Source organism: Metopolophium dirhodum, chromosome 8 (genome assembly GCF_019925205.1).
Source record: "Metopolophium dirhodum isolate CAU chromosome 8, ASM1992520v1, whole genome shotgun sequence".
Taxonomy (NCBI): domain Eukaryota; kingdom Metazoa; phylum Arthropoda; class Insecta; order Hemiptera; family Aphididae; genus Metopolophium; species Metopolophium dirhodum.
In genome coordinates, this window is record NC_083567.1 from 36,661,662 (window position 1) to 36,722,967 (window position 61,306).

The 61,306-nt window shown below is 53.3% G+C and overlaps 3 protein-coding genes across 3 annotated transcripts; 1 reads left to right on the forward strand and 2 right to left on the reverse strand.

Annotated features, from left to right (window-relative positions):
- The first annotated feature begins 23,627 nt into the window (after positions 1-23,627).
- LOC132951423 (uncharacterized) lies at positions 23,628-27,247 on the forward strand. The gene is made up of 2 exons (XM_061023228.1): positions 23,628-24,849; positions 27,069-27,247. The coding sequence occupies exons 1-2, from the start codon at positions 23,628-23,630 to the stop codon at positions 27,245-27,247; spliced, it is 1,401 nt and encodes a 466-aa protein (XP_060879211.1).
- A 26,650-nt stretch (positions 27,248-53,897) lies between these two features.
- On the reverse strand, positions 53,898-54,839 carry LOC132951424 (uncharacterized). Its single transcript, XM_061023229.1, has one exon. The coding sequence runs from the start codon at positions 54,837-54,839 to the stop codon at positions 53,898-53,900; it is 942 nt and encodes a 313-aa protein (XP_060879212.1).
- Positions 54,840-57,534: 2,695 nt separating this feature from the next.
- Positions 57,535-58,476, reverse strand: LOC132951425 (uncharacterized). The gene has a single exon (XM_061023230.1). It carries the CDS (start codon positions 58,474-58,476, stop codon positions 57,535-57,537), a length of 942 nt encoding a protein of 313 aa, XP_060879213.1.
- Positions 58,477-61,306: the final 2,830 nt, after the last annotated feature.

The following is a 61,306-nucleotide window of genomic DNA, read 5'->3' on the forward strand; positions in this document are numbered from 1 at the left end:
ACCGGAGCGCCACTGCCCAGAGCCTGGCTCAACAGACCTCCACCTCCATCGGCGCTCAGGTCCTACTCCTATCGGAGCAGAACTGGAGTCCAGCTCGGGACGACCGATGGACAGTCAGCACCGACGGAACTTGCGCAGTCGTCTTAACGCCTGCCGCCGAATTTGTTGCAGACACCTCAGGTTCAGGCCGCGGATTTGCCTGGATCCAGACGCGCAACGCCAGAATTTATAGCTGCTATTCCTCCAGAAACGACTCCAGTGAAAATTACATGGCCTTCCTCGGTGACCTCGAGCAGTCAGTTCGGTCCGCAGACCCCAACTGCACCCTCGTCATTGGAGGTGACTTTAACGCCTGGTCCCACAGTTGGGGGTCAACACGGAACGACCAGAGAGGCGATCTACTATCAGATCTTGCTGCGAGTCTCGACCTCCTCGTTGGTAACAATGGCTATGTCCCCACGTACGTTAGGTCGAACGCGGAGTCCATCATAGATGTCACATTCCTCCGCCCTCGATCTTCCCTCTCCCTCGCAGACTGGAGGGTCTTGGACGAGGTTGAATCGGCGAGTGACCATAGATACGTAAAATTCCGGTTACAAAGGGCTCAGGAATGGCACGATCCTCCCGAACGACTCAGAGGGTGGTCCTACAGACGCCTGGACACGGCAGCCCTGACCGCTCATCTGGCCGCCTTCCCAGCCCCTCACACCGATGTTACTACAACAGCCGACGATGCGGCTGACCAGCTGGTCGCGTATCTCTCTGCAGCCTGCGACTCCTGTATGCCGCCCAGAGCTCCTCCTCCCGCAGGCAGGAAGCAGGTGCACTGGTGGAACGAAACCATAGCAGCGTTACGCGTCGAGCACAGTAGGTCACGCAGATGCTACCACAGGGCAGCCCGAAGACGCGAGCCCATTGAACAGCTGCAACTTCTCCGCGAAGCATACAAAACCAAGAGGAAGGAGCTCCGTACATCTATCAGAACCGCCCAGGCCAAGAGTTGGTCCGATCTCTGCGCCGCCGTTGACTCCGACCCTTGGGGACTTCCTTACAGAGTCGTTTCAAAGCGGATAGGCCGCAATCGACCGGGAATCGAATCGCGAGGTAGAGAATCGACAATAGCCGATCACCTCTTCCCAAATCACCCACTCACTGACTGGCATAACACCCCGCTCCCTCCAGAGGATCCCGAGTACGACGATCAAGTTACTGGGCCGTTCACCATGCCTGAACTGCAACTATCCTGCAAGAGACTTCCTCCCGGCAAGGCAACCGGACCGGACGGCGTCCCAAACGAAGTCCTCGCCAAAATAGCAGCTCTCAAGCCTCGCGTTCTTCTCGACGCCTTCAACACCTGCCTGGAGAAAACCACCTTTCCTACCAAATGGAAGCAGGCAAGGTTAGTACTCCTGCACAAAGGACCTGGGAAACCAATGGCAGAACCAACCAGCTATAGGCCACTCTGCATGCTAGACTCGGCTGGCAAGCTGCTGGAGAGGCTGCTGCTGTCAAGGCTCGACCAGCACCTCGACCGCACGGGCCGCCGATCCCCAAATCAGTACGGCTTTCGGTCCGGCAGGTCAACGGAAGACGCTATTGAGCGCCTACTCGAGACGGCCCACGGTGCAGCCTTGGGCGCCGTCCAGCACCGGGATATTTGCGTTGCCGTCTCGCTTGATGTAAGGAACGCCTTCAACTCGGCTCCGTGGCCTATGATTGACGCTGCGCTCCGGGGCAAACTGGTCCCCCCTCGACTAATCTCGATGATCAGATCTTACCTCAAGGACCGCTCCATCCTCGTCGGCGAACTTTTGCTCCGGAGAGACATGACGTGTGGCGTTCCCCAGGGCTCAGTCTTAGGGCCGGCTCTCTGGAACGTGTTCTACGACTCACTTCTAGACCTGGAAATGCCCCAAGGCGTCCAACTCGTTGCCTTCGCTGACGACGTCTGTGTCCTGGGGATCGCGAGGACCGGCCAGGCAGCAACAACCCTGATGAACCCAGTCCTAGAAACGGTGTCAATCTGGATGAGGCAAAACGGACTAACACTCGCTCCTCAAAAATCTGAAGCAGTGGTTCTAACCCAGAAGCACAAATACACAGATCCAGAACTCTTCGTCAACGGACACGCGATACCCGTGAAGCGGTCCATGCGCTATCTCGGCGTGCAACTGGATTCGCGGTTATCGTTCACGGAACACATCCAGCAAGTCTCCCAGAGAGCCACTGAATCAGCGCTGGCAATAGGCAGGCTGATGCCAAACCTGGGCGGACCTGCACAGAGCAAAAGGTCACTGATCGCCACCGTTGTTAACAGCAAGATGCTGTATGCGTCCCCGACGTGGGCCTCACGGGGCACCAAGACGGCGAAAAACAGGGCCGAAATGGCGAGGGCCCAAAGAAAAATAGCTCTCCGGATCACCAGATGCTACCGTACCGTCTCTGCGGACGCCTCCTCGCTGCTTTCGTCGATGATCCCAGCCGACCTGCTGGCAAACGAGAGGGGAAGAATTCGTCTTCGGCTCAACGACCAAGATGACGCCACCGCCACTCCTACCATTAGGAAACAGGAGAGGGAAATCTCCCTACGCGCGTGGCAATCGCGATGGGACCGCGCTACTACCAGCGGACGATGGACTCACCGCCTGCTCCCGGATGTGACGCGCTGGTTGAACAAACCACCGCTAAACTTGACGTACCATCTTTCCCAGGCGCTAACCGGTCACGGTTGCTTCAAAAGCTACCTCCACAAGAGGGACCGGGCGGAGGACAGCTACTGCGTCTACTGCGTGGATCCCGACGACACAGCCGAGCATACGCTGTTCGCTTGTCCGAGATGGGAGGACGACCGCTCGCGCATGGTAGAAATCCTGCGAAGATCACCGGCGCCCGAAGACGTCGAGGAAATTCTCTGCGGCCCTCGACCCGACGCATTACCAGATGACGCATCAGCCAGGTCCAGGCTACTCGCGCAGGCACACATAAATCGGCTCGAGCTCATCGCCATGATCGAGTCAATCCTGGGGACCAAAGAGGAGGACGAACGAGAAGATCAGCGAAACGGCTGACTTACACTGGGGACTCAAGATGAACAACTGGACAGACCCTCACACTATTCGCTACTGCGAGTCGTCGGAGGTGTCACCGACCACGTTGTTCATCCCCCCACATGTGACACCACGGGCGGGACGGCGATCACGGCATCGCTGGACAACTGGAGAACGAGACTGCAAGGGCGGCGGACTCCGGTCGGCCCGACAAGAGGAGATCAGTACGAGACAGCAAGGGCGGCGGACTCCGGTCGGCCCGTCAAAAGGACGAACGAACCAGCACGAGTATCCAGAGCGGCGGACTCGGGTCGGCTCAGGAAAATAACAGACACCCACACACAACCTGTAATAATTGTAAACATAAATTTGTTGTCATGTATAAAGAGGGGGGTAAGTCGGGGTATTGTCCCGTCTACCCCCCTCACGTATGTATAAAATGTTGATTATCAATAAACGATGGCGGCGTCGCGGAAGTAATGCGAAAGCTGTCCCCGCGACGCCGTCGGTGCAAACAGAAAAAAAAAAAAAAAAAAAAAAAAAGGTTAGGTTAGGTTACCGGAGCTCAACAGCGCAAAGCTTGCTACAACAGACCGCCGCCGCAACTGGCGCCCAAGTCCTCCTCGTCTCCGAGCAAAACTGGAGCCCGGCTCGAGACGACAGGTGGGCGGTCAGCGACGATCGCTCATGCGCGGTTGTACTAACAGCGACGGCAGACTTTGCACCCGAGTCTTCCGGGTCGGGGCGCGGGTTCGCCTGGATCCAGACACGCGGGCTTAGGATGTACAGCTGTTACACCTCCCGCAATGACACCGAAGCAAACTTTCAATCCTTCCTCCTGGACATCCAACACTCCATCCGCTCAGCCGACCCACAGCTCGCCATAGTGATAGGAGGCGACTTCAACTCCTGGTCCCAAGAGTGGGGGTCAGCTCGGAACGACGAAAGAGGTGACCGATTGTCAGATCTGGCAGCCAGTCTGGATCTCCTTGTGGCCAACGCAGGGACCACACCCACGTACTGTAGGGCAAACGCTGAGTCAGTCATCGACGTCACTTTCCACCGCCTCACCGCACCGGGGGCCATTCGCGATTGGAGGGTGCTCGAAGACGTGTATTCTGCCAGCGACCACCGCTACGTCGCGTTCACCCTAGACAGAGCAATTGAAGGCGAAGATATCGGTGGCCCCGTCTCCAGAGGCTGGTCCTACCGCCAACTAAACCCCGACGCCTTGGCCGCATACCTCGCCAGTACTGCAGAACCCATCGTACGCGGCGAAACCACTGCAACAGAAGCAGCCAACTCACTCATTGAGTACCTAGAGGGCGCCTGCGACTCCTGCATGCCCCCAAGAACGCCGCACAGAACGGGCAGAAAAGAAGTTCACTGGTGGTCGACCGACTTGACCACCCTCCGCAACACGACCATCAAACTGCGCAGAGCACATCTTCGGTCCTCGCGCAGGCGCGACCCCCAAGGCACAGTAGACGCTCACCGCGAGGCGTACACCACGAAACGGAAGGAGCTCCGCAACGCCATCCGGGACGCCCAGTCCAAAAGCTGGGCAGAGCTTTGTAGAGCCGTAGACGACGACCCCTGGGGACTTCCCTACAAGGTGGTCACCAAGAAGATAGGCCGAAGCCGTCCAGGGGTCGAAGCACGCGGCAGGGAAGCGGCCATAGCCGATCACCTGTTTCCGGATCCCCCGCCAACAGTCTGGGCCCACGAGCCCCTCCTAACCGACGACCAACAACAAGGCCATGATTTCACCATGGTCGAAATCCTCACGGCCTGTAGAAGACTACCAGCGGGTAAGGCTACTGGGCCCGATGGCATACCCAATGAGGTCCTACTTCACGTAGCGCGACTCCGTCCTCGGGTTCTACAAAAAACGTTCAACGCGTGCCTGGCTCGCAGGGAGTTTCCTGCACGTTGGAAGACGGCCAGACTGGTGCTCCTCCACAAAGGATCCGGCAAGCCAATAGACGAACCATCGAGTTTCAGGCCGCTATGTATGCTCGACTCGGCAGGCAAGCTGCTAGAGCGCCTGGTGCTCGGCAGACTCAACCAACATCTCAATGATTCGGGTCAGCGATCGGAAAACCAGTACGGCTTCCGCAACGGTAGGTCGACCGTTGACGCAATCGAGCGAGTGCTCCAAGCCGCCCACGGCGCGGCCACCGGCGCTGTACAGCATCGGGACATATGCGTGGCCGTCTCGCTAGATGTGAAAAATGCGTTTAACACCGCGCCTTGGAGGAGAATCGACGCCGCCTTACGAGCAAGTCAGACCCCATCATATCTGATCAACATCATACGATCGTACTTGGACGATAGAAAACTCCTGGTCGGCCAGTCGCTGCTCAGCAGGAACGTCACGTGCGGCGTCCCGCAGGGCTCGGTCCTCGGACCAGCCCTATGGAACGCGTTTTACGACAGACTACTGGAGACGGAGATGCCGTCGGGCGTCCAGCTAGTGGCTTTCGCCGACGACTTGTGTGTCCTAGGAATCGCTCGCAAAGGAGAAGCAGCAGCAACCTTGCTGAATCCAGTGCTGGAAAAGGTTTCAGACTGGATGACAAGCAACGGACTCAAGCTAGCCCCTGCGAAAACTGAGGCCGTTGTCCTAACGAGGAAAAACGTCTACGACGAGCCTGAGCTGTTCGTAGAAGGTCACGCGATCCCGATCAAACCGTCCATGCGGTACCTCGGCGTGGAGCTCGACACGCGGCTGTCCTTCACAAAACACGTGCAACAGGCTTCCCTCAAGGCTTCCCAATCGGCGCTGGCCATAGGCAGACTCATGCCCAACATCGGCGGTCCGTCCCAAAGTAAGAGAGCGTTACTCGGGTCTGTGGCAAATAGCAAGATGCTATACGCCTCCCCCGTCTGGGCCGCCCGAGGGACGAAAACCGCCAAAAATCGACTGGCAATGGCAAGGGCCCAGAGGACAGTTGCACTCCGCACTATACGTGCTTACTGCACCGTCTCTGCAGAAACCTCGTCCATCCTCGCTTCAATGCTACCAGCAGATCTGCTAGCAACCGAGAGGGTCAGGATCAGAACACGACTGGACGATCAGGCGGACGAAACGCCCACCAACACGCTGAAGAATCAGGAAAGAGCAATCAGCATCGCAGCCTGGCAAACTCGGTGGGACCGGTCGAACAACGCAAGGTGGACGCGCAGGCTCATCCCTAACGTCAGCCGTTGGCTAGCCAAGCCTCCGCTGAATCTCACGTACCGGCTGACTCAGGCGCTTTCCGGCCACGGATGCTTCAAGAGCAGCCTGTACAGGTTCAAACGTTCAGAGGACAGCTACTGCGTCTACTGCATGGACCCCGACGACACTGCCGAACACACTCTGTTCGTCTGCCCTAGGTGGGAAGACGATCGAACACGCTTGTCCGAAATTATCAGACGACCTCCGACCGCGGCGGACGTCGAAGAGATCCTCTGTGGACCATCGACGGACGCAATGCCAGACGATCCAGCCACAAGGCTCCGACTGATGGAGCAAGCCAAAACCAACAGACAAGAACTCATCACAATGATCGAATCCATCATGGCCACCAAGGAACAGGATGAGAGAGAAGATCAAGCCGACGACCTGGCTCGACTTAACAGGTTGAGAGCACTCGACTAGGGGGCCAGCTCAACCCGCTCTCGGGAAACTCGATGAAGAACGGTCAACGATCACCCCACTTTCTTAATTGAAACGTCGGAGGTGTCACCGACCACGTTCTTCATCCCCCCACCTGTGACACCATGGGAGGGACGACGATCACGGCATCGCGGCTCAACCACTTCGGCAAGTAGGCCGCAACACGGCGCACACACACTGGACTGGTTACGGATAGCACGAGATCGCAAGGGCGGCGGACTCCGGTCGGCCTGCCAATATGGACAAGTACGGGTTACCTAGGGCGGCGGACTCCGGTCGGCCTGCCAACACGGACAAGAACGAGATCGCAAGGGCGGCGGACTCCGGTCGGCCCGCCAACATGAAGCACCGGATAATGACTTATAATATGAAATGTAATGTATTAAGGGGGCGGTTAGTCGGGGGAATGTCCCGTCAACCCCCCCATGTATGAATGTATATATTTGATTTTCAAATAAACGATGGCGGCGTCGCGGAAGTAATGCGAAAGCAATTCCCGCGGCGCCGTCGGTTCAAACACGAAAAAAAAAAAAAAAAAAAAAAGGTTAGGTTAGGTTAGGTTAGGTTAGGTTAGGTTAGGTTGGTCGGCAGAGTCCTACCCCCACCTCCACGTGGTGCCGACTGGAAACGGAATTCCGGTTCCGGCCAACGGGGGAGGCACAGAAGGCAAACTGTATAAAACCGAACACCGGCGGGTCAACACCAGCGACCAGAGAGGGCCAACATCGCCCTCCAACCACCGACAACAGACCGAAGGCTCGATGCGAAGACAACCGGGAAGGTTAGACGGGGACCCAGGGGTTAGTAAACTCAGCGCCTCAGTACCATCATCCGAAACTGCCCCACAGCGGCAGGTGCGCCCCGGGGCATTAGTAGGACACCCACGGCACGGCTTGGTAACCGTCCGGGTGATCTCGATTGATGTGGAAGGGTGCTAGTCAGAACGCCTCAAGAAACCGCCGACCGGTCAGTCGACGCACCGAGCAGCACGCAGCAATACCAGACACGGAGGAAACAGAAGGAAAACTGTATAAAACCGAACACCGGCGGGTCAACACCAGCGACCAGGGAGGGCCAACATCGCACTCCAACCACCGACAACAACACAGGCCGAAGGCTCGAAGCACAGACGATTGGGAAGGTTAGACGGGGACCCAGGGGTTAGTAAACTCAGCGCTCAAGTATCATCATCCGAAACTGCCCTGACCTAACCAGCGGAGGTGTGCGCCGGGGCATTAGTAGGACGCCCGCAGCACGATTCGTCACCGTCCGGGCGATCGCGATTGATGAGAAAGGGCGCTAGTCAGAACGCCTCAAGAAACCGCCGACCGGTCAGTCGACGCACCGAGCAGCACGAAGGATCCAACGAACGGAGGAAACAGAAGGAAAACTGACCAAACCATCACCGGTGAGACGCGAACTCCAAAACAACGGAAGGAGAACCGCGAGGCACGAGACTCGAGGCCGACTGGCTAACAAGCCGGGCCGGGAAGACCACGAACGTGACTTCGAGACTGGCGGGCAGCAAAGCCGGGTCGAGAAGTCTACCAAAGCAACCAGCGGGCCTTAAGCCAACATGTCATTTCTTAATAAAATGTTAAAAATAACTTCAATGTGCGCCCATTAAGGGACAAATTCAAAGGTGTGAATATTAAATTATAAAATGTTACATTTATCTAATTCAATAAACGATGGCGGCGCCGCGGAAGTAATGCGAAAGCAGTTCCCGCGGCGTCGTCGGTTATAAACTGAAAAAAAAAAAAAAAAAAAAAAAAAGGTTAGGTTAGGTTAGGTTAGGTTAGGTTAGGTTAGGTTAGGTTAGGTTAGGTTCCCCCCTAACGGAACCCACCTTGTCGTGGTGGGGGGGCTCACAGGCCTACGGCCCGTGCTAAGAGGTTCCACCCGAGCGCCGGCCCTGACGCTCTGTTCGGGTCGGCAGGTCTGGTCCACCTGCTAGCAGCAGCAAACGGACCCAGAAGGAAACTGCAAACCAGAGCCAGCCCAGACCCAACACGTTGGGGCTAGCAGGACTGGTCCACCTGCTACCTACAGCAAACGGACCCAGATGGTAACTGTAAATCCACCAGAAGGCAACTGTAAATTCCCCTCCTGGCGGCAGGGCTAAAACGCAGGCTAGAATTTGCCTCAAAAATCAAACATGGATAAAAATACCGGAATTTTACCCTCGATCAAGGGCCCCACGGATTCGAGGGGGGGCCCGTCCATAACTGGAAAAAACAATGGAAACCTGGAAACTGGAAAGAATGATAAAGAAGGACACGGAACCACAGAATTGCCAACCTGTCAATTGGCGAGCGGGAGTCAACAGCCCGTGAATGTTGACGACATACTGGATTTGAAGAATTCCATTAAACAACTGGGGACACAGCTTATAAATCAAGAGGGAGGTTTTAAACTCCTGGCCGAGCGCGCTGACCATCTTCAAGTGGCTTCAAAGAAGACCCACAGCCCAACAGTTAGCACGGCCATCGAAGATCTACTGGCCGTCGTCAAGGGCCTTCAGGCTAGCAGGAGGGAGGTGACTTCGGCGTTCAACATGGTGATGCAGCTGACAAGGACGCTGTCAAAAGGCGGTACAGTTACACCGCCAAAGGCAGAAGTCACTAGTAAGTACATGCAGACCGACGCTGAGTCGGCAGTGTCTTCCAGCGATGCAGGGACGGATACGCCGTGCTGGTGGGACATTGGTGGTGCGCCAGCTCCGCAAACAACCAGTGGGGATGCTGGTCCGAATAAAGCCGCACCACACTCTTGGACTGAGGTGGTGAAGAAGGGGAGGAAACAGAAACCTCCCCCGGCAGAGACAACGACATATGAACCTGTGAAACCAAAAACCGTGCAGCAAAGAGCTAGGGCGCGCCCTGCGGCAATATTGGTGCGGGTAAAGGACGGAGACTACACGGGCACACTCACAAAAGTAAGAAACAGCGAGGAGATGAAGGTAGTCGCGGACAAAATAACGGCGCTCACGAAAACCAAAAGCGGCGACCTCTTGGTGCGTGTTAACCCGGGCCAAGAAGGAATGGCACCCTTAGCCGAAGCTCTGGGGGCGGCTGTGGGTGGAAACGGGTTGGTTAAAGAGCTGATACAGTACCAAAAGGTGGTGGTACAAGACCTAGATGAACTAGCAAGCGAGGCTGAAGTGCTAGAAGCAATCATAACCGCAACGGAAGGCAATGCAGGAGAGGCAAGAGTGGTCACTACGATAACAGCAAGCAGGGGACAGAAGTGGATGGTGGTCTCACTACCTACCAAAGCAGCTAGCATGGCACAAGCGATCGGGAAACTGCGAGTAGGATACGTGAACTGCAGGGTGCGACAGTGGGAAGAACGTGGACGCGGCAGGTGCCCAAGGTGCTTGGTCGTCGGTCATGCGCATGCGGACTGCAAAGGGCCAGATAGACGAGATTGCTGTCGGGCGTGCGGTGAAACAGGCCACTTTGAGGCCAACTGTGGGGCAAATGAAAAGGACAAAGCCAGTTTTAGGGTTCAACTAAGCCAAAAAACTGACCTGGGGGATACCGTGGACGCAACGCAATGATCAGTGTCCTACAGATCAATGTAGGCGTAGGCAGGCTGGCGCAAGATTTGGCAATGGCAACGGCGAATAATAGAGGCATTGACATCATCGCAATAAGTGAACAATACCGGTACAAGGACGAGAAGGATGGATGGTACGGTGATGCGAGCGGACGGGCAGCAATAGTAGCTATGGGAAATCTCCAAGTAGACAAGATAGGACCTCGTCTGCAAGGATTCAGATGGATCGAGGCAAACCAAATTAGATTCTACAGTTGCTATTGCTCCCCTAACATAGCCCTTACAGAGTTCGATGACTTCCTAGAGAGACTCGAGACAAGCATTAGGGAATCTGATCTACCAGCTGTAGTAGCGGGCGATTTCAACTCCAAGTCTGGAACCTGGGGCAGCCCCATCGAGGACGCAAGAGGGCATCGATTGGCAGACCTCATGGAATCACTAGATCTGATAGCCTGCAACCAGGGAGGATCGCCGACATTCGTGAGAGGAAACTCTGGCACACACATCGACGTAACCTTTGCGGCCTCAGCACTGCTACACAAGGTGCGTGACTGGACAGTCGATGAAGAGGAATCCCTGAGCCTTCACAGGTATATTACGTTTAGCATCAGTCAGGAAACACGAAACCAGGGCAGTCAACAAACAGACAAAAGGTGGAGCTGGAGGAGGTTTGATCTGTCCAAATTACAGACGTTTGTATCCAAGGTTGAGTTCAAGGACCCTGCCGACGCCGCAGCCGCAACAGACAGATTGAAGTCCATTGTTGAGGAAACTTGTGATAAGAGCATGCCCAAGGGAAGCTACAGAGGCGGGAAAAAGCCGGTCTATTGGTGGACGGCGGAAATAGACGAGCTGCGGAAGAAATGCCACTCAACCCGCAGGCATATAAAAAGAGGCAGACTCAAAGGAGAGCCGTATAGGAACGAAGCGGAAAACACTGAATACAGGGAGACAAGGAGGGAGCTGAAACGCGCGATTAACAAGAGCAAGAAAAACTGCTGGAACAATCTATGCAAACAAGTAGACACGGACCCATGGGGACTACCGTACAAACTGGTAACTAAAAAACTGATAGGCAGGAAACCCATTCCAGGGATAAACATACCGGGCCGGCTAGAGAGCATAGTAGACACGCTGTTCCCGAACATCGCTGCTGTTGAGTGGCCAGCTGCGGCGGACAAATATGCATTCCCAGAGGTAACTGAGGCGGAGATCTTACAACAGGCCAAGAAAGTCCCGATAGGCAAGGCCCCAGGTCCGGATGGGGTACCTGATCTGGTCATCAAGAAGATTGCCGAAATCCGACCGGACATTTTCTGCAGGACGTTCAATTTGTGCTTGGGCGCTGGTCTATTCCCGGCGGTATGGAAGGAGGCAGCGCTAGTCTTGTTGCAAAAAGGCAATAGGCCACTGGATCAACCCTCTTCCTACAGACCAATATGTCTACTCAACACAACGGGAAAATTTTTCGAGCGGGTAATCAAGGGAAGAATAGAAACGCATTTGGAGGAACAAGGAGGTCTGAGTGATCGACAGTACGGGTTCCGAAAGGGAAGATCGACCATCGACGCGATCAAGAGATGCATTGACGTTGTAGACTCTAAATCCACGGGTCCTTTGTATCGCAGAGAGTTGTGTGTCTTGATTGCACTTGACGTGGCAAATGCATTCAATACTGCAAGATGGGACAGGATAAACGTCGCGCTAATTAAAAAACACTTCCCAAGCTATCTACAACAGATAATACGCAGCTACATGAGCGACAGGACGTTGGTTTATGGTGAAACGAAGAACAAAGCGGTGACCTGCGGAGTTCCGCAAGGGTCGGTAATTGGGCCTACTCTATGGAATGTCATGTACGACGATCTCCTGGACATCGACTTGAGAGTGAACAAGCCTGGATATAGCTCATCCTCGCTGGTCGCTTTCGCAGACGACGTCGCAATCATCGCGACGGGCCACACCAGAGAACTACTGGAGGAGGCGGCAGACGGAGCATTGTCCGCAGTATCGGAATGGATGAAGGCAAATGGACTGACGTTGGCGGCACAAAAAACCGAAGCAGTTATGCTAACTACAAAGAGAGGGTACGAAGCACCGACATTTACATTGGAGGGTGTCTCGATTCACCCCTCCGAAAGCTTGAAATACCTAGGTCTAACATTGTGCAAAAAGCTTGGATACAGGCATCACATTAAGACAGCCGCAGCAAAAGCCGGATCAACAGCAGCCGCGCTAGGAAGGATTTTGCCGAACATCGGTGGCGCCAGCCAGAGAAAGAGGAGACTATTAGCAACCGTGGTGACGAACCAGCTGCTGTACGCGTCGCCAATCTGGGCAGGCGCACTGGTCTTCAAGAATAATGTCGAAACATTAGAAGGGCCTCAAAGGAAAGTAGCTCTAAGATGTGTAAGGGCATATCGTACGGTGTCGACTGCAGCGGCGCTGGTCGTCAGCGGGCTGATACCAGCACACCTGCTGGCAGAGGAGCAACAAAAACGCTACAGACACAGGTGCGAAGGCATAGTCTACGACGAATCGGAAGAGAGGAATGCTACCATCTGTAAATGGCAGGAAGAGTGGAGGAAGTCAGACAAGGGAAAATGGACCAGAAGACTAATACCGGAGATCAAAAACTGGCTACAGAGGAAATTTGGCAACTGCGATTTCCATCTGACACAGATGTTAACCGGCCACGGATGCTTTGGCCAATACCTAACAAAATACAAGAAAAGGCAGAACCCGGAATGCGTCGACTGCGGGGCAGTGGACGACACAGCGGAACATACATTATTCGTCTGCGACAGATGGTGGCGAACAAGGAGAGAATTAGAAGTGATCCTGGAGACAGAAATGGTGCCAGATACAATCGTGGGGAAAATGCTGGAATCCCGAGAAAAATGGGAAGTGGTTAAAAGGTTCGTGGAGAAAGTGCTGTCCACGAAAGAAGAAGAGGAAAGAGCGGTGCAGAGAGCAGCGGCACAGCGTAATTAAATAATTAGTTAAGTGTTTATACATTATACGCCGAAGGCGAACATTGGAGGGATAGAGCCCTCCATTAATTTGTAAAGGCCAAGGCCTTAGTTAAGGAACTATTTGTAAATTCATTTGTTGCAATAAATGATACGGATACAGGGGGAAGGACGACCCATCCGGGCGAAGTGCCCCCCTGTAGCGCCGTGATACAACACAAAAAAAAAAAAAAAAAAAAAAAAAGGTTAGGTTAGGTTAGGTTAGTTCAGCGGTGGCTGTCGTGGTGATCGGACGTGTCTCTGTGTCGCTCCCGCGGAAACTTTGTTTTTTGACCGAAATAGTTGTCCGTTTTTTACGCGCTAGGTGTCGTTTGAAGCGTCTTATCGTTCTGCATCCGCACATCCAAACCGTGTCGAAATCGGTTGCGATTTCAGCTTGAAATCCAGTTTTTCCTGCCTCCGGGCGATTGCTGGCTACTGTGCTACGCATAATCCGTAAGTTGATAAAAAGTGCGCGTTCGGGCCGGTGTCGGTGTTGAGTCGGCCTGACTAAAACACATCACACCCTCCCGAAGGGTTCGGTGCATCGCGCACCCACCTCGGACCCCTAGGCGCCGTGAAATCAAGGGTGCCAAGATCCAGCGCCGCCGTGACCTTTGCGGCTGAAATACCTGTGGCACGTTCGCGCGCAGTGGCCCAAAAGGTGCGTCAAGAGGAGACAGATTCGGGGACACCCTGTCCGACGAGGTCCGCCAAATATCGGGTGAGTAATCGTCAGTTTTACCTCATCCCTATTGTATAACACGGCCGCCCAAAACCACCTGCGCGAAAACGGTTAAACCAAGTAACAGCTGATTAACAGCTGTTTCCGCGTAGGGAAGAACTGCCCCCACGTGATAAGGCGACGGGGAAATAGTTGCGTTGTCTCTTGTTCCCCAACTAGCCACCGGCGGGAAATTCAAAAATACCCCCATCACGGAGGAAAGCTATAACTCAGGTTCTAATACCCGCAGAAGATCGGGGCATAGTACAATATAGTTTTTTAGGGGTACTGCGTGGTTTCCCACCACCAGGAACGAAATCCTCAAACCCCCCCTTCCACTTTTTTGGTCGGGATAGGGACAGTGAAAAAGGATAGGGACAGTGTATAAAGATAGGGACAGTGATTAAGCTAGTGCAGGCACCGATACCTCCGGATTGGGTTCCTGCACTGCTTCACTGCTCGCTGCTGGCCAAATGATGAGCGGGAGCCAAACCACAAATGTAGCGCAAAACGATATAACTCCACCAGAGGGTGACACGCTCCAAAGCGCTGTAATCCATCTCCGTAAGAGTATCGCCTTACAGGATGCTGGCTACAAATTACTTCTCCAGAAAGGAGCTGCTTTGGAAGCATTGTCGACTAAGTCGAGAAGCCCGGATGTCAAAACTGCCATTGAAGACTTGCTGGCAGTTGTCTCAGGACTTAAGAGCAGCCGCGATGGCGTTATCAAGGCGTTCAACTCCGTGTCGCAACGCGTTCCGAAGGGCGAATTGGCACCCAGAGCCGGTAGTGTGGAATCATCCACTCAAACGGAGGGCCCACCAAAAGCCCCTTCTGCAGAAGCCGGCACGCAATGTCCATGCTGGTGGGACATTGGCACTGTTCCAGATCAGACAATGACTCGGGGAGACGCAGGACAAACAACGGCCGAGCCACACTCATGGACCGAGGTGGTAAGGAAGGGGAGGTCGAAAGGACAGACTCCCCTGCCATCGGCAACAACGGAGGAAGCAGCCAAAATGAAGCCCACCAAGATCGTTGACAAGCGCATGCGCACAAGGAGACGCCCGCCTGCTATCATGATTGACGTGGACAGCCATGAAGACTTCCCAGCTCTTGCAAAGAGAATAAAGAGTGGCATTGAGGATCAAGGCAATGCGATATCGGGTATGAAGAAGACGAGAAATGGAGGAATGCTTTTAGAGGTGCGAGGCGATGACTCTGTTGTGGAATCTATAAGGGCAAAAGTAGCCACAACCGTCGGACAGGATGTCAACGTCAGACTTCTCCAGCAGAAGACGCTTTTAGAAATCCGCGACATTGACGCATGGTCGAACAGGGAGGACATAGTGGCCTCTATCGCGAGTGAGGCAGATGTCCCTAAAGAAAATGTTAGAATTGTTAATCTAAGAACATCCTTTGGTGGCTCACAGACAGCTCTAGTCCTTCTTCCGTTAAGTCAGGCGCGAGACGTCATCAAGAAAGGGCGGCTGAGGATCAGTGTTGTAAGTTGCAGGGTCAGGGAGGCCGCAAAAAGAAACACTAGATGCTTCAAGTGCTTAGCCTTTGGGCACGAGTTCAAGGAGTGCCACGGGACTGACCGTCGCTCTAATTGCAGACGGTGTGGAAAAACGGAACATATGGCTAAAGACTGTACAGCTGACGTGATGGAAGCGGCGGCCTTTAGGAGCGTCCTTGAGAAGGAGTCTCAAGACCTGCATTCGTCTCCGCAATGATTGGTTTTCTACAGGCCAATTTAAACAGAGCGAGAGCGGCGCAGGACCTGATAATGCAATTGCTGTTTGAAACCAAGGCTGATGTAGCCATCATTAGTGAGCCAAACAAGATACCAGCAAATGACAGTTGGTATGGTAGTACGGACGTCTCTTGCTGTATCTACCTATCAAAAAATGTTAACGTAATCAATAGCGGGCAAGGTGCAGGCTACGTGTGGGTGGACCTCCCTGGACTGAGAGTATACAGTTGCTACTTCTCACCGAGCAAGAGGCATACCATAGGGGATTACAGAGCATATCTCAGCCACCTGGAAGACAGCATTCGTCAGGGTCCTAGCGAAGTGGTAGTAGCAGGAGATTTTAACGCGCACTCGCCGTGCTGGGGATCCCCTTCGACGTGCCCCAAAGGCGAGGCTCTGACGGACTTCTATAACACTCTTGGCCTGATTGTGGTGAACCAAGGAGGTGCTCCTACCTTCGAGCGGGGCGGTCGGTCATCCCACATCGACGTAACTCTTGCATCTCCGAGCGTATACCGGTTATTGGATGAGTGGAGGGTGCTTGACGAGGATGTCGCTAGCGACCACAACCCAATATTATTTAGGCTACGGTGTGAATCCCTAGTTATGCGCCCGAGCGTTTCGGGCTGGTCTTGGAGACGCCTAGATGCACATAAATTATCTGCCTACTTACAGGCGTTCTCCCTACCGGACGGACAGAAGTGTTTCGGTGAAGCTGAACTTACAGATTTCATGGCAAGTGTCTGTGACAGCTGCATGCCGCGGAGGACCTTTCGTGGTCATGGTAAACCGGTATACTGGTGGACGCATGAAATCGCCGCTCTCCGTAAGGCCAACTTCCAAGCCAGAAGAAGATACCAAAAGGCTCTTAAACGAAGAGGCCCCGACGAATCCCACGAGGAACAGCGTTTAGCCAGGGAGACCTCTAAGGCTCTCAGACTAGAAATCAGGCGCAGTCAGGAGAAATGCTGGGGCGATCTATGCAAACAGGTGGACTCTGACCCATGGGGCCTGCCATATAAAATAGTGGCTAAAAAGTTAATAGGTAGGCGACAAATACCGGGCATGAAGATTCCGGGTCGTCTGGATGCTATCGTCAAACACCTGTTTCCGAATTCGCCAACGCCGGTTTACCCTTTGATCGACTCACAGTTTGAAACTGCATGTCTTTTCACGCTGGATGAATTGAGGGAGGCGGGACGCAGATTGCCGAAGGGGAAAGCGCCCGGTCCAGATGGCGTTCCAGATGAAATCCTGCGCGCAATGACCAAGATTCGACCAGATCTCCTTCTCCCAACGTTCAACGAGTGCCTGAAGACTGGCAGGTTCTTCGACAGTTGGAAAACGGCTCGCCTGGTGTTACTACGCAAAGATACTAAACCGCTAGATCAACCGTCTTCATACAGGCCACTGTGCCTGATCAACTCAATAGGCAAGCTGTTCGAGAGGCTGCTCAAAGTAAGGATTACCACGCATCTAGAGCTGCAGCAGAATGGCATCTCTGAACACCAATATGGCTTCATGAAGGGGAGGTCAACTACACAGGCGATCGAACAAGTGATGTCCATCGTAAACCGTGTAGGCAGTGGCCAACTATATAATCGAAAGTTATGTGCGCTGGCATCACTAGACGTGGCAAATGCTTTCAATTCCGCCCCTTGGGTAAAGATAGATGCGGCACTCATTGACAAGAGTTTTCCCCCATACCTCATCAACATGATAAGGTCATACTTCGATAATCGCTGCATTATCACGGACGAAGGACGATACTCGGTCAGTACTGGTGTTCCGCAGGGTTCTGTCATCGGACCCATATTGTGGAACATTTTCTACGATGGGCTAATGCGGTTGGAGTATCCGGATGGCGTTCACATTGTGTGCTTCGCTGATGATGCGGCTATAGTGGCAACCGGACACAACACATGGCTCCTGGAAAGAAAAATGAATGACGCATTGCAGATGGTGGCGGCATGGATGGCTGGACAAGGCTTGACATTATCCAGTACCAAATCAACGGCGGTTATGCTCACCACCAAGCGGGGATACGCAAAGCCGGTCTTCCAAATCAACGGCACGGTCATTGAACTCAGCGATAGTGTCAGGTATCTAGGGGTCCAACTTAGCTCTGTCCTAGGGTTTAGGAAGCATATAGAGGTGGTTAGCGAAAAAGCGTCAAAAACTGCGTCGGCACTTTCGAGGCTAATGCCGAACGTAGGTGGACCATCAGCGTTGAAGAGAAAACTGCTAGCCACCGTGGTGCATGCGCAACTCCTGTACGCTGCCCCAATTTGGTATGGAGCACTTGGTCACGAGTGCAACAAGATTAAAATGTCTTCTCCACAAAGGAAGCTGGCACTCAGAGTATCAAGCGCTTATTGTACGGTGTCCAATGTAGCGATAATGGTGGTTGCGGGCATCGTGCCTATCCATTTTCTGGCTGAGGAAAGGGCAGCAGTCGAGAGGGACCGAAAGACTGGCATCGCGACGGATGTTGCCAAACGGGAGGCGAGGAAAAGGACGATGGTCAATTGGCAACGCGAGTGGGATGAGTCAACCAACGGTCGGTGGACCCACAAAATGATCCCGAACGTCGAAGAATGGATGAAAAACCAGCAAAGGAAAATAGGGTACCACATTACCCAGTTTCTAACTGGACATGGGTGCTTCAATGCATATCTCTTTCGATTCAAGAAGCGAAATGACGCAGTATGCATGTACTGTGACCATATTCAGGACGATGTGGAGCATACATTTTTCAAATGTGACCGGTGGTGGAGACTGAGAAGGGAAGTTGAAGTCGCCCTAGGCTGTGAAATTACGCCGGAGAAGATAGGAGCGGCCATGGTTGCTTCCAAGTCGAAGTGGGATGCGGTGGTCAATTTTGCAAGTGCGGTACTGACGAAGAAGGAAGCGGACGAACGGGAGTTGCAAGCGGCTCAAGCAAATTAGCTCTACTAATTAAGAAAATTAAAATGTGGCTCGAAGAGCAAAGTTGTGGGGATAGAGCCCCACAGTAATATGTACATTAGGTTGCTATGTAAGAGTTAGTGAGAGGGAGATTGGCCCTCCACTTCTCATATAAGTTGTCGTTTTCTTTTTATCAAATAAACGATGGTCGGCAGGGGCAAGTAGTGTGTCGCGCAAGCAAACAGTTCGCCCCTGTCGATCGGTGATAATATAAAAAAAAAAAAAAAAAAAAAGGTTAGGTTAGGTTAGTTCAGCGGTGGCTGTCGTAGAGTACGGACGTCTCTCCGCGTCGCTCCCGAGCAATTTCAGTTTTTCCTCGTGAAATACCTACCCGTTAGGTTAGGTTAGGTTAGGTTAGGTTAGGTTAGGTTTCGCGGCAGTAATGCGCAAGCAGTTCCCGCGGCGCCGTCGGTTATAAACAGGAAAAAAAAAAAAAGGTTAGGTTAGGTTAATAGGTAGGCGACAAATACCGGGCATGAAGATTCCGGGTCGTCTGGATGCTATCGTCAAACACCTGTTTCCGAATTCGCCAACGCCGGTTTACCCTTTGATCGACTCACAGTTTGAAACTGCATGTCTTTTCACGCTGGATGAATTGAGGGAGGCGGGACGCAGATTGCCGAAGGGGAAAGCGCCCGGTCCAGATGGCGTTCCAGATGAAATCCTGCGCGCAATGACCAAGATTCGACCAGATCTCCTTCTCCCAACGTTCAACGAGTGCCTGAAGACTGGCAGGTTCTTCGACAGTTGGAAAACGGCTCGCCTGGTGTTACTACGCAAAGATACTAAACCGCTAGATCAACCGTCTTCATACAGGCCACTGTGCCTGATCAACTCAATAGGCAAGCTGTTCGAGAGGCTGCTCAAAGTAAGGATTACCACGCATCTAGAGCTGCAGCAGAATGGCATCTCTGAACACCAATATGGCTTCATGAAGGGGAGGTCAACTACACAGGCGATCGAACAAGTGATGTCCATCGTAAACCGTGTAGGCAGTGGCCAACTATATAATCGAAAGTTATGTGCGCTGGCATCACTAGACGTGGCAAATGCTTTCAATTCCGCCCCTTGGGTAAAGATAGATGCGGCACTCATTGACAAGAGTTTTCCCCCATACCTCATCAACATGATAAGGTCATACTTCGATAATCGCTGCATTATCACGGACGAAGGACGATACTCGGTCAGTACTGGTGTTCCGCAGGGTTCTGTCATCGGACCCATATTGTGGAACATTTTCTACGATGGGCTAATGCGGTTGGAGTATCCGGATGGCGTTCACATTGTGTGCTTCGCTGATGATGCGGCTATAGTGGCAACCGGACACAACACATGGCTCCTGGAAAGAAAAATGAATGACGCATTGCAGATGGTGGCGGCATGGATGGCTGGACAAGGCTTGACATTATCCAGTACCAAATCAACGGCGGTTATGCTCACCACCAAGCGGGGATACGCAAAGCCGGTCTTCCAAATCAACGGCACGGTCATTGAACTCAGCGATAGTGTCAGGTATCTAGGGGTCCAACTTAGCTCTGTCCTAGGGTTTAGGAAGCATATAGAGGTGGTTAGCGAAAAAGCGTCAAAAACTGCGTCGGCACTTTCGAGGCTAATGCCGAACGTAGGTGGACCATCAGCGTTGAAGAGAAAACTGCTAGCCACCGTGGTGCATGCGCAACTCCTGTACGCTGCCCCAATTTGGTATGGAGCACTTGGTCACGAGTGCAACAAGATTAAAATGTCTTCTCCACAAAGGAAGCTGGCACTCAGAGTATCAAGCGCTTATTGTACGGTGTCCAATGTAGCGATAATGGTGGTTGCGGGCATCGTGCCTATCCATTTTCTGGCTGAGGAAAGGGCAGCAGTCGAGAGGGACCGAAAGACTGGCATCGCGACGGATGTTGCCAAACGGGAGGCGAGGAAAAGGACGATGGTCAATTGGCAACGCGAGTGGGATGAGTCAACCAACGGTCGGTGGACCCACAAAATGATCCCGAACGTCGAAGAATGGATGAAAAACCAGCAAAGGAAAATAGGGTACCACATTACCCAGTTTCTAACTGGACATGGGTGCTTCAATGCATATCTCTTTCGATTCAAGAAGCGAAATGACGCAGTATGCATGTACTGTGACCATATTCAGGACGATGTGGAGCATACATTTTTCAAATGTGACCGGTGGTGGAGACTGAGAAGGGAAGTTGAAGTCGCCCTAGGCTGTGAAATTACGCCGGAGAAGATAGGAGCGGCCATGGTTGCTTCCAAGTCGAAGTGGGATGCGGTGGTCAATTTTGCAAGTGCGGTACTGACGAAGAAGGAAGCGGACGAACGGGAGTTGCAAGCGGCTCAAGCAAATTAGCTCTACTAATTAAGAAAATTAAAATGTGGCTCGAAGAGCAAAGTTGTGGGGATAGAGCCCCACAGTAATATGTACATTAGGTTGCTATGTAAGAGTTAGTGAGAGGGAGATTGGCCCTCCACTTCTCATATAAGTTGTCGTTTTCTTTTTATCAAATAAACGATGGTCGGCAGGGGCAAGTAGTGTGTCGCGCAAGCAAACAGTTCGCCCCTGTCGATCGGTGATAATATAAAAAAAAAAAAAAAAAAAAAAAATAAAAAAAAAAAAAAAAAAAAAAGGTTAGGTTAGGTTAGGTTAGGTTAGGTTAGGTTAGGTTAGGTTAGGTTCTCCCCCGACGGGACCCACCTTGTCGTGGTGGGGGAGCTTGCGGGCCTTTAGTTAGGTCCTACTAAGCGGTTCCATACCCGGCCCTGACCTTAACTGGTTGGGGCCGGAGCAAAAGAGCCCCCCCTGGCCTTGGATGGCTGTGGGTGGCAGGTCGGAGGTAGCCTGCTAGCACTTAGCAAAGCCCTAGTGTAAGGAGTCCACTACTTAAAAACTCTGAGTCACCCTGTCCTTAGCTGGATGGGGTGGCAAGGTCGGAGGCAGCCTGCTCGCTCGCAGCAAATGCCCTAAGGGAAGGACAACCCTGACAGAAAACCCTTCAACCCCCAACTCGTCATGGGGGTCTCTTGGCACGGAAGTAGGAACGTGTCCACGAGGACCCTGTGGGGCACCTGGCGCCCCCCACAGTATCTAGCCTTCCCCGTGGTACGCTGCTCTGCTACGGGGCGACGCAACCTTCATGCCCACTCGTGGGAACTATATGGATTTGAACATAAAGAACCCAGGTTCATCAACTGGCCAAATGATGAGCGGGAGCCAAACCGCAAAAGTAATGCAAAACGCAGATTTGGGAAGAAATGTGGAAGATCTGAGGCAGGCTTCCCCAGCTGGTGCTGGCACTGTGTCCGTTGGTAGCGCTGCGAGGCAGGACTCTACCTCTGGACGAAAATCCGAGTCGGAGACTGCAACTCCACCCGCAGCTAGAAGAGACAGCGGCGTAGCTGGTTCAGATGGAGACACGCTTCAAAGCGCGGTAATCCATCTCCGTAAGTGTATCGCCACACAGGATGGTGGCTACAAGCTGTTAGTCCAGAAGGCGTCGGCTCTGGAGGCGTGGTCGATCAAGACGAGGAGCCCGGACGTCAAAACTGCAATTGACGATTTGCTGAATGTTATCGCGGGCCTCAAGGGTAGTCGCGAAAACGTTATTAAGGCCTTCAACACCCTGACCCAGCGCGTCCCAAAGAGCGAGCAGACGCCCAAAGCCGGCAAGATGGACACGGCTGCACAAACTGAGAGGATATCAAAGGACGTAGGTTCTCAAACTTCGGGCAGCACTGATGTCCAAAGCTCGGCTATACTCAGTGCCATCGCCGAAGTCAAGGTGATAATAGCCAGGACTGATGCCAGAGTAACCGAGCAGCAAGAGCAAATCGACAAACTCCAAAGCCGGCAGGAGATTGCCAGCAGCCGATCAGCCGCGAGAAAAGGCTCGGGTAATGCTCGGGTAACTGAAAAGCAGAGCATCACTACCTCGAATAAAAAGAAGCCAGTAAATAAAAATGATAAGAGCCAGAGTGGCACTAACCGGCTTGGGCCACCTAAAGTCGTCGACACCGAATGCACCGACGCACTGGGCTACGTTGCAACTGCGTCGCAATGCACCCAAGACACGGAATTCTCGCCGACAGATCCGGAGGACGGCTTTACCTTGGTATCTCGGAAAACTAGGAGACCGAAGCCTGAAGTTTCCAACCTTCCAAACGCTCGGAAACGCATCAGAGTTCCTAAAAATCAAGCCGTCATAATTGAGAAACCCACCGGCTCAACATCATATGCGGACATGATCCGCTCGGTCAAGGCAGTGGTTGTCGAAGAAAATATTTCGTCGTCTGACATCACGACAAGAAGGGCCAAGTCGGGTAACGTCATCCTGGAGATCCCTGGAAAGGATCAAGCGGACAACCTCGCTACGGCCCTGCGGACTAGACTCGGTGGAAACATTGGCATCAGACGCCCTGCTCCAAGTGTTGCGCTTCTCATAGTCGGGATAGAAGACTCGGTTGAAGACCCAGAACTCCGGGCTGCTCTAGCAAGTTTTGATCCTGAACTGCAAGGCATGAACTCTGTCAATATCCGCCAGGGCAAAAGTGGAATCAGATCGGCAGTTGTCAGGGTCCCAATTAGGGCTGGTCTCAAGCTCGCGGAGGCTAGGAAAATTAAAATTGGTTGGGCAGTCTGCAGAATCAGACAGTTGGACGACAGAGCCCTAGCATGCAACAAGTGCAAAGAGAAAGGGCACTCAGCCAGTGCATGCACAGGTGCAGAGAAACGTCGCTGCTTTCGCTGCAAAGAATCCGGGCATCTTGTAGCAGTCTGTCCCTCCCCTGCTGACGAATCTACGTCAGCCACGGACACAAACAGCAAGAGTGAATCAATCACCCCATCTGGTACAAACGCTCGGGGCTGCGAGGTGCGTCCTGACCAGTTATCATGAGTACCTTCCTACAGATCAATCTCAACTGCTGCAAGGCAGCTCAAGCGCTGGCGTTACAGCAGGCTGCAGAGTCCAACGTCGATCTCCTCATCGTCAGCGAGCCCTGCCCAACGAAGGTCGACGCATGGTACTACGACGCTCACGGTAAAGCGGCTATAGCATGCCTCCGTGGTCTCCCAGTGGACATAGTCGGCCCTACTGAACCAGGGTTCACGTGGATCCAGGCTGGTACCCTCCGCATCTATTCTTGTTATTGGTCCCCCAGGTCTGACCCCAACCTCGCCCAATACTCTGCGTTTCTCAGCAACCTTGAGCACAGCATTAGAAGTCACAGCGGAGACTCTCTTATTTGTGGAGACTTCAACGCGCACCATTCCGCCTGGGGCAGCTGCTCCAATAACAAGAAAGGTGATGCACTGATGGACCTCATCCAGTCCCTAGGCCTCATTATATGCAACACTGGCACGACCCCCACTTTCCAGAGGGCGTCTGGCTCCTCGGTGATCGACATCACTCTGGCCTCCCCCCGTGTGGCTTCCAGAATATCTAATTGGTCTGTCTTAGACACGGTGACCTTAAGCGATCACAGCTACATCCAGTTCACTCTATTGTCCGCGCCCATTAAGCCAGTCAACGCGACATACTCTCGGAGACTCCACGCACCCGCTCTGGCGTCCTTTCTCTCGACCGGTCAACTACTACACTTCAGCAACAGTACTGACGTGGATGAAATGGCTATCAATCTGAACTCGGCGCTCTACGCCGTTTGTGGCCTACCCTTGGCAGACAATAAAGGTAAAAGGAGGAGCGTACACTGGTGGTCCCCGAGCCTAAGCGCGTTGCGCAAGACCGCAAACCATCTGCGTCGTGTTTTCCAGCGCAAGCGCCGACGCCTTGGTGCTGCCGCCTGCACTGATGAAGAGCTTGCTGCAAAATCCGCGAAACTGGCCCTCGTTAAAGCAATCAGAAACGCCAAAGATCAAGCCTGGAGACAACTATGTGACGACGTCGAACGGGACCCATGGGGAAAGCCCTACAAGATTGTAATGGGAAGAATGAATGTAAGGACTCCCATCCCCGGGCTTAATCTCCCAGGAAGGCTCCCAGCTATAATCCAGCACCTCTTTCCGTCACATCAGATTAATCACCTGAACACCTTTTGCCCATCATTGTCGACCCCTGCACGGAAGATCGACCTAGAGGAGCTGAAATCAGCGTGTAAAAAACTAAAGAGCGGTACTGCCCCTGGTCCAGACGGAGTGACGAGCGAAATTCTCAAAATTCTCATCAACAAACAACCCGCACCTTTCCTTCACATTGCAAACGAGTGCCTCCTGCAGGGCCGATTCCCTACTGCGTGGAAAAAGGCCAGACTTGTTCTTCTCAGGAAAGGTGACAAGCCTTTAGACGTACCCTCGTCCTATCGCCCGTTGTGTCTTCTTGACACTGCAGGCAAGCTATTTGAGAAAATGGTAGAAAACCGCATAACTGAGGAGCTGGCTCGAGGCGATGACCTAGCGGACTGTCAATTTGGTTTCCGGAAAGGCCGGTCCACCATAGCCGCTATCCAAAAACTCTTATCCTGTGTGGAGACCTCAGCGGGTCAGAAGATTGGCATTCTGACATTCGACGTTAGAAATGCCTTTAATTCAGCCTCCTGGGAGAAGATTCTGTTCGCCTGCGAAGACAAGGGCATTTCTACTCCCATCTTACGCATTCTGCACAGCTACTTCCATGACCGCTACCTAACTTCGACAGCAAATGGCACAGAATCTGTCACAGCCGTCACCAGTGGTGTTCCGCAGGGCTCCGTCCTTGGCCCTACCCTGTGGAACATCATGTACGATGGCCTATTGCGTGAGCCTCTCCCCTCAGGGGTCGAATTTCTAGCATACGCGGACGATGTGGCTCTCATCGCCAAAGACAAGGACATCTGTGTATTGGAACGACTTCTCTCTGAAGGAGCTGACACTGTCGTCAGATGGATGAAAGTGATGGGTCTTGATTTGGCAATCCAGAAATCCGAGGCAATCGTGATCACCAACACAAGGACGCACAATGACCTCCGAATTACCATCGACGGTGTTCAGATTAGAGCGGTGAATAGCGTCAAATACTTGGGCCTCCACATTGACCAGCGACTCAATTTCACCACGCACGCGGCCAGCGTGGCCGCCAAAGCAAGCAAGGTGGCGTCAAATTTGTCAAGGATTCTTCCCAACATAAGCGCTGCTACTCCAAGAAAGCGAAGACTCCTAGCAGGGGTTGTTCACTCAATTTTATTGTACGGCGCCCCGGTATGGTCTGGAAGGATGTCCAATACTGGTATCGAAGAACTGGCCAAATGCCAACGCAGGATTGCGCTGAGGGTGGTCTCAGCGTACTGCACCGTATCGAGAGACGCGGTCCTACTCCTCGCTGATACCCCTCCGATCGACCTACTCGCAGCCGAGCGCCGCGATCTCTTCAATGGAAGACAGTCTGGCGTCCTACCCAGCACTATCCGAGAAACGTTGCTCTCTGACTGGCAATCTCGCTGGGCCACTTGCTCCAATGGTAGGTGGACGTTTCAGCTGATCCCCGACATCAGGCCTTGGGTGATGAGGAAATTCGGCAACGTAGACTTTCATCTTACCCAGGCCCTCACTGGTCACGGCTGTTTCGCTCAATACTTGCACCGATTTGGCAAGTTAGAGTCCCCTGAGTGCTGGTTCTGTGGCGACGCATGTGACGACGCCAATCACACTCTATTCATCTGCGATGCCTGGGCTTCACGAAGACGCGATCTCGCCATATTCCTAGGATGTGATGTGAGCCCGCGAACCATCATCCCAATGATGCTGCGCTCCAAGGAGAACTGGTCCGCGGTCAGAAATTTCGCCACCCAAGTACTATCAATGAAGGAAGCTGAAGAGAGGCGCCGTCAAGCACTAATTAACCAACCGTAGTTAAGATATCTATCTGTGGGCCGAAGGCCACACCTTGAGGGTTAGAGGCCCTCTATTGCCTGTAAATAATAATTATGTAAATTGTATTAAGATTAAGTATTTTATTAAATAAACGATGGGCACCGAGGGGTGAAATGACTCGCGTCAGTACCACCCTCAGTGTTCGGTTCAACCTGTAAAAAAAAAAAAAAAAAAAAAAAAGGTTAGGTTAGGTTAGGTTAGGTTAGGTTAGGTTAGGTTAGGTTAGGTTAGGTTCTCCCCCGACGGGACCCACCTTGTCGTGGTGGGGGAGCTTGCGGGCCTTTAGTTAGGTCCTACTAAGCGGTTCCATACCCGGCCCTGACCTTAACTGGTTGGGGCCGGAGCAAAAGAGCCCCCCCTGGCCTTGGATGGCTGTGGGTGGCAGGTCGGAGGTAGCCTGCTAGCACTTAGCAAAGCCCTAGTGTAAGGAGTCCACTACTTAAAAACTCTGAGTCACCCTGTCCTTAGCTGGATGGGGTGGCAAGGTCGGAGGCAGCCTGCTCGCTCGCAGCAAATGCCCTAAGGGAAGGACAACCCTGACAGAAAACCCTTCAACCCCCAACTCGTCATGGGGGTCTCTTGGCACGGAAGTAGGAACGTGTCCACGAGGACCCTGTGGGGCACCTGGCGCCCCCCACAGTATCTAGCCTTCCCCGTGGTACGCTGCTCTGCTTCGGGGCGACGCAACCTTCATGCCCACTCGTGGGAACTATATGGATTTGAACATAAAGAACCCAGGTTCATCAACTGGCCAAATGATGAGCGGGAGCCAAACCGCAAAAGTAATGCAAAACGCAGATTTGGGAAGAAATGTGGAAGATCTGAGGCAGGCTTCCCCAGCTGGTGCTGGCACTGTGTCCGTTGGTAGCGCTGCGAGGCAGGACTCTACCTCTGGACGAAAATCCGAGTCGGAGACTGCAACTCCACCCGCAGCTAGAAGAGACAGCGGCGTAGCTGGTTCAGATGGAGACACGCTTCAAAGCGCGGTAATCCATCTCCGTAAGTGTATCGCCACACAGGATGGTGGCTACAAGCTGTTAGTCCAGAAGGCGTCGGCTCTGGAGGCGTGGTCGATCAAGACGAGGAGCCCGGACGTCAAAACTGCAATTGACGATTTGCTGAATGTTATCGCGGGCCTCAAGGGTAGTCGCGAAAACGTTATTAAGGCCTTCAACACCCTGACCCAGCGCGTCCCAAAGAGCGAGCAGACGCCCAAAGCCGGCAAGATGGACACGGCTGCACAAACTGAGAGGATATCAAAGGACGTAGGTTCTCAAACTTCGGGCAGCACTGATGTCCAAAGCTCGGCTATACTCAGTGCCATCGCCGAAGTCAAGGTGATAATAGCCAGGACTGATGCCAGAGTAACCGAGCAGCAAGAGCAAATCGACAAACTCCAAAGCCGGCAGGAGATTGCCAGCAGCCGATCAGCCGCGAGAAAAGGCTCGGGTAATGCTCGGGTAACTGAAAAGCAGAGCATCACTACCTCGAATAAAAAGAAGCCAGTAAATAAAAATGATAAGAGCCAGAGTGGCACTAACCGGCTTGGGCCACCTAAAGTCGTCGACACCGAATGCACCGACGCACTGGGCTACGTTGCAACTGCGTCGCAATGCACCCAAGACACGGAATTCTCGCCGACAGATCCGGAGGACGGCTTTACCTTGGTATCTCGGAAAACTAGGAGACCGAAGCCTGAAGTTTCCAACCTTCCAAACGCTCGGAAACGCATCAGAGTTCCTAAAAATCAAGCCGTCATAATTGAGAAACCCACCGGCTCAACATCATATGCGGACATGATCCGCTCGGTCAAGGCAGTGGTTGTCGAAGAAAATATTTCGTCGTCTGACATCACGACAAGAAGGGCCAAGTCGGGTAACGTCATCCTGGAGATCCCTGGAAAGGATCAAGCGGACAACCTCGCTACGGCCCTGCGGACTAGACTCGGTGGAAACATTGGCATCAGACGCCCTGCTCCAAGTGTTGCGCTTCTCATAGTCGGGATAGAAGACTCGGTTGAAGACCCAGAACTCCGGGCTGCTCTAGCAAGTTTTGATCCTGAACTGCAAGGCATGAACTCTGTCAATATCCGCCAGGGCAAAAGTGGAATCAGATCGGCAGTTGTCAGGGTCCCAATTAGGGCTGGTCTCAAGCTCGCGGAGGCTAGGAAAATTAAAATTGGTTGGGCAGTCTGCAGAATCAGACAGTTGGACGACAGAGCCCTAGCATGCAACAAGTGCAAAGAGAAAGGGCACTCAGCCAGTGCATGCACAGGTGCAGAGAAACGTCGCTGCTTTCGCTGCAAAGAATCCGGGCATCTTGTAGCAGTCTGTCCCTCCCCTGCTGACGAATCTACGTCAGCCACGGACACAAACAGCAAGAGTGAATCAATCACCCCATCTGGTACAAACGCTCGGGGCTGCGAGGTGCGTCCTGACCAGTTATCATGAGTACCTTCCTACAGATCAATCTCAACTGCTGCAAGGCAGCTCAAGCGCTGGCGTTACAGCAGGCTGCAGAGTCCAACGTCGATCTCCTCATCGTCAGCGAGCCCTGCCCAACGAAGGTCGACGCATGGTACTACGACGCTCACGGTAAAGCGGCTATAGCATGCCTCCGTGGTCTCCCAGTGGACATAGTCGGCCCTACTGAACCAGGGTTCACGTGGATCCAGGCTGGTACCCTCCGCATCTATTCTTGTTATTGGTCCCCCAGGTCTGACCCCAACCTCGCCCAATACTCTGCGTTTCTCAGCAACCTTGAGCACAGCATTAGAAGTCACAGCGGAGACTCTCTTATTTGTGGAGACTTCAACGCGCACCATTCCGCCTGGGGCAGCTGCTCCAATAACAAGAAAGGTGATGCACTGATGGACCTCATCCAGTCCCTAGGCCTCATTATATGCAACACTGGCACGACCCCCACTTTCCAGAGGGCGTCTGGCTCCTCGGTGATCGACATCACTCTGGCCTCCCCCCGTGTGGCTTCCAGAATATCTAATTGGTCTGTCTTAGACACGGTGACCTTAAGCGATCACAGCTACATCCAGTTCACTCTATTGTCCGCGCCCATTAAGCCAGTCAACGCGACATACTCTCGGAGACTCCACGCACCCGCTCTGGCGTCCTTTCTCTCGACCGGTCAACTACTACACTTCAGCAACAGTACTGACGTGGATGAAATGGCTATCAATCTGAACTCGGCGCTCTACGCCGTTTGTGGCCTACCCTTGGCAGACAATAAAGGTAAAAGGAGGAGCGTACACTGGTGGTCCCCGAGCCTAAGCGCGTTGCGCAAGACCGCAAACCATCTGCGTCGTGTTTTCCAGCGCAAGCGCCGACGCCTTGGTGCTGCCGCCTGCACTGATGAAGAGCTTGCTGCAAAATCCGCGAAACTGGCCCTCGTTAAAGCAATCAGAAACGCCAAAGATCAAGCCTGGAGACAACTATGTGACGACGTCGAACGGGACCCATGGGGAAAGCCCTACAAGATTGTAATGGGAAGAATGAATGTAAGGACTCCCATCCCCGGGCTTAATCTCCCAGGAAGGCTCCCAGCTATAATCCAGCACCTCTTTCCGTCACATCAGATTAATCACCTGAACACCTTTTGCCCATCATTGTCGACCCCTGCACGGAAGATCGACCTAGAGGAGCTGAAATCAGCGTGTAAAAAACTAAAGAGCGGTACTGCCCCTGGTCCAGACGGAGTGACGAGCGAAATTCTCAAAATTCTCATCAACAAACAACCCGCACCTTTCCTTCACATTGCAAACGAGTGCCTCCTGCAGGGCCGATTCCCTACTGCGTGGAAAAAGGCCAGACTTGTTCTTCTCAGGAAAGGTGACAAGCCTTTAGACGTACCCTCGTCCTATCGCCCGTTGTGTCTTCTTGACACTGCAGGCAAGCTATTTGAGAAAATGGTAGAAAACCGCATAACTGAGGAGCTGGCTCGAGGCGATGACCTAGCGGACTGTCAATTTGGTTTCCGGAAAGGCCGGTCCACCATAGCCGCTATCCAAAAACTCTTATCCTGTGTGGAGACCTCAGCGGGTCAGAAGATTGGCATTCTGACATTCGACGTTAGAAATGCCTTTAATTCAGCCTCCTGGGAGAAGATTCTGTTCGCCTGCGAAGACAAGGGCATTTCTACTCCCATCTTACGCATTCTGCACAGCTACTTCCATGACCGCTACCTAACTTCGACAGCAAATGGCACAGAATCTGTCACAGCCGTCACCAGTGGTGTTCCGCAGGGCTCCGTCCTTGGCCCTACCCTGTGGAACATCATGTACGATGGCCTATTGCGTGAGCCTCTCCCCTCAGGGGTCGAATTTCTAGCATACGCGGACGATGTGGCTCTCATCGCCAAAGACAAGGACATCTGTGTATTGGAACGACTTCTCTCTGAAGGAGCTGACACTGTCGTCAGATGGATGAAAGTGATGGGTCTTGATTTGGCAATCCAGAAATCCGAGGCAATCGTGATCACCAACACAAGGACGCACAATGACCTCCGAATTACCATCGACGGTGTTCAGATTAGAGCGGTGAATAGCGTCAAATACTTGGGCCTCCACATTGACCAGCGACTCAATTTCACCACGCACGCGGCCAGCGTGGCCGCCAAAGCAAGCAAGGTGGCGTCAAATTTGTCAAGGATTCTTCCCAACATAAGCGCTGCTACTCCAAGAAAGCGAAGACTCCTAGCAGGGGTTGTTCACTCAATTTTATTGTACGGCGCCCCGGTATGGTCTGGAAGGATGTCCAATACTGGTATCGAAGAACTGGCCAAATGCCAACGCAGGATTGCGCTGAGGGTGGTCTCAGCGTACTGCACCGTATCGAGAGACGCGGTCCTACTCCTCGCTGATACCCCTCCGATCGACCTACTCGCAGCCGAGCGCCGCGATCTCTTCAATGGAAGACAGTCTGGCGTCCTACCCAGCACTATCCGAGAAACGTTGCTCTCTGACTGGCAATCTCGCTGGGCCACTTGCTCCAATGGTAGGTGGACGTTTCAGCTGATCCCCGACATCAGGCCTTGGGTGATGAGGAAATTCGGCAACGTAGACTTTCATCTTACCCAGGCCCTCACTGGTCACGGCTGTTTCGCTCAATACTTGCACCGATTTGGCAAGTTAGAGTCCCCTGAGTGCTGGTTCTGTGGCGACGCATGTGACGACGCCAATCACACTCTATTCATCTGCGATGCCTGGGCTTCACGAAGACGCGATCTCGCCATATTCCTAGGATGTGATGTGAGCCCGCGAACCATCATCCCAATGATGCTGCGCTCCAAGGAGAACTGGTCCGCGGTCAGAAATTTCGCCACCCAAGTACTATCAATGAAGGAAGCTGAAGAGAGGCGCCGTCAAGCACTAATTAACCAACCGTAGTTAAGATATCTATCTGTGGGCCGAAGGCCACACCTTGAGGGTTAGAGGCCCTCTATTGCCTGTAAATAATAATTATGTAAATTGTATTAAGATTAAGTATTTTATTAAATAAACGATGGGCACCGAGGGGTGAAATGACTCGCGTCAGTACCACCCTCAGTGTTCGGTTCAACCTGTAAAAAAAAAAAAAAAAAAAAAAAAAAGGTTAGGTTAGGTTAGGTTAGGTTAGGTTAGGTTAGGTTAGGTTAGGTTAGGTTAGGTTAGGTTCTGTGTCCTGGGGATCGCGAGGACCGGCCAGGCAGCAACAACCCTGATGAACCCAGTCCTAGAAACGGTGTCAATCTGGATGAGGCAAAACGGACTAACACTCGCTCCTCAAAAATCTGAAGCAGTGGTTCTAACCCAGAAGCACAAATACACAGATCCAGAACTCTTCGTCAACGGACACGCGATACCCGTGAAGCGGTCCATGCGCTACCTCGGCGTGCAACTGGATTCGCGGTTATCGTTCACGGAACACATCCAGCAAGTCTCCCAGAGAGCCACTGAATCAGCGCTGGCAATAGGCAGGCTGATGCCAAACCTGGGCGGACCTGCACAGAGCAAAAGGTCACTGATCGCCACCGTTGTTAACAGCAAGATGCTGTATGCGTCCCCGACGTGGGCCTCACGGGGCACCAAGACGGCGAAAAACAGGGCCGAAATGGCGAGGGCCCAAAGAAAAATAGCTCTCCGGATCACCAGATGCTACCGTACCGTCTCTGCGGACGCCTCCTCGCTGCTTTCGTCGATGATCCCAGCCGACCTGCTGGCAAACGAGAGGGGAAGAATTCGTCTTCGGCTCAACGACCAAGATGACGCCACCGCCACTCCTACCATTAGGAAACAGGAGAGGGAAATCTCCCTACGCGCGTGGCAATCGCGATGGGATCGCGCTACTACCAGCGGACGATGGACTCACCGCCTGCTCCCGGATGTGACGCGCTGGTTGAACAAACCACCGCTAAACTTGACGTACCATCTTTCCCAGGCGCTAACCGGTCACGGTTGCTTCAAAAGCTACCTCCACAAGAGGGACCGGGCGGAGGACAGCTACTGCGTCTACTGCGTGGATCCCGACGACACAGCCGAGCATACGCTGTTCGCTTGTCCGAGATGGGAGGACGACCGCTCGCGCATGGTAGAAATCCTGCGAAGATCACCGGCGCCCGAAGACGTCGAGGAAATTCTCTGCGGCCCTCGACCCGACGCATTACCAGATGACGCATCAGCCAGGTCCAGGCTACTCGCGCAGGCACACATAAATCGGCTCGAGCTCATCGCCATGATCGAGTCAATCCTGGGGACCAAAGAGGAGGACGAACGAGAAGATCAGCGAAACGGCTGACTTACACTGGGGACTCAAGATGAACAACTGGACAGACCCTCACACTATTCGCTACTGCGAGTCGTCGGAGGTGTCACCGACCACGTTGTTCATCCCCCCACATGTGACACCACGGGCGGGACGGCGATCACGGCATCGCTGGACAACTGGAGAACGAGACTGCAAGGGCGGCGGACTCCGGTCGGCCCGACAAGAGGAGATCAGCACGAGACAGCAAGGGCGGCGGACTCGGGTCGGCTCAGGAAAATAACAGACACCCACACACAACCTGTAATAATTGTAAACATAAATTTGTTGTCATGTATAAAGGGGGGGGTAAGTCGGGGTATTGTCCCGTCTACCCCCCTCACGTATGTATAAAATGTTGATTATCAATAAACGATGGCGGCGTCGCGGAAGTAATGCGAAAGCTGTCCCCGCGACGCCGTCGGTGCAAACAGAAAAAAAAAAAAAAAAAAAAAAAAAAAAAAAAAGGTTAGGTTAGGTTAGGTTAGGTTAGGTTAGGTTAGGTTAGGTTAGGTTAGGTTAGGTTAGGTTAGGTTAGGTTAGGTTCTCCCCCGACGGGACCCACCTTGTCGTGGTGGGGGAGCTTGCGGGCCTTTAGTTAGGTCCTACTAAGCGGTTCCATACCCGGCCCTGACCTTAACTGGTTGGGGCCGGAGCAAAAGAGCCCCCCCTGGCCTTGGATGGCTGTGGGTGGCAGGTCGGAGGTAGCCTGCTAGCACTTAGCAAAGCCCTAGTGTAAGGAGTCCACTACTTAAAAACTCTGAGTCACCCTGTCCTTAGCTGGATGGGGTGGCAAGGTCGGAGGCAGCCTGCTCGCTCGCAGCAAATGCCCTAAGGGAAGGACAACCCTGACAGAAAACCCTTCAACCCCCAACTCGTCATGGGGGTCTCTTGGCACGGAAGTAGGAACGTGTCCACGAGGACCCTGTGGGGCACCTGGCGCCCCCCACAGTATCTAGCCTTCCCCGTGGTACGCTGCTCTGCTACGGGGCGACGCAACCTTCATGCCCACTCGTGGGAACTATATGGATTTGAACATAAAGAACCCAGGTTCATCAACTGGCCAAATGATGAGCGGGAGCCAAACCGCAAAAGTAATGCAAAACGCAGATTTGGGAAGAAATGTGGAAGATCTGAGGCAGGCTTCCCCAGCTGGTGCTGGCACTGTGTCCGTTGGTAGCGCTGCGAGGCAGGACTCTACCTCTGGACGAAAATCCGAGTCGGAGACTGCAACTCCACCCGCAGCTAGAAGAGACAGCGGCGTAGCTGGTTCAGATGGAGACACGCTTCAAAGCGCGGTAATCCATCTCCGTAAGTGTATCGCCACACAGGATGGTGGCTACAAGCTGTTAGTCCAGAAGGCGTCGGCTCTGGAGGCGTGGTCGATCAAGACGAGGAGCCCGGACGTCAAAACTGCAATTGACGATTTGCTGAATGTTATCGCGGGCCTCAAGGGCAGTCGCGAAAACGTTATTAAGGCCTTCAACACCCTGACCCAGCGCGTCCCAAAGAGCGAGCAGACGCCCAAAGCCGGCAAGATGGACACGGCTGCACAAACTGAGAGGATATCAAAGGACGTAGGTTCTCAAACTTCGGGCAGCACTGATGTCCAAAGCTCGGCTATACTCAGTGCCATCGCCGAAGTCAAGGTGATAATAGCCAGGACTGATGCCAGAGTAACCGAGCAGCAAGAGCAAATCGACAAACTCCAAAGCCGGCAGGAGATTGCCAGCAGCCGATCAGCCGCGAGAAAAGGCTCGGGTAATGCTCGGGTAACTGAAAAGCAGAGCATCACTACCTCGAATAAAAAGAAGCCAGTAAATAAAAATGATAAGAGCCAGAGTGGCACTAACCGGCTTGGGCCACCTAAAGTCGTCGACACCGAATGCACCGACGCACTGGGCTACGTTGCAACTGCGTCGCAATGCACCCAAGACACGGAATTCTCGCCGACAGATCCGGAGGACGGCTTTACCTTGGTATCTCGGAAAACTAGGAGACCGAAGCCTGAAGTTTCCAACCTTCCAAACGCTCGGAAACGCATCAGAGTTCCTAAAAATCAAGCCGTCATAATTGAGAAACCCACCGGCTCAACATCATATGCGGACATGATCCGCTCGGTCAAGGCAGTGGTTGTCGAAGAAAATATTTCGTCGTCTGACATCACGACAAGAAGGGCCAAGTCGGGTAACGTCATCCTGGAGATCCCTGGAAAGGATCAAGCGGACAACCTCGCTACGGCCCTGCGGACTAGACTCGGTGGAAACATTGGCATCAGACGCCCTGCTCCAAGTGTTGCGCTTCTCATAGTCGGGATAGAAGACTCGGTTGAAGACCCAGAACTCCGGGCTGCTCTAGCAAGTTTTGATCCTGAACTGCAAGGCATGAACTCTGTCAATATCCGCCAGGGCAAAAGTGGAATCAGATCGGCAGTTGTCAGGGTCCCAATTAGGGCTGGTCTCAAGCTCGCGGAGGCTAGGAAAATTAAAATTGGTTGGGCAGTCTGCAGAATCAGACAGTTGGACGACAGAGCCCTAGCATGCAACAAGTGCAAAGAGAAAGGGCACTCAGCCAGTGCATGCACAGGTGCAGAGAAACGTCGCTGCTTTCGCTGCAAAGAATCCGGGCATCTTGTAGCAGTCTGTCCCTCCCCTGCTGACGAATCTACGTCAGCCACGGACACAAACAGCAAGAGTGAATCAATCACCCCATCTGGTACAAACGCTCGGGGCTGCGAGGTGCGTCCTGACCAGTTATCATGAGTACCTTCCTACAGATCAATCTCAACTGCTGCAAGGCAGCTCAAGCGCTGGCGTTACAGCAGGCTGCAGAGTCCAACGTCGATCTCCTCATCGTCAGCGAGCCCTGCCCAACGAAGGTCGACGCATGGTACTACGACGCTCACGGTAAAGCGGCTATAGCATGCCTCCGTGGTCTCCCAGTGGACATAGTCGGCCCTACTGAACCAGGGTTCACGTGGATCCAGGCTGGTACCCTCCGCATCTATTCTTGTTATTGGTCCCCCAGGTCTGACCCCAACCTCGCCCAATACTCTGCGTTTCTCAGCAACCTTGAGCACAGCATTAGAAGTCACAGCGGAGACTCTCTTATTTGTGGAGACTTCAACGCGCACCATTCCGCCTGGGGCAGCTGCTCCAATAACAAGAAAGGTGATGCACTGATGGACCTCATCCAGTCCCTAGGCCTCATTATATGCAACACTGGCACGACCCCCACTTTCCAGAGGGCGTCTGGCTCCTCGGTGATCGACATCACTCTGGCCTCCCCCCGTGTGGCTTCCAGAATATCTAATTGGTCTGTCTTAGACACGGTGACCTTAAGCGATCACAGCTACATCCAGTTCACTCTCTTGTCCGCGCCCATTAAGCCAGTCAACGCGACATACTCTCGGAGACTCCACGCACCCGCTCTGGCGTCCTTTCTCTCGACCGGTCAACTACTACACTTCAGCAACAGTACTGACGTGGATGAAATGGCTATCAATCTGAACTCGGCGCTCTACGCCGTTTGTGGCCTACCCTTGGCAGACAATAAAGGTAAAAGGAGGAGCGTACACTGGTGGTCCCCGAGCCTAAGCGCGTTGCGCAAGACCGCAAACCATCTGCGTCGTGTTTTCCAGCGCAAGCGCCGACGCCTTGGTGCTGCCGCCTGCACTGATGAAGAGCTTGCTGCAAAATCCGCGAAACTGGCCCTCGTTAAAGCAATCAGAAACGCCAAAGATCAAGCCTGGAGACAACTATGTGACGACGTCGAACGGGACCCATGGGGAAAGCCCTACAAGATTGTAATGGGAAGAATGAATGTAAGGACTCCCATCCCCGGGCTTAATCTCCCAGGAAGGCTCCCAGCTATAATCCAGCACCTCTTTCCGTCACATCAGATTAATCACCTGAACACCTTTTGCCCATCATTGTCGACCCCTGCACGGAAGATCGACCTAGAGGAGCTGAAATCAGCGTGTAAAAAACTAAAGAGCGGTACTGCCCCTGGTCCAGACGGAGTGACGAGCGAAATTCTCAAAATTCTCATCAACAAACAACCCGCACCTTTCCTTCACATTGCAAACGAGTGCCTCCTGCAGGGCCGATTCCCTACTGCGTGGAAAAAGGCCAGACTTGTTCTTCTCAGGAAAGGTGACAAGCCTTTAGACGTACCCTCGTCCTATCGCCCGTTGTGTCTTCTTGACACTGCAGGCAAGCTATTTGAGAAAATGGTAGAAAACCGCATAACTGAGGAGCTGGCTCGAGGCGATGACCTAGCGGACTGTCAATTTGGTTTCCGGAAAGGCCGGTCCACCATAGCCGCTATCCAAAAACTCTTATCCTGTGTGGAGACCTCAGCGGGTCAGAAGATTGGCATTCTGACATTCGACGTTAGAAATGCCTTTAATTCAGCCTCCTGGGAGAAGATTCTGTTCGCCTGCGAAGACAAGGGCATTTCTACTCCCATCTTACGCATTCTGCACAGCTACTTCCATGACCGCTACCTAACTTCGACAGCAAATGGCACAGAATCTGTCACAGCCGTCACCAGTGGTGTTCCGCAGGGCTCCGTCCTTGGCCCTACCCTGTGGAACATCATGTACGATGGCCTATTGCGTGAGCCTCTCCCCTCAGGGGTCGAATTTCTAGCATACGCGGACGATGTGGCTCTCATCGCCAAAGACAAGGACATCTGTGTATTGGAACGACTTCTCTCTGAAGGAGCTGACACTGTCGTCAGATGGATGAAAGTGATGGGTCTTGATTTGGCAATCCAGAAATCCGAGGCAATCGTGATCACCAACACAAGGACGCACAATGACCTCCGAATTACCATCGACGGTGTTCAGATTAGAGCGGTGAATAGCGTCAAATACTTGGGCCTCCACATTGACCAGCGACTCAATTTCACCACGCACGCGGCCAGCGTGGCCGCCAAAGCAAGCAAGGTGGCGTCAAATTTGTCAAGGATTCTTCCCAACATAAGCGCTGCTACTCCAAGAAAGCGAAGACTCCTAGCAGGGGTTGTTCACTCAATTTTATTGTACGGCGCCCCGGTATGGTCTGGAAGGATGTCCAATACTGGTATCGAAGAACTGGCCAAATGCCAACGCAGGATTGCGCTGAGGGTGGTCTCAGCGTACTGCACCGTATCGAGAGACGCGGTCCTACTCCTCGCTGATACCCCTCCGATCGACCTACTCGCAGCCGAGCGCCGCGATCTCTTCAATGGAAGACAGTCTGGCGTCCTACCCAGCACTATCCGAGAAACGTTGCTCTCTGACTGGCAATCTCGCTGGGCCACTTGCTCCAATGGTAGGTGGACGTTTCAGCTGATCCCCGACATCAGGCCTTGGGTGATGAGGAAATTCGGCAACGTAGACTTTCATCTTACCCAGGCCCTCACTGGTCACGGCTGTTTCGCTCAATACTTGCACCGATTTGGCAAGTTAGAGTCCCCTGAGTGCTGGTTCTGTGGCGACGCATGTGACGACGCCAATCACACTCTATTCATCTGCGATGCCTGGGCTTCACGAAGACGCGATCTCGCCATATTCCTAGGATGTGATGTGAGCCCGCGAACCATCATCCCAATGATGCTGCGCTCCAAGGAGAACTGGTCCGCGGTCAGAAATTTCGCCACCCAAGTACTATCAATGAAGGAAGCTGAAGAGAGGCGCCGTCAAGCACTAATTAACCAACCGTAGTTAAGATATCTATCTGTGGGCCGAAGGCCACACCTTGAGGGTTAGAGGCCCTCTATTGCCTGTAAATAATAATTATGTAAATTGTATTAAGATTAAGTATTTTATTAAATAAACGATGGGCACCGAGGGGTGAAATGACTCGCGTCAGTACCACCCTCAGTGTTCGGTTCAACCTGTAAAAAAAAAAAAAAAAAAAAAAAAAAGGTTAGGTTAGGTTAGGTTAGGTTAGGTTAGGTTAGGTTAGGTTAGGTTAGGTTAGGTTAGGTTCTGTGTCCTGGGGATCGCGAGGACCGGCCAGGCAGCAACAACCCTGATGAACCCAGTCCTAGAAACGGTGTCAATCTGGATGAGGCAAAACGGACTAACACTCGCTCCTCAAAAATCTGAAGCAGTGGTTCTAACCCAGAAGCACAAATACACAGATCCAGAACTCTTCGTCAACGGACACGCGATACCCGTGAAGCGGTCCATGCGCTACCTCGGCGTGCAACTGGATTCGCGGTTATCGTTCACGGAACACATCCAGCAAGTCTCCCAGAGAGCCACTGAATCAGCGCTGGCAATAGGCAGGCTGATGCCAAACCTGGGCGGACCTGCACAGAGCAAAAGGTCACTGATCGCCACCGTTGTTAACAGCAAGATGCTGTATGCGTCCCCGACGTGGGCCTCACGGGGCACCAAGACGGCGAAAAACAGGGCCGAAATGGCGAGGGCCCAAAGAAAAATAGCTCTCCGGATCACCAGATGCTACCGTACCGTCTCTGCGGACGCCTCCTCGCTGCTTTCGTCGATGATCCCAGCCGACCTGCTGGCAAACGAGAGGGGAAGAATTCGTCTTCGGCTCAACGACCAAGATGACGCCACCGCCACTCCTACCATTAGGAAACAGGAGAGGGAAATCTCCCTACGCGCGTGGCAATCGCGATGGGATCGCGCTACTACCAGCGGACGATGGACTCACCGCCTGCTCCCGGATGTGACGCGCTGGTTGAACAAACCACCGCTAAACTTGACGTACCATCTTTCCCAGGCGCTAACCGGTCACGGTTGCTTCAAAAGCTACCTCCACAAGAGGGACCGGGCGGAGGACAGCTACTGCGTCTACTGCGTGGATCCCGACGACACAGCCGAGCATACGCTGTTCGCTTGTCCGAGATGGGAGGACGACCGCTCGCGCATGGTAGAAATCCTGCGAAGATCACCGGCGCCCGAAGACGTCGAGGAAATTCTCTGCGGCCCTCGACCCGACGCATTACCAGATGACGCATCAGCCAGGTCCAGGCTACTCGCGCAGGCACACATAAATCGGCTCGAGCTCATCGCCATGATCGAGTCAATCCTGGGGACCAAAGAGGAGGACGAACGAGAAGATCAGCGAAACGGCTGACTTACACTGGGGACTCAAGATGAACAACTGGACAGACCCTCACACTATTCGCTACTGCGAGTCGTCGGAGGTGTCACCGACCACGTTGTTCATCCCCCCACATGTGACACCACGGGCGGGACGGCGATCACGGCATCGCTGGACAACTGGAGAACGAGACTGCAAGGGCGGCGGACTCCGGTCGGCCCGACAAGAGGAGATCAGCACGAGACAGCAAGGGCGGCGGACTCCGGTCGGCCCGTCAAAAGGACGAACGAACCAGCACGAGTATCCAGAGCGGCGGACTCGGGTCGGCTCAGGAAAATAACAGACACCCACACACAACCTGTAATAATTGTAAACATAAATTTGTTGTCATGTATAAAGGGGGGGGTAAGTCGGGGTATTGTCCCGTCTACCCCCCTCACGTATGTATAAAATGTTGATTATCAATAAACGATGGCGGCGTCGCGGAAGTAATGCGAAAGCTGTCCCCGCGACGCCGTCGGTGCAAACAGAAAAAAAAAAAAAAAAAAAAAAAAAAAAAAAAAAAAAGGTTAGGTTAGGTTAGGTTAGGTTAGGTTAGGTTAGGTTAGGTTAGGTTCAGGCGTAAAAGCGAAGAGGACCAGGAACGCGTGAAGGTCGTGATCCGGGAAGAAGTCATCCACAAATGGCAGCAAGAATGGAACCGTGATCCTAATGGACAATGGACGAGGAGTCTGATTAAGGATCTGTCAGCGTGGGTGAACCGGAAGCATGGAACCGTGGATTTTCATACAACCCAAATGCTGTCCGACCACGGGTGCTTTGGGAAGTACCTTTGGAGGTTCAAAAAACTAGATAACCCAAGGTGCATTGACTGCGGGGAACACACGGACAACGCGGAGCACGTGATGTTCCGGTGCGGCAGATGGGAGAGGGACCGCCGTGCACTAGAAGTGGAGCTGGAAGAACCGATAGGCGCAAACAACATCGTTGAAATTATGCTCAAGAGGAACACAAACTGGGAAGCTGTGAAAAGATTCTTCGGGAAAGTTCAGTCCAGAAGGGAGGAAGAGGAAAGAATAAGACAGAAGAGAAACCTTTAGTTAAGTCAGACAAATTGTGCGCCGAAGGCGGAACTAAGAAGGATAGAGCCTTCTCTTTTTTGTGGAGCAAAGCTCATTAGTATTATATTGTATATTATGTAATAGATTTTGTGTGGAATAAATGATACGGATACAGGGGGAAGGACGGCCCTAACGGGTGAAGTGCCCCCCTGTAGCGCCGTGATACCATCACAAAAAAAAAAAAAAAAAAAAAAAAAAAAAAAAGGTTAGGTTAGGTTAGGTTAGGTTAGGTTAGGTTGCGCAGGCCGGAGCCTGCGAAATGCTACCGGTGCCACGGCTACGGCCACGGCACGCGGCAGTGCACTGGGCCTGACCTCTCCCACGCGTGTAGGAGATGCGGCCTCACCGGGCACACCCAGGCCACCTGCGAAGAGGCCGACCACTGCGTCGCTTGCGACCGCCTCAAGGTCCCGCGCGTACCCCACAAGCCCGGCTCCGGGGCTTGCGCTGCACGTCGGAAAGCCATCTCTGAGATGAACGCCTCCTCCAACCGAAGATGATCTCGTTCCTCCAAATAAATCTCCACCGGAGCTCAACAGCGCAAAGCTTGCTACAACAGACCGCCGCCGCGACTGGCGCCCAAGTCCTCCTCGTCTCCGAGCAAAACTGGAGCCCGGCTCGAGACGACAGGTGGGCGGTCAGCGACGATCGCTCATGCGCAGTTGTACTAACAGCGACGGCAGACTTTGCACCCGAGTCTTCCGGGTCGGGGCGCGGGTTCGCCTGGATCCAGACACGCGGGCTTAGGATGTACAGCTGTTACACCTCCCGCAATGACACCGAAGCAAACTTTCAATCCTTCCTCCTGGACATCCAACACTCCATCCGCTCAGCCGACCCACAGCTCGCCATAGTGATAGGAGGCGACTTCAACTCCTGGTCCCAAGAGTGGGGGTCAGCTCGGAACGACGAAAGAGGTGACCGATTGTCAGATCTGGCAGCCAGTCTGGATCTCCTCGTGGCCAACGCAGGGACCACACCCACGTACTGTAGGGCAAACGCCGAGTCAGTCATCGACGTCACTTTCCACCGCCTCACCGCACCGGGGGCCATTCGCGATTGGAGGGTGCTCGAAGACGTGTATTCCGCCAGCGACCACCGCTACGTCGCGTTCACCCTAGACAGAGCAATTGAAGGCGAAGATATCGGTGGCCCCGTCTCCAGAGGCTGGTCCTACCGCCAACTAAACCCCGACGCCTTGGCCGCATACCTCGCCAGTACTGCAGAACCCATCGTACGCGGCGAAACCACTGCAACAGAAGCAGCCAACTCACTCATCGAGTACCTAGAGGGCGCCTGCGACTCCTGCATGCCCCCAAGAACGCCGCACAGAACGGGCAGAAAAGAAGTTCACTGGTGGTCGACCGACTTGACCACCCTCCGCAACACGACCATCAAACTGCGCAGAGCACATCTTCGGTCCTCGCGCAGGCGCGACCCCCAAGGCACAGTAGACGCTCACCGCGAGGCGTACACCACGAAACGGAAGGAGCTCCGCAACGCCATCCGGGACGCCCAGTCCAAAAGCTGGGCAGAGCTTTGTAGAGCCGTAGACGACGACCCCTGGGGACTTCCCTACAAGGTGGTCACCAAGAAGATAGGCCGAAGCCGTCCAGGGGTCGAAGCACGCGGCAGGGAAGCGGCCATAGCCGATCACCTGTTTCCGGATCCCCCGCCAACAGTCTGGGCCCACGAGCCCCTCCTAACCGACGACCAACAACAAGGCCATGATTTCACCATGGTCGAAATCCTCACGGCCTGTAGAAGACTACCAGCGGGTAAGGCTACTGGGCCCGATGGCATACCCAATGAGGTCCTACTTCACGTAGCGCGACTCCGTCCTCGGGTTCTACAAAAAACGTTCAACGCGTGCCTGGCTCGCAGGGAGTTTCCTGCACGTTGGAAGACGGCCAGACTGGTGCTCCTCCACAAAGGATCCGGCAAGCCAATAGACGAACCATCGAGTTTCAGGCCGCTATGTATGCTCGACTCGGCAGGCAAGCTGCTAGAGCGCCTGGTGCTCGGCAGACTCAACCAACATCTCGATGATTCGGGTCAGCGATCGGAAAACCAGTACGGCTTCCGCAACGGTAGGTCGACCGTTGACGCAATCGAGCGAGTGCTCCAAGCCGCCCACGGCGCGTCCACCGGCGCTGTACAGCATCGGGACATATGCGTGGCCGTCTCGCTAGATGTGAAAAATGCGTTTAACACCGCGCCTTGGAGGAGAATCGACGCCGCCTTACGAGCAAGTCAGACCCCATCATATCTGATCAACATCATACGATCGTACTTGGACGATAGAAAACTCCTGGTCGGCCAGTCGCTGCTCAGCAGGAACGTCACGTGCGGGGTCCCGCAGGGCTCGGTCCTCGGACCAGCCCTATGGAACGCGTTTTACGACAGACTACTGGAGACGGAGATGCCGTCGGGCGTCCAGCTAGTGGCTTTCGCCGACGACTTGTGTGTCCTAGGAATCGCCCGCAAAGGAGAAGCAGCAGCAACCTTGCTGAATCCAGTGCTGGAAAAGGTCTCAGACTGGATGACAAGCAACGGACTCAAGCTAGCCCCTGCGAAAACTGAGGCCGTTGTCCTAACGAGGAAAAACGTCTACGACGAGCCTGAGCTGTTCGTAGAAGGTCACGCGATCCCGATCAAACCGTCCATGCGGTACCTCGGCGTGGAGCTCGACACGCGGCTGTCCTTCACAAAACACGTGCAACAGGCTTCCCTCAAGGCTTCCCAATCGGCGCTGGCCATAGGAAGACTCATGCCCAACATCGGCGGTCCGTCCCAAAGTAAGAGAGCGTTACTCGGGTCAGTGGCAAATAGCAAGATGCTATACGCCTCCCCCGTCTGGGCCGCCCGAGGGACGAAAACCGCCAAAAATCGACTGGCAATGGCAAGGGCCCAGAGGACAGTTGCACTCCGCACTATACGCGCTTACTGCACCGTCTCTGCAGAAACCTCGTCCATCCTCGCTTCAATGCTACCAGCAGATCTGCTAGCAACCGAGAGGGCCAGGATCAGAACACGACTGGACGATCAGGCGGACGAAACGCCCACCAACACGCTGAAGAATCAGGAAAGAGCAATCAGCATCGCAGCCTGGCAAGCTCGGTGGGACCGGTCGAACAACGCAAGGTGGACGCGCAGGCTCATCCCTAACGTCAGCCGTTGGCTAGCCAAGCCTCCGCTGAATCTCACGTACCGGCTGACTCAGGCGCTTTCCGGCCACGGATGCTTCAAGAGCAGCCTGTACAGGTTCAAACGTTCAGAGGACAGCTACTGCGTCTACTGCATGGACCCCGACGACACTGCCGAACACACTCTGTTCGTCTGCCCTAGGTGGGAAGACGATCGAACACGCTTGTCCGAAATTATCAGACGACCTCCGACCGCGGCGGACGTCGAAGAGATCCTCTGTGGACCATCGACGGACGCAATGCCAGACGATCCAGCCACAAGGCTCCGACTGATGGAGCAAGCCAAAACCAACAGACAAGAACTCATCACAATGATCGAATCCATCATGGCCACCAAGGAACAGGATGAGAGAGAAGATCAAGCCGACGACCTGGCTCGACTTAACAGGTTGAGAGCACTCGACTAGGGGGCCAGCTCAACCCGCTCTCGGGAAACTCGATGAAGAACGGTCAACGATCACCCCACTTTCTTAATTGAAACGTCGGAGGTGTCACCGACCACGTTCTTCATCCCCCCACCTGTGACACCATGGGAGGGACGACGATCACGGCATCGCGGCTCAACCACTTCGGCAAGTAGGCCGCAACACGGCGCACACACACTGGACTGGTTACGGATAGCACGAGATCGCAAGGGCGGCGGACTCCGGTCGGCCTGCCAATATGGACAAGTACGGGTTACCTAGGGCGGCGGACTCCGGTCGGCCTGCCAACACGGACAAGAACGAGATCGCAAGGGCGGCGGACTCCGGTCGGCCCGCCAACATGAAGCACTGGATAATGACTTGTACTTATAATATGAAATGTAATGTATTAAGGGGGCGGTTAGTCGGGGGAATGTCCCGTCAACCCCCCCATGTATGTATGTATATATTTGATTTTCAAATAAACGATGGCGGCTTCGCGGAAGTAATGCGAAAGCAATTCCCGCGGCGCCGTCGGTTCAAACATGAAAAAAAAAAAAAAAAAAAAAAAAAAAAAAAAAAAAAAAAGGTTAGGTTAGGTTAGGTTAGGTTAGGTTAGGTTAGGTTAGGTTAGGTTAGGTTAGGTTAGGTTAGGTTAGGTTAGGTTAGTTCAGCGGTGGCTGTCGTGACGGTAGGACGTGCTTGCGTATAGCTCCCGAGAGTCAGTGTTTTTTCAGTGGAAAAAGCGCATCGTTTTTTGCCACAGTGGTACCTATCGATTCGTTTCGCACCCGTGCGTCGATTAGTGAAAACCGCGTCGAAATCGGTTCACCGGCTCGCCCGCAAACTTAGTTTTCGTGGTACGCTAAAATCGGAGCGCTGTGATTGGCCGAAATTAGTCGTCGCCGGAGTGCGCTTTTTTCTCGCGTTAGAGGCCCGCTGCCGACAAATTCGGAACCGTCGGGTCGTCACTAGCCGGAAAAGCCTTCGCGCGGTGAAATCGGCCGATTGGGGACCCGGGAATCCCGTCCCTCCATCCCGGATTATAGCGCCGTGTTAATCGGTTCTGCGGACCAACGGCTGGACGGATTTCCGCGCGCGAAGTCTCAGCGGATCAAGTACGGCGTCCCGAATCCAGGGACACCTCACACGTGATTTTCCGACAACGCGATGACCAGGTAGGACAGTTTTTCTTCTACCCTATACCGTAACACGGCCGCCCAAAGCCGCCGCGCGGAAAACGGGAATTCCGCAGTAACAGCTGTTTAGCAAGCTGTTATCACAACGCGCCCGGGAAGAACTGCCCCCTTGACAAGGCGTGACGGGGACCAGCCGACGGTGTGTGGCCAAGTGTCGGCGGCCAACCGACGGCCTTATCTGCCCTTCGGCGGCAAATTCAAATTTGCCTCCAAATACAGTTTTTTGGTGATAACTCGGCGGGGATTCATTTTAGAGCTTCGGGAAAAAATTTTTGCCCTCCCGAAACCCTCTATCCTACCAGGACGATCCCCGACAAGTTCCTGTAGGTTAGACCCCCCTACCCCCCCTTGGGGAGGAGCTAGGATAGGGACAGTGAAATAGGATAGGGACAGTGAGTCCATAGGCACCCGTAGCTAGTGCAGGCACCGATACCTTCGGATTTGGTTCCTGCACTGCTTCACCGCCCGCTGCCGAGAGGAGAAGTGGTAGCAACAAAGGGGGCAAGGGTCGCAGGACCTCCCCCTTGCCATGGACTCCCGTAGTACCCCAGGCGGCAAGCCAGCAGGGTCAGATGCAGGCAGCGATTCAGGCTACTTGGCTACTAGCACGCTGGAGCATCTCGAGGGCAAAGTCACGGGTCTCTTCCGAATGCTCAAGGCGGAGGTGGAGTCCCTGAAGGAAATGGCCAAGCGCACTCAGGTAAAGGGGCTCAAGGAGAGCGTCGACCAGGTGTGCAGCATCATAGGCTCCATTGAGAACAACAACGTAGAGCTTAAAGTGGCAAGAAGCCAGCAAGCAGGCAACAAATTGGTAGTTGTCGACGCAAAGAAAGTTGTGGCGATCCTCACACAAACCTTGAATACGACAGTGGAATCGTCCAATAAGGCAGTACTGGAAGCCATTGCAAGCGTAAGCGAAAAGGTTACGGGAGCATATGAGGATGGTGACTCCGTTAGGCCTGGAAGCACCAACAGCGCGGAGGTCAAGACGGCAGTCGCTAACCTGCAGATGATGCTAGAAGCACAGAGCGCAAAGATGGAAGAGATGGCTGAGCTCGGGAAGCAGACCAGTTGGACGGATGTCGTCAGGAAAAATACAAAGAGAGGAAAAGGCGAAAAACCAGTCGACAAACCAGCTGAGTTGGCAGTCGCGGAAACAAGACGGACCAACCAGAAGAATCCGCCGATGAAGCGGAAACCTCCAGCATTATTGGTGCGCGTAGAGGAAGGAGACTACAAGAACGTACTCCAAAAAGTAAGAAACAGTGATGAGATCAAAGCAGTCGCGGACAAAATAACAGCGCTCACAAAAACTAAAAACGGGGACCTCTTAGTGCGTGTAAACCCTGGCCAAGAGGGAATGGCTCCCTTAACTGAAGCTCTGGGGGCGGCTGTGGGAGGAAATGAGTTGGTCAAAGAACTGATACAATATCAAAAGGTGGTGATACAAGATCTTGACGAATTGGCGAGCGAGGCAGAAGTGCTAGAAGCTATAGCAACCGTAACGGAAGGCGCGGCAGGAGAGGCGAAAGTGGTCACCACGATAGCGGCCAACAGGGGACAGAAGTGGATGGTGGTCTCACTACCCACAAAGGCAGCTAGCATAGCACATGCCAGCGGAAAACTGCGAGTAGGGTATGTAAACTGCAGGGTGAGATTGTGGGAAGAACGCGGACGCGGCAGGTGCCCAAGGTGCTTGGTCGCCGGTCATGCCTCTGAGGACTGTAAAGGGCCAAATAGACGGGACTGCTGCCGCGCGTGTGGCGCAACAGGCCACTTTGAGGCTGGCTGCGTGGCAAGCGATAAGGACAAAGCCACTTTCAGGGCTCAACTAACTGTGGAAAGATCGCCAACGGCAGGCAATCCAAGCCAGCAATGATCAAGTTTATGCAAATCAATGTGGACGGAAGAATGAACGCTCATGATTTAATGATGGCCACAGCGAGTCAGCAGGGAGTTGATGTGCTGATAATCAGCGAACCACATCGCAGCGGGCAAGACTACGACGGATGGTACAGCGATGCGGGCAACAAAGCAGCCATCATGGCATTCAATCCGAGAATACAGGTACAGGAAATTGGCCCAAAAGACAACCTAGGCTTCCGGTGGGTTAAGATTGAGAATATTACGATCTATGCCTGCTATTGGTCCCCCAACACGGACTACACGCTGTTTGTCGACTTCCTTGACAGATTAGAAGGCAGTATAAGAAGCAAGAATGGCATGGTGATAGTCGCCGGAGACTTTAATGCTAAATCACCAGCATGGGGGGATCACAGAGAGGACCAAAAAGGAAAAACATTGATGGATATGACGGCCAGTCTCGGAATGGTAGTATGCAACTCCGGCGACAAGCCTACCTTTACGAGGGTGTACGAAGGCGGCATATCAAGGTCACACATCGATATCACATTCGTATCGGAAATGGAGAGCCGAGTAGTGAAAGACTGGAAAGTTTCGGATGAGTACACGGGATCGCTACACAGTTATATATACTTCAACGTTTCATGGACGTTGCACGCAGATCGCGTTCAAGTAGAGGAAAGGTGGTCATGGAGGAAGCTTGACAAGTCCAAACTACTGAGCTTCATTGAGCGGACTCACTTTGAACCAGGAACAGAAGCGCTATCTACCACAGAAGCCCTAAACCGGTATTTAAAGGACGCATGTGACAGTTGCATGCCGAAAGGAAATTACCGTGGGGGGAAAAAGCCAGCGTACTGGTGGACCCAGGAAATATCCGACCTGCGTGACGAGTGCAAGAGGGCCAGGCGTAAGTATAAGAGAGGGCGCCATAGGCCAACGGAGCTGCAGGAGCAGGCACGCGATAACTTTAAACAGACGAAGAAGGACCTGAAGAGAGCTATCAAGCGAAGCAAAGAGAAGTGCTGGAAAGACCTATGCGACCAAGTGGAGACGGATCCCTGGGGCCTACCTTACAAACTGGTGACCAAGAAGCTTGTGGGCAGGAGACCGATACCAGGACTCACGCTGCCGGGCAGGGTGGACTGCATCGTCGAAGGATTATTCCCCAGGGATGAACCAACCGCATGGCCACCATGGTCGGGCCATCACGCATTCCCAGAAGTCACGTGCGATGAGATCATAGACGCAAGTCGGAAAATCCCTTCAGGGAAAGCACCTGGACCAGATGGAGTCCCAGACATGATAATCAAGACGATCGCAGTCAAAAAACCAATAGTACTCAGGGATACTTTTAATAGCTGTTTGAAATTTGGCCTCTTCCCACATTCCTGGAAGGTGGCGAAACTGGTGCTGTTAAGAAAAGGCGAAAAACCGGTGGAAAACCCCTCAACATACAGGCCAATATGCCTACTGAACACTGCAGGCAAACTGTTCGAGAGAATTATAAAAAGGCGCTTGGAAAAGCACCTTGGAGAGAACGGAGATCTGAACGAGAAACAGTTCGGGTTCAGGAGAGGGCTTTCAACAGTGGATGCGATTAGAAAGGTTATGGAAGCGGTCGAGACAGCAGGATCGGGGCCGCTTTACCGCAGGGAGCTCTGTGCGGTAGTTGCACTTGACGTGGCGAATGCTTTCAATTCAGCCAAATGGAGCAAAATTGAAGAGTCGCTACGTGACAAAGGGATGCCTCAGTACCTTGTCGGAGTGATACGGAGCTACCTAAGCGACAGAGCAGTGCAATACGAGGGGAAGTCGTGGGCCATGACTTGTGGAGTCCCACAGGGATCCGTCCTAGGACCCACATTATGGAACCTTATGTATGACGATCTACTTCGAACGGATACTGGGGGTAATGTTAGGGGCATGTCATCGACAACCCTCGTTGCCTTTGCCGACGATGTAGCGGTAGTGGCAACTGGACACACTTCCCACATTCTCGAATCAGTCTGCAACAACGCATTGGATATAGTGTCCGAGTGGATGAGAAGAGCGGGTTTATCACTCTCAGTTGGCAAAACGGAGGCGGTTATCTTGACAACGAAGAGGGGATATGTGCCCCCCCAGCTAAGGATACTAGGCGTGGACGTAACAATAAAAGAAAATATAACATACCTGGGAGTAGAACTACATAGGGTACTCGGCTTCGGCGCCCACATAAAAACGGCGTCCGCCAAGGCACAGGCCACTGCCTTGGCGCTCTCAAGAATATTGCCAAACATCGGTGGATCAGGGCAAAAGAAGAGAAAGCTGCTATCAACCGTGGTAACGAGCAAACTTTTATATGCTTCTCCTATATGGGTAGGGGCCCTAGAAGTCAAACGTAACGTGGAAGAACTTCAGAGACCACAGAGAGTCATGGCTATCAGAATTATAAGGGCTTACAGAACCATATCAACCGCGGCGGCTATGGTGATAGCAGGACTGGTACCGGCGCATCTCCTGGCATGGGAGCGCTCCGAGAGGCACAGGCGTAAAAGCGAAGAGGACCAGGAACGCGTGAAGGTCGTGATCCGGGAAGAAGTCATCCACAAATGGCAGCAAGAATGGAACCGTGATCCTAATGGACAATGGACGAGGAGTCTGATTAAGGATCTGTCAGCGTGGGTGAACCGGAAGCATGGAACCGTGGATTTTCATACAACCCAAATGCTGTCCGACCACGGGTGCTTTGGGAAGTACCTTTGGAGGTTCAAAAAACTAGATAACCCAAGGTGCATTGACTGCGGGGAACCCACGGACAACGCGGAGCACGTGATGTTCCGGTGCGGCAGATGGGAGAGGGACCGCCGTGCACTAGAAGTGGAGCTGGAAGAACCGATAGGCGCAAACAACATCGTTGAAATTATGCTCAAGAGGAACACAAACTGGGAAGCTGTGAAAAGATTCTTCGGGAAAGTTCAGTCCAGAAGGGAGGAAGAGGAAAGAATAAGACAGAAGAGAAACCTTTAGTTAAGTCAGACAAATTGTGCGCCGAAGGCGGAACTAAGAAGGATAGAGCCTTCTCTTTTTTGTGGAGCAAAGCTCATTAGTATTATATTGTATATTATGTAATAGATTTTGTGTGGAATAAATGATACGGATACAGGGGGAAGGACGGCCCTAACGGGTGAAGTGCCCCCCTGTAGCGCCGCGAAGGCCGCTTTTCCGAGTATAACGAAAGATGAAATTGTGACGATAGCCCACACCTTACCAACAGGTAAAGCGCCAGGCCCAGACGGTGTACCAGATGCCGTAATCAGAGCAGTGGCCTTGGCTAGGCCCAGGGAGGTGGCCATGGTCTTCAACCAGTGCCTGGAGAAGGGACTATTCCCTGGCGCATGGAAGTCAGCCAGACTGGTGCTCATAAGGAAACCGGGTAAGCCGCTGAACTTACCATCGTCATACCGACCGCTGAGCCTGATCAATACGGTGGCGAAATTATTTGAGCGGGTGATAAAAAAGCGTTTGGAGGCTCACCTCGATGCTATACCAGAGGGGCTCTCCTGCCACCAGTACGGCTTCCGAAAAGGACGTTCAACGCTGGATGCTTTAGAGGCGGTCTGCGGAATGGTACAACGCGCCGGGTCGGGTGCCCTCGCTCGCCGTGACCTCTGCGCTCTGGTTGCGATTGACGTAGCGAACGCGTTCAACACTGCGCCATGGAGGAAGATCGAGGAAGCTCTGAACAGGAAAAGCGTGCCCGGATATCTAATGAATATCGTCCGAAGCTATCTTAACGACCGTCAGCTGCTGACGGAGGCAGGGAGTATGGCGGTAACTTGCGGTGTTCCACAGGGATCCGTTATCGGCCCCCTACTGTGGAACATCTTCTACGATGACCTACTGCGATTAGAACAGCCGAACGGAGTGCAACTAGTCGGCTTCGCAGATGATATCGCCATCGTGGGCACAGCACACACTACCGACCTGCTAGAGGAAGCCATGAATCCGGCGCTGGCGATAGTAGCAGAGTGGGTCAACAACAACGGGCTAAGCATATCGGTCGCCAAGACCCAGGCCATTATGCTGACCAACAAGAGGGCGTACCGAAAACCGGATTTCTGGCTACAGGGGACGCTGCTAGAGCTAAACGACCATGTGCGGTATCTCGGTGTGGAGCTCAGCACTACACTGGGCTTCAAGACTCATTTGTCCCTGGCGAGCGGCAAAGCAGACAAGACGGCAACTGCGCTATCCAGAATAATGCCGAACGTCGGTGGCCCGAAACCGTGCAGGAGGAAACTCCTGGCAACAGTAGTGGAAAATCAATTACTGTACGCCGCACCAATTTGGAGCGCGTCATTGATTTTCCACAATCACCGTCAGATGATACTCGGCCCACAGAGGAGAATGGCCGTCCGGGTGGCAAGTGCCTACCGAACAGCGCCAACAGATGCGATACTTGTGGTAGCGGGCCTAACCCCAATACACTTAGCCGCACGTGCTAGGGCCGATGCGAGGAGACTTAGCAATAACGCATACGGCATGGACAAAAAGGAGGCAAAGCGGCTCTCCGAAGAGCGGATAGTCCATTGGTGGCAGACAGAATGGGAAGATAACAACAAGACCGGTGAATGGACCAGAAAATTGATTCCCAATGTATGCACATGGATTAATCGAAAACACGGTAGAATTGGATACCATCTAACCCAATTTCTAATTGGTCATGGGTGTTTCCAATCTTACCTACATAGGTTCACGCGAGTAGAAAGTCCTGAGTGCGTCTCGTGTGGGTATGAAGAAGATGATGCCGAGCACACATTCTTCAACTGCGGAAGATGGGCAGCCAAGAAGAGGGATCTCGAATTCATGCTGGGGGAAGAGTTCTCACCAGGCACGGCGGTCCAGTTGATGCTCAAAGACATGGCCAGCTGGACGAGAATAGAGAGATATATTGGCAGTATCCTAAGGACCAAAGAGGAGGAAGAGACTGAACGGCAGCGACATCCGTAAATATAGTTAAGTTGGAAATGTTTTGTAGCTGGAATGGCGCATTTTATGGAAGGTAGAACCCTTCATATTGTATTTTTTAGAAGCTTAATGTAAGAGCTATGGTCCGGGGATTAGCCGGGCCATACTCAACCGTTTATGTACATTTGTTGAATAAATGATGGGGGCCGGGAGGAAGTAATGCGCAAGCAGTTCCCTCCCAGTTTCCCGATATCACCCAAAAAAAAAAAAAAAAAAAAAAAAAAGGTTAGGTTAGGTTAGGTTAGGTTAGGTTAGGTTAGGTTAGGTTAGGTTAGGTTAGGTTAGGTTAGGTTAGGTTAGGTTAGGTTAGGTTAGGTTAGGTTAGGTTAGGTTAGGTTAGGTTAGGTTAGGTTAGGTTAGGTTAGGTTAGGTTAGGTTAGGTTAGGTTAGGTTAGGTTAGGTTAGGTTAGGTTAGGTTAGGTTAGGTTAGGTTAGGTTAGGTTAGGTTAGGTTAGGTTAGGTTAGGTTAGGTTAGGTTAGGTTAGGTTAGGTTAGGTTAGGTTAGGTTAGGTTAGGTTAGGTTAGGTTAGGTTAGGTTAGGTTAGGTTAGGTTAGGTTAGGTTAGGTTAGGTTAGGTTAGGTTAGGTTAGGTTAGGTTAGGTTAGGTTAGGTTAGGTTAGGTTAGGTTAGGTTAGGTTAGGTTAGGTTCCACCAGTGTACTCTCCGCCTCTTCTGGAAGATTGTTCTACGTGGCATAGCCGCTTCGCACGTAGCTGTCAGGAGGTCGTTGAGCCTCTCGGCGTGCTTTGCAGCGGAGGCGTCGGCCAGCAACGGGCGTGGAGGTCCAGTCAGGTTCCAGAGGACGTTGGCCGCGTCAGGGTTTAACTTTTTGATGGACCACCCCGGTAACCGTGTAGCCGCTGATTCGGGCGGAGCTGTATCAACCACAGGAAACGTAAATACGTAGTATATATAGTTGTGGTCACTAGCGGAGTAGACATCATCTAAGACCTCCCAGTCCGAGATAGCTAGGCGGCTGTTGTGTGCAGCGCGCATGAAGGTGACGTCAATGACTGACGACGCGTTGACCCTTCTATACGTCGGCTGTGTGCCAATGTTCCTAACGACCAGGCCCAAAGTCGAGGCGAAATCGGACAGCATTGCCCCTCTCGCGTCGTTTGTCGCCGAACCCCACTCCGCGGAATGCGAGTTGAAGTCGCCGGCCACAATTAGACTCGCAGTCGCAACAGGATGGCGACGTATCGACCCTTCTAGACCACACAGGAAGAGGTCGAATTCCTGAAGGGAGCAGTTCGGCGAACAGTAGCAGCTGTACACCGTAACCGTCCCGACCCTCGCCCAGGCGAAGCCGATGCCGGCACCTTGGTCGGCGATGACCGCGTCAGACTTGGCTGAAACGTATACCGCACACTTGCCATCACTGCTACCGACCCAGTGATCAGAGTCGCCCATGGCCCTGTTGTAGTCCGATAAAACCGCCAGCGTCGCGCCTCTCTCGGCCATCGTCTGCAGCAGAAGCTGTTGCGCCGCCCAGCAGTGGTTCAAATTAATTTGTACTACACCCGTCCCCGCTGGTGTGGAACCGCTCCGGGGGTGACTCTGGTAGTGGCTGATCATAGCTTCTTCCTACCCTCCTCGTCGACAGTTTTCGCGAACACGTTTATCGCCGTGGCTGAAGCGTTGCAGCTGGCAGCCTTGTGTCCTTCTTCTCCGCATCTTCGGCAGCACCCTGTCCTGTCCGGTCCCACGCAGTCCTTAGACATATGCCCAAAAACCAGGCAGTGGAAGCACCTGACCTTTGGGTCAGCCAGTGACACCCTGCAGTTCACCCATCCGACCCGCAGTCTGCCCGAGCTGATCAACCCGCGTGAGGAGGCCTGCGGGAGCGAGACTAGGGCTGTCTGAGCGCCACCAAACCTCTTTCGGAGGCTTAGTATCTTCACGGCTTCTAGGTTGACGTCGACAGCTTTTGCCACTGCCTCTGCGACCTCGTCGGCTCCGGTCCACTCGTCCAGGTCGCGGACTTCCACCGTCATCCTTTGCTGGAGGGAATGTACCTCGACCTCCGCGCCGGCTGATCTGACGACTTCAGCGCGGACAGCCTCAAACCGGGCCTGGTCACCGCGGATCTCTATAAGAAGGCCGCCGGATTTGGCTTGGCGTACGCCAACGATGCTGTCGCCGATGACGTCGACGTTGACGCCGCCCCGAATCTTCTTCGCCAGTTCTGGGAAACCTTCAGCACCTACCTTCACCAATAGTGCCGCAGGGCGCGTTCTGTTGCGCGGCTGTGGGGTGGGTGTCTTCCCGAGGTTTCCAGATGCTCTCTCCAGCCGGGGCTCTCCTCCCGCTGCTTTCTCCGTTGTTGCCGTTGTCCGCCCTTTCGGCCTCCCCTTCCTTACCACGTCAGTCCATGATTGTGGCGCGACCATCATTTGACCTGCGTCTTCCCGGGTCGTTGACTGGGCTGGCGCTTCGCCGATGTCCCACCAGCAGGGAGACTGCGTGCCGGCTTCTGCAGAAGGGGCTTTTGGTGGGTTGGCGTCACAATTGGTTCTCTTTAGTTCCTCCTCCTTTCTGAATAGCCTTTTGGTATCATTGAACGCCATGATCACTTTCTTGTGACAGCCCTCCATGGCGTTGAGCACTTCCATTAGGTCACTGATCGCGGTTTTAGCTGTTTCTGAACGTAGCTTATCCTTGATACCTTCCAACGCCGCAGCCTTGGCAAGCAGTAGTTTGATGCCTCCGTCTTGAGTTGCCACGCATTGGCCTAGATGACTGAGGGCCAAATAGGCTGGCTCCTTACCTGCCTCCGCAAGGTTCTTGCCAGTTGCACCGGAGGGGTCCATGGCAAGGGGGAGGTCCGGTGACCCTTGCCCCCTTTGTTGCTACCGCTTCTCCACTCAGCAGTGAAGCTAGCTTCGGGTGTGACTAGTTGGTCACTCACCTCACTGTCCCTATCCTAACTCCTCCCCTGGGGGGGAAGGGGGGTAAAAACCTGCGGGAACTTATTGGGGATCGTCCTGGTAGGACAGGGGGTTTCGGGAGGGCAAAATTTTTCTCCCGAAGCTCTAAAATCAATCCCCAACGAGTTATCCTCAAAAAACTGTTTTTGGAGGCAAATTTAAATTTGGCGCCAAAGGACAAATAAGGCCGTCAGTTGGCCGCCGACACTAGGCCACACGCCGTCGGCTGTTCCCCGTCGCCTTATCACGGGGCAGTTCTTCCCCCGACGCGAGAATCAGCTGTTTCGCCGGAATTCCCGTTTTCCACACGGCGGCTTTGGGCGGCCGTGCAAAGAGATAGGGGGTAAAGAAAAACTCGGTTTACTCACCCGTTGTTAGTCGGAAAACTACGGTCGAGGTGGCCGCGGCTTCGTCTTCACCAGACGCGTCTTCTGGGCCACAGCGCGTGAACTTTCCGCGTGTGTTTCGGCCCAAATCTTCACGGCGGCGCGGGGCTTGTCCTGTGTGCTTACTCGGCACCGAGGGGTCCGGGGTGGACGCGAGATGCACCGAGCCCTTCAGGAGGGTCCGGTGGGTCTTAATCGGGCCGACTCGAAAACGACACCGGCCCGAACGCGCACTTTTTATCAAAAACACGAATAGTGCGTAGCACAGTAGCTCAATACACATAAAAGGCACGATAAATGAGATTTCTCGGCGAAAACACAACCGATTTCGACGCGATTTGGACTGGTCGACGCAGAATAGCGTGACGCTTCAAGCGACAGCTAGCGCGTAAAAAACAGTTAACTAATTACGGAGAAAAATAATAAACCAGCGGGAGCGACGCACGGACACGTCTGATCGTCACGACAGCCACCGCTGAAGGTTAGGTTAGGTTAGGTTAGGTTAGGTTAGGTTAGGTTAGGTTAGGTTAGGTTAGGTTAGGTTAGGTTAGGTTAGGTTAGGTTAGGTTAGGTTAGGTTAGGTTAGGTTAGGTTAGGTTAGGTTAGGTTAGGTTAGGTTAGGTTAGGTTAGGTTAGGTTAGGTTAGGTTAGGTTAGGTTAGGTTAGGTTAGGTTAGGTTAGGTTAGGTTAGGTTAGGTTAGGTTAGGTTAGGTTAGGTTAGGTTAGGTTAGGTTAGGTTAGGTTAGGTTAGGTTAGGTTAGGTTAGGTTAGGTTAGGTTAGGTTAGGTTAGGTTAGGTTAGGTTAGGTTAGGTTAGGTTAGGTTAGGTTAGGTTAGGTTAGGTTAGGTTAGGTTAGGTTAGGTTAGGTTAGGTTAGGTTAGGTTAGGTTAGGTTAGGTTAGGTTAGGTTAGGTTAGGTTAGGTTAGGTTAGGTTAGGTTAGGTTAGGTTAGGTTAGGTTAGGTTAGGTTCCACCAGTGTACTCTCCGCCTCTTCTGGAAGATTGTTCTACGTGGCATAGCCGCTTCGCACGTAGCTGTCAGGAGGTCGTTGAGCCTCTCGGCGTGCTTTGCAGCGGAGGCGTCGGCCAGCAACGGGCGTGGAGGTCCAGTCAGGTTCCAGAGGACGTTGGCCGCGTCAGGGTTTAACTTTTTGATGGACCACCCCGGTAACCGTGTAGCCGCTGATTCGGGCGGAGCTGTATCAACCACAGGAAACGTAAATACGTAGTATATATAGTTGTGGTCACTAGCGGAGTAGACATCATCTAAGACCTCCCAGTCCGAGATAGCTAGGCGGCTGTTGTGTGCAGCGCGCATGAAGGTGACGTCAATGACTGACGACGCGTTGACCCTTCTATACGTCGGCTGTGTGCCAATGTTCCTAACGACCAGGCCCAAAGTCGAGGCGAAATCGGACAGCATTGCCCCTCTCGCGTCGTTTGTCGCCGAACCCCACTCCGCGGAATGCGAGTTGAAGTCGCCGGCCACAATTAGACTCGCAGTCGCAACAGGATGGCGACGTATCGACCCTTCTAGACCACACAGGAAGAGGTCGAATTCCTGAAGGGAGCAGTTCGGCGAACAGTAGCAGCTGTACACCGTAACCGTCCCGACCCTCGCCCAGGCGAAGCCGATGCCGGCACCTTGGTCGGCGATGACCGCGTCAGACTTGGCTGAAACGTATACCGCACACTTGCCATCACTGCTACCGACCCAGTGATCAGAGTCGCCCATGGCCCTGTTGTAGTCCGATAAAACCGCCAGCGTCGCGCCTCTCTCGGCCATCGTCTGCAGCAGAAGCTGTTGCGCCGCCCAGCAGTGGTTCAAATTAATTTGTACTACACCCGTCCCCGCTGGTGTGGAACCGCTCCGGGGGTGACTCTGGTAGTGGCTGATCATAGCTTCTTCCTACCCTCCTCGTCGACAGTTTTCGCGAACACGTTTATCGCCGTGGCTGAAGCGTTGCAGCTGGCAGCCTTGTGTCCTTCTTCTCCGCATCTTCGGCAGCACCCTGTCCTGTCCGGTCCCACGCAGTCCTTAGACATATGCCCAAAAACCAGGCAGTGGAAGCACCTGACCTTTGGGTCAGCCAGTGACACCCTGCAGTTCACCCATCCGACCCGCAGTCTGCCCGAGCTGATCAACCCGCGTGAGGAGGCCTGCGGGAGCGAGACTAGGGCTGTCTGAGCGCCACCAAACCTCTTTCGGAGGCTTAGTATCTTCACGGCTTCTAGGTTGACGTCGACAGCTTTTGCCACTGCCTCTGCGACCTCGTCGGCTCCGGTCCACTCGTCCAGGTCGCGGACTTCCACCGTCATCCTTTGCTGGAGGGAATGTACCTCGACCTCCGCGCCGGCTGATCTGACGACTTCAGCGCGGACAGCCTCAAACCGGGCCTGGTCACCGCGGATCTCTATAAGAAGGCCGCCGGATTTGGCTTGGCGTACGCCAACGATGCTGTCGCCGATGACGTCGACGTTGACGCCGCCCCGAATCTTCTTCGCCAGTTCTGGGAAACCTTCAGCACCTACCTTCACCAATAGTGCCGCAGGGCGCGTTCTGTTGCGCGGCTGTGGGGTGGGTGTCTTCCCGAGGTTTCCAGATGCTCTCTCCAGCCGGGGCTCTCCTCCCGCTGCTTTCTCCGTTGTTGCCGTTGTCCGCCCTTTCGGCCTCCCCTTCCTTACCACGTCAGTCCATGATTGTGGCGCGACCATCATTTGACCTGCGTCTTCCCGGGTCGTTGACTGGGCTGGCGCTTCGCCGATGTCCCACCAGCAGGGAGACTGCGTGCCGGCTTCTGCAGAAGGGGCTTTTGGTGGGTTGGCGTCACAATTGGTTCTCTTTAGTTCCTCCTCCTTTCTGAATAGCCTTTTGGTATCATTGAACGCCATGATCACTTTCTTGTGACAGCCCTCCATGGCGTTGAGCACTTCCATTAGGTCACTGATCGCGGTTTTAGCTGTTTCTGAACGTAGCTTATCCTTGATACCTTCCAACGCCGCAGCCTTGGCAAGCAGTAGTTTGATGCCTCCGTCTTGAGTTGCCACGCATTGGCCTAGATGACTGAGGGCCAAATAGGCTGGCTCCTTACCTGCCTCCGCAAGGTTCTTGCCAGTTGCACCGGAGGGGTCCATGGCAAGGGGGAGGTCCGGTGACCCTTGCCCCCTTTGTTGCTACCGCTTCTCCACTCAGCAGTGAAGCTAGCTTCGGGTGTGACTAGTTGGTCACTCACCTCACTGTCCCTATCCTAACTCCTCCCCTGGGGGGGAAGGGGGGTAAAAACCTGCGGGAACTTATTGGGGATCGTCCTGGTAGGACAGGGGGTTTCGGGAGGGCAAAATTTTTCTCCCGAAGCTCTAAAATCAATCCCCAACGAGTTATCCTCAAAAAACTGTTTTTGGAGGCAAATTTAAATTTGGCGCCAAAGGACAAATAAGGCCGTCAGTTGGCCGCCGACACTAGGCCACACGCCGTCGGCTGTTCCCCGTCGCCTTATCACGGGGCAGTTCTTCCCCCGACGCGAGAATCAGCTGTTTCGCCGGAATTCCCGTTTTCCACACGGCGGCTTTGGGCGGCCGTGCAAAGAGATAGGGGGTAAAGAAAAACTCGGTTTACTCACCCGTTGTTAGTCGGAAAACTACGGTCGAGGTGGCCGCGGCTTCGTCTTCACCAGACGCGTCTTCTGGGCCACAGCGCGTGAACTTTCCGCGTGTGTTTCGGCCCAAATCTTCACGGCGGCGCGGGGCTTGTCCTGTGTGCTTACTCGGCACCGAGGGGTCCGGGGTGGACGCGAGATGCACCGAGCCCTTCAGGAGGGTCCGGTGGGTCTTAATCGGGCCGACTCGAAAACGACACCGGCCCGAACGCGCACTTTTTATCAAAAACACGAATAGTGCGTAGCACAGTAGCTCAATACACATAAAAGGCACGATAAATGAGATTTCTCGGCGAAAACACAACCGATTTCGACGCGATTTGGACTGGTCGACGCAGAATAGCGTGACGCTTCAAGCGACAGCTAGCGCGTAAAAAACAGTTAACTAATTACGGAGAAAAATAATAAACCAGCGGGAGCGACGCACGGACACGTCTGATCGTCACGACAGCCACCGCTGAAGGTTAGGTTAGGTTAGGTTAGGTTAGGTTAGGTTAGGTTAGGTTAGGTTAGGTTAGGTTAGGTTAGGTTAGGTTAGGTTAGGTTAGGTTAGGTTAGGTTAGGTTAGGTTAGGTTAGGTTAGGTTAGGTTAGGTTAGGTTAGGTTAGGTTAGGTTAGGTTAGGTTAGGTTAGGTTAGGTTAGGTTAGGTTAGGTTAGGTTAGGTTAGGTTAGGTTAGGTTAGGTTAGGTTAGGTTAGGTTAGGTTAGGTTAGGTTAGGTTAGGTTAGGTTAGGTTAGGTTAGGTTAGGTTAGGTTAGGTTAGGTTAGGTTAGGTTAGGTTAGGTTAGGTTAGGTTAGGTTAGGTTAGGTTAGGTTAGGTTAGGTTAGGTTAGGTTAGGTTAGGTTAGGTTAGGTTAGGTTAGGTTAGGTTAGGTTAGGTTAGGTTAGGTTAGGTTAGGTTAGGTTAGGTTAGGTTAGGTTAGGTTAGGTTAGGTTAGGTTAGGTTAGGTTAGGTTAGGTTAGGTTAGGTTAGGTTAGGGGTTAGGTTAGGTTAGGTTAGGTTAGGTTAAGGTTAGTTAGGTTAGGTTAGGTTAGTTAGGTTAGGTTAGGTTAGGTTAGGTTAGGTTAGGTTAA

Coding starts and splice junctions, on each gene's coding strand:
- LOC132951423 (XM_061023228.1), top strand. CDS start 23,628: ATGAGTACCTTCCTACAGATCAATCTCAACTGCTGCAAGGCAGCTCAA. Junction 24,850..27,068: donor AGAGGAGCTGAAATCAGCGT/GTAAAAAACTAA, acceptor CCCTGTCCTTAG/CTGGATGGGGTGGCAAGGTC.
- LOC132951424 (XM_061023229.1), bottom strand. CDS start 54,839: ATGATCAGCCACTACCAGAGTCACCCCCGGAGCGGTTCCACACCAGCG.
- LOC132951425 (XM_061023230.1), bottom strand. CDS start 58,476: ATGATCAGCCACTACCAGAGTCACCCCCGGAGCGGTTCCACACCAGCG.